Source organism: Gadus morhua, chromosome 21, assembly GCF_902167405.1.
Source record: "Gadus morhua chromosome 21, gadMor3.0, whole genome shotgun sequence".
Lineage (NCBI taxonomy): Eukaryota > Metazoa > Chordata > Actinopteri > Gadiformes > Gadidae > Gadus > Gadus morhua.
The window spans coordinates 4714159-4775521 of NC_044068.1; the positions used below are offsets into that span (position 1 = coordinate 4714159).

The 61363-nt window shown below is 46.0% G+C and overlaps 4 protein-coding genes across 6 annotated transcripts in view; 3 read left to right on the forward strand and 1 right to left on the reverse strand.

Moving 5' to 3' along the window:
- The window catches only part of LOC115534164 (steroid hormone receptor ERR2-like), a 46064-nt gene extending 44212 nt beyond the window's left edge, over positions 1 to 1852 (forward strand). The window contains exon 7 of the mRNA XM_030344907.1: positions 1596 to 1852. Coding sequence (XP_030200767.1) covers positions 1596 to 1840 — 245 coding nt within the window. The 3' untranslated portion in view covers positions 1841 to 1852. The remainder of the gene's footprint in view (positions 1 to 1595) is intronic.
- Positions 1853 to 21015: 19163 nt separating this feature from the next.
- Positions 21016 to 42495, forward strand: ylpm1 (YLP motif containing 1). 3 transcript variants are annotated; one of them, XM_030344894.1, is made up of 22 exons: positions 21016 to 21776; positions 22563 to 22772; positions 23367 to 23555; positions 23852 to 24317; positions 24408 to 25230; positions 25360 to 28113; positions 28473 to 28587; positions 28857 to 29004; positions 29967 to 30056; positions 30194 to 30368; positions 30828 to 31012; positions 32484 to 32647; positions 32747 to 32809; positions 33391 to 33510; positions 33738 to 33914; positions 34121 to 34204; positions 34509 to 34592; positions 34853 to 34927; positions 40065 to 40116; positions 41075 to 41196; positions 41562 to 41748; positions 42198 to 42495. In XM_030344894.1, exons 1-21 carry the CDS (start codon positions 21276 to 21278, stop codon positions 41706 to 41708), a joined length of 6744 nt encoding a protein of 2247 aa, XP_030200754.1. In that variant the 5' UTR covers positions 21016 to 21275; the 3' UTR covers positions 41709 to 41748; positions 42198 to 42495. The 3 variants fall into 3 exon arrangements, with proteins under 3 accessions (XP_030200754.1, XP_030200752.1, XP_030200753.1); XM_030344892.1 differs by having other exon boundaries at positions 23852 to 25230; XM_030344893.1 differs by having other exon boundaries at positions 22569 to 22772; positions 23852 to 25230.
- A 1735-nt stretch (positions 42496 to 44230) lies between these two features.
- LOC115534169 (prospero homeobox protein 2-like) lies at positions 44231 to 50072 on the reverse strand. Its single transcript, XM_030344915.1, has 4 exons — positions 48623 to 50072; positions 48250 to 48351; positions 47528 to 47722; positions 44231 to 44626 (listed from the first exon to the last, which is right to left on the reverse strand). Exons 1-4 carry the CDS (start codon positions 50069 to 50071, stop codon positions 44459 to 44461), a joined length of 1914 nt encoding a protein of 637 aa, XP_030200775.1. The 5' UTR covers position 50072; the 3' UTR covers positions 44231 to 44458.
- An 895-nt stretch (positions 50073 to 50967) lies between these two features.
- LOC115534856 (dihydrolipoyllysine-residue succinyltransferase component of 2-oxoglutarate dehydrogenase complex, mitochondrial-like) lies at positions 50968 to 60362 on the forward strand (the record flags this gene model as incomplete). The annotated part of the gene is given in 16 exon segments (XM_030346136.1): positions 50968 to 51035; positions 52131 to 52167; positions 52630 to 52675; positions 53147 to 53209; positions 53321 to 53395; positions 53710 to 53765; positions 53863 to 53977; positions 54792 to 54881; positions 54884 to 54922; positions 55338 to 55417; positions 55900 to 55997; positions 56742 to 56872; positions 57365 to 57438; positions 57567 to 57650; positions 57926 to 58093; positions 59186 to 60362. Coding segments are annotated over 16 exon segments (1359 nt in total), but the record flags the coding sequence as incomplete, so codon positions are not given.
- Between the last annotated feature and the right edge of the window lie 1001 nt (positions 60363 to 61363).

Genomic DNA, 61363 nt, shown 5'->3' on the forward strand with positions numbered 1-61363 from the left:
AAACGCAATTTACACAGAAGGAGACTGGTAAAAGAGACTTAATCAGTCAGTTAGGAACATAATTAGCCTTGTACTTTCCCTTTTTTCTGCCTCATTTGCCCGTTGCTTCACTACTGTTCACTCCTCTGCTCGACAACTTTTGCCAGGCAAAATTGATTTAAATCAGCCACCAAACTCAAGTTGACGACGTCTTGGTTGAGGGCTTTTTTTGTCGTAAAAGCGCCCTTGTGCGTTTTTCTCTGAGTCGAACGTGTGGTGTTAAAATTGATCACCCGTTTTTTTATCCTTTTCGGATAAACTGTGTGTTTCTGCGATTGCTTTACGTTGAGATGAAACCTTCAGCCGTTACTGTCCATCTGTTTATCGGCAACAAAACCGCCGTCAAAAACAGAAACCAAACTCAACCGAATTGTTGTTTACCTGTCCGGGAGTCGCCATGCTCTCCGTCCTTCAGAGATGGCAAACAGATCCCATTCCCACCTTTTTTGTCCCCTTCTCCCCTCCAAAAACCCGTAGACTTACACATAGAGAGCAGGTTTTTTAATAAGTCTCAACTGGTTTTATTTCAGAGCCTATACATAAGGGGGCCAACTGCTCTTTCTTATGGAAATGAAGGCCAGCTGCCACCGCGCTCAGCCTAACCATACCCTGGTAATGCAGCCATCTGAATTCATTAGCAGGAGGGTTGCGTGGTCGGGGACTCTGAAAGAAATGAATCTTCCCCACAATATATTTATACAGCAGCCCCTCCGCTACGTCTCTCCTCCTCTCTCCCCTCTCCTCCTTCATCTCCCCGGAGACTCGGCCATGCATAGGAATTTATTTAAGGACAGTCATTAACCACTCGCAAGAGTGAGGGGGTAAATAAAACCCTCTCTCCAAAATTGGATGGTGGAGGCTGGGTGGAGGGTTCCGGGTAGTTTGGTATCAGAGGATGGGCGCGATCGGAGGGGAGTCGGTTCGTAGCTACAACATGTGGGTCTGGTGATGTGCTTTGTTAATAAAGGATGGCTGGATGGATGAGGTAGGATGTTTGACAGAAAGGTGCTGGGTTTCGATCGCGAATGTCAGCCGCTTTGCGCGAGATACACCTCGTTCCTCCTGGGAAACACATTGGGTGTGTCTTTAATTCACTGTAAGTTGCTTTTGGACAAAGTGCTATTTGAGTGTCTCTATGCCATGAAATATTAAAAAAGGTGTACTATTCATAATCCTGACATGGGGTACCAATATTATTGGTACTATTTATGATTTACTTTTGGAGTCATGTTTCATTTCTAATCATATTTGACAGATAATGCAATTGTCTGTCTGATTTCGTGATACTTTGTTGACACTAGTCTTCAGTGTGTATAACCTTAGCAATCTCCTGGCAATAAGATGTGACATTTTTCACAATCATTCCAGATAACTTAAAGTCAGTGTGCCTTGAAGTTCTGGTTGGGCGGGGGGGGATCCCTCATGGAGCCCTTCAACAGGCCCCCTCCGTCCTTGCAAAAAGGCCAGGAAGCACATGTTGAAAGGACTCGAATCCCAAACGCCCTCGTTAACCTCTCCCTCCCTTCCTCCCCTCCCTCCCCCCTGCCCCCCTGCAGACTCCATGCACATAGAGGACATCGAGGCGGTGCAGAGGCTGCAGGACTCCCTGCACGAGGCACTGCAGGATTACGAGGGCTCCCAGCACGCCGAGGACCCTCGGCGGGCCGGCAAGCTGCTCATGACCCTGCCCCTGCTGAGGCAGACGGCCTCCAAGGCCGTGCAGCACTTCTACAGCATCAAGATGCAGGGCAAGGTGCCCATGCACAAACTCTTCCTGGAGATGCTGGAGGCCAAGGCCTGACCGGGCGCTCGGTGTGGGGGCGGGGGGGGGGGTGTCGTGGTCGACGCTGACGACCACCACGACCACCATGACGACGACGTGAAGGTGTGCGTGCGTGTGTGTGTGTGTGTGTGTGAGTGTGTGTGTGTGTGGGGGGGGGGAAGAGGGCGCGCATCACCCAGACGTAGGAGGTAAACAAAGGAGGCCCGCTTAAAAAAGAACAAAAATGGTGGTGTGCCAAATGAAAATGAATGGACAAAGGACGAGACTTGGACTACCGTCACTGGTAAACGAACACAGGGAAGGAAGGACACACCACTGGTGGATTTTGGCGGGAATGGTGTATATTGATCCGACTGATTTCGGGTTATACAATAATGTATATAATGACGCCGTGTACAGAAAAATAAGCTATCACGGTCTTGTTATAACCAGAGGCCCAGCGCTCTATATCAGCCAACGCTTCTGTCAACCCTGCATTTCTTAACTGACGTTCACCTCGGTGGGGTTTGGAGGAAGGAACGGTGAATGAAATGTCATCCTGTACTACTGTGTGGCTCCGCAGCCATGTATGTATTTTCCTTTTTTCTTCCACATTTTCTAACCACTTACTCAAAGCAATACGTCCCCACTTGTTCTCCATATAATATGTGTACTGTATACTGTGTGACATTGCACTGGGAGGTGGAGGATTTGTTTGGAAAAGGTTCCACTATTTAACTCAAAAGGAAAAACATGGCCGCCAAAAGTGTGTGAGTGTGTGTGAGTGCGTGTGAGCGTGTGCGTGTGTGCGATTGGCAGAAATCCCGTAACTTATTTAACTTGTACCGGTGTCATCAACTCACCCGTTTTAGAGGACTTGGGAGCTCTTAGTTTGGACGGCGTTGGTCAGTTTGCTGGTGGGTGGCTATTGCTTACTCAGTGTTTAGACTGGGGAAACTGGTCTTTAGTCCTCGGCAATAATGGACATTGTATTAGAAGTTCTGTTTTGGTGTTGTATGTTAGTGATTATCTCTTATGGAAACTAAGATGCAAGACCCCCTCTCCCCAAAAAAAGTCAATAATCCACCAAGCACACACACACACACAAACACACACACATACAACAACACACACACAGATACACACACAAACGCACACACACGCACGCACACACACACACACACAAAACACCATCCTATCTCTCTCTATGTTATAAATGTTTAATAGGTTTAGAGTTTTGTGGTTTGTGTCTGACACATCGAAGCTTTTGTCCAGGTTACTTTGTCTTTTCTTTCCAGTATTATCCTTAGTTTACATATAAACTCTACAGTGTGGACATTTTTAATAATATTAATAATATAAAAGCTATTTTTGCTCTAATACAGAATAAAAATGTCACTTTGCGTGGACGTGGAGTTTTGTCAAGATCTGGAAAGGAAAAACAATCTGGTCGCGTTCTGATGATAAAGACATGGCACTATATTTATTTTTTATTTATTTAAATTATTTATTCTGACCGTATTTCCCAGACTATACCAGGGTAAAAAAATTGCCAAAAAAATGAAAGCTGAAAGCCATTATATGTGTGTTTACCTGCAGTTCTAAAAGGACTGAGGAATGGAATCAGAATCAAGCTTTTTAGTCGGAGCATGAGCCTTCTGTCTCAGGCATCCATGTTGGGAGTCATGGCAACGACGATACAGGGCGTGTCTTCCCCACGAGGGTCAAAGCATGCTTACGACACAAACCCAAGTCATTGATGAAACGTTTTGCCAAGTTTTTTTTTGTTTTTTTGTTTTCCATTTCCTCATGTAACTTTTTTGGGGGGGATTTGAGATTAAACTGTAGTCCGTTTTTTTGTATGATTTTGAAATTTGATTGAATAGAGACTTCGTTTTATTCCATTGTAATTAATGGTGCTAATAATTCAAAGGGCACTTTATGGACTTTTCTGGATTAAACTGGCCAACAGACTCTTCAAACTAGAAATGTTATTCAAGATTTTCAAGTAGAATGTTAGGACTAATCGCTATGCATTTGTAAAACGAAATATACAAATAAAGCAGTCAAATTATTACGATTAAATGAATAATATTATATATTCTCCATAAATTAATCAGCTCGTCACAAAGCGATCGGGAAAATATATATTCTCTCCTTTAAGCACTTTAAATTACTTTTAAAGGCTAAATGATCTCCTTTACATTGCAATGGCTTTTGCAAACATAATAAAATCAATGTAATATCTCTCATTTAGAGATTAAAACCCATCCCTCCCCAAACGCCACCTCCTTTTAATAGACCCCCCCATACGATCAGACCTGAGCTGAACATTGTATTACCATGCATAGATAATTATAATCTACAATTAATATAGTGGAAAAAAACTACAGCTCCCCTGGTGCTCATCTCCGGGGACACACCAAGCCGTCCAGAAGGTGCGGCAGAGTTGAACCAAAGCAGCTTCAGCTTCAGAGTATACAGGGTGTCCTTAAAAGCAGTCAACCTAATTACCCACATTGTATTTTTATTTAAACCTTGCTTGTATCGTATCGACTCCACACACTCCGGTTGGAGGGGAATGCCGGTGAAGGCAAATTAATTTAACGCGGATGGCTGCCCGTTATGTTTTCTTTATGTTCAATCAATATTCGCATTGATTCGATCGTCGAGGCCATCTGCCTCCTTCTTAACTCTATCTCTGTTAAAAACACACTCACCGTGTTGAGGCCTGGCCTATATTCTTCAGGCCATGCCCTGGGTCGTGTAACTGCCACGACTTGGTTCAGTTTTGCAGCCACACACCACGACACCTCAGTCTGCACTCACGATGGAGGGCAAAACGCCTTCCATCCGTTTTTGTTTTTTAAGCTGAGCCGTACGGTCTTGGGGCGTGTCCCGTCACCGTGGTGATATTCAACACGCCCGTACTAGGACTGCACTTCCTGTCCGATCGGTTACACACACTCTGGTTCGCTTTGGTCCCCCCCCCCCCCCCCTCCCGACGTCCCCATCGTGAAGATTAATACAGGGAAAATAAAGGGAAGCCATTAATTTATTTTAAGCGGGCTGAAAACGGTTCTACTACATCCAATTAATTCTAATTGTCTCTGATGCTGAAATTCTCAATAGAAATGGAGCAATTAAAACCCTGCATTGGCTCCACCTTGGGGAAAAGCAGAGACATTTTGGTTCAGTTTCACTGCAGGGTGGGTTTGTTTAAATCCGGGAGAGGGGCGATTTCCACGGGTGTCTGTGACAGTTTCATAACACGATGATCACTCGGCTATGCAAGGCAAATATGGCCACCTCTGTGTTCGTTTTTTCTGTCTGTTTGACTTGTCTTATCGACCTTTAGTTGCACTTTGTCTGTCTGTCTGTCTGTACCATGTGGCCATACACAGCTAACCGCTGCTAATGTGTTGTGTTTGTCTCACGTACCACGTAGCATTTGCTGTCGACGAGTATAATTGTAAATACTGGATTTTTATTTTGCTTTATGTGATTACTTTTCGATTGATTTCATGGGCATTTATTAAGTTTTGACTTGTTTACTTTTGCATTAGCAAAAACTGAAATATAGGACCCCCCCCCCCCCTCCCTTGAACAGCCCTACACCACAACATCTTCTTGATTAAAAAGTAATTGAACGTGTGACTGACTGAGTCAGTTATTTTTTACTTTTTATTGAATGTGGGTTGTCATATTGTTTTGTTTATTTATTTTGTTTATCTGATACATATTTTTGTCTGCTGGAACATATGCTATGTATTATCATCGATTGACGTGATGTACAGGAAACCGTAGAAAAAACTAAAGCAAAAAAATTAAAAGTGGTGTAGAAAGAACCAATACCTCAATTCATATTTTGAAAATTACGCTTGGTCTGAAAGCAGGCTAGGTGGTGGTGCGGGTGGTAAAGAGGGGGGTGGGGTGTTCCCACGGGAACTAGTGGCACAGAAATAAAGTGACATCACTGACTGGGTATTAAAAAAAAAAAAAAAAAAAGGAAGGAAACGAAAGGGAAAAAAAAATGTAGATGAACCTCTCACAATTGGCGGACTCATTCCTCAGAGGGAAGAGCTGCTCATTCGCTGTTCCATTTGTGGACTTATCTCATCTCGCCGGTCTCTCCGAGATGACGAGATTTACATAAAACACGGCGGAGCCACCTCGGCCACTGTGGTCCGCGGTGTATACTGCGGGTGTATACTGCGGGTGTATACTAGGGGTGTATACTGTAGGAGACGCTATAGGATGAGCCGGCTCGCGGTACGGCGAGCCACGCAACGTCTGATTACCCTGGAGAGTTACTCCGCTCAACAGCAATACGTTATCGGATGTGATATATGAATCAAGTTAAAAGCAAGCTTTGTTTCATTTTAATTATGAACTTGCCCCCTTTTGCTCGGCGACCGAACGGGCCTGGGTTACTATGCACACACATTCACTTACAGTCCGACGCGACGAATACGACTAAGTCCTATGTGAATAGGTTGGAACTGAAAGTAAAAGTGGAAGCGAAGCCATGACTGGCTTTCCTTGGACAGTGTCAAGTGGCATCTCCTTGTGTTTTGTTTGTTGTGCTAATATGCCTCTGTACTCGTGTAAATATATGCTTTTTTTCTCTGAGTGAGTCAGATCTAACAGTGAATGTACATTGATAATAAAATCACATGGTTTATGTAATCCTACTGCAATTTATTTGTTTTTTGAGGTGGGGTGAGAGGGGGTATTTCAAGGGTAAAAACAATCTGTTTTATGATTGTATAACCTGAGCTGATGCAACACAATGCAAGATTATTGCTATCGTTGTATTGCTTATAGAGGTCCTTTGATTATTATCTAGTTGGATACTTGGAAATACCACAGTGAACCTCTGATGGCCTCTGGTCTCTGGGTGGGCAGAAGTCCAACACTGGTATGTGTGTGCGTGCATGTGCGTGTGTGTGTGTGTGTGTGTGTGTCTGTGTGTACGCACGTGTGAACCCATGAGGATGCAGAGCAGGGTCCCTAAACATGTATTTGTGCCATCAGTTGTATGTGTGTGTGTGTGTGTGTGTGTGTGTGTGTGTGTGTGTGTGTGTGTGTGTTTGCACATGCATGTGTGCTTGCTTATGTGTGTGTGTTAGAGTACATCCATGCCCACAAGGATTCATGTTGTCTGTGCATGTGTGTTGTGCTTGTGCCAGTACAATGCATGCCTGTTTGTGTGTGTGTGAGTGTGTGTAGGTGTATGTATGAATGTGTGTATGTGTGTGTTTGTGTTTAGGCCTTTGTTTGTGTGTGTGTTTGTGTGTGTATGCATGCGTGTGTGTGTGTGTGTGTGTGTGTGTGTGTGTGTGTATATGTCTCCATGCCTGTGTGTGTGTGTGTGTGTGTGTGTGTGTGTGTGTGTGTGTGTGTGTGTGTGTGTGTGTGTGTGTGTGTGGATGCCTATGTGTGTGTGCATGATGAGCCCATGCCATATCACTGTATACCCCATCCACCGTGTCTGTATCTCCTCCAGCAGCCCAGTGCCTTGGGGGTGTAACGGCATCCCTGTGCACCCCCCTCCACCCACACCCGCCACCCCCCTCCACCCCCCAGGACGTCAGCTGGCGAGCTGTCTGCGCCGCGTCCTGTGTGACCTTGCGTTGGCGGGAGCACAGGTTGAATGCACATCACACACACACACACACACACACACACACACACACACACACACACACACACACACACACACACACACACACACAGAATCACACACTTCCCTCTCCTTTGTGGTGCAATCCTGTGGAAGTCATTTCATTTAGGACGGACTGCCGCTGAACATTGGGGGGATGGTGTGGGTGGGGGAGGGGTGAACGGGGGAGATCGGGGGTCTGTGTTTAATAAGCGTGCCGCCCCCCCCCCCCCCCCCCCCCCCCCCCCCCCCCCTCCCCGCTCCCTCTGTCCCCTCCCCCAAACTAAATCTAGCGCGATGCCCGGTAAAGGAATCTTCTTCAAATTAAATTAAAAAACCTGAAAACAAGACATTCGGCCTTGTTTCTTTGACCAGGCTGGATTCCACGGTTGCTGTTGTTTGTTTGGAAGATATATATATTATATATATATACATATATAAAAAGAGCCACGTTCAAGTTACATTTCGATGTTTGTCCCCGCTTCGGCCTTTTCCCTTGGCAATTTAGTAAATGTAACAAAATCAAGTGTAAAAAAAGTAAAGAAAAAAATATATATTACCAAAATATTCGAATGAATATGGTAAAAAAAATAGGCTGATGGCTCACATGATATTACACTTAATGCCAGAATGCTGAGCAATTCCCTACAAAATAAATAAGGTCAAATCGATGCCAAAGGGCTCTTAAAGCTGCGTTCTCTCCCAACTGGCCTCCGGGGGGCAGGCTTGTGCACTATCAGAAGGTTATCTAACAGCCACGTTAAAGAGTCCACGGAGAATAGGCCGTAAAACGCCCAGCGTCACGCTGTGGTTAGTGGGAGTGGCGCTGGTCTCGGACGATTGTAACTAGGTGAGAGTGCGGGAGATAGGAAGGCATCAATATGCTCCCTGTGTAAATTGAAGAAGGTCATGATTTATTGCTCCTGGCTATAGCGTACATACATGCTGAATCTACTCTTTCCCCCTCCCTGACACGCACACACACACACACACACACACACACACACACACACACACACACACACACACACACACACACACACACACACACACACACACACACACACACACACAGTCCCCTGGCTCAAGGACAGGTAAGGGTGTCTCTCCCCCAACCCCCCCTTGCAGCCCATCACTATCATGAAGTCAGTGGCACTCTATGATGGACAGCCCCGTGGAGGAGCCTGGCAGATTAAAATGAATGGGTGGGGCGCCCTCTATGGGCGGCCAGGAGCACTGCAGTCAGGCTCGTACTAATGTGATAGAGTGGGGGGAATGATGAGGACTCGGGAATGGAAGAATGGAAGGAAATAAGAGAAATAAAGAGATAAAGAAAAACTAAGAATGAGAGAGACTAAGACAGACAGACAGCATTCTCATTTATAGTTACAAAGAGACAACGACGTGCGTTTCTGTGGCCCCTCGCAAATAAATCTCCGTTCTCTTCTCAGCGGACGCATTCAAATCGAATCATCAGCCGTTTCTGCGTTTCCTCCGGGCCCCCTCCTCCGACAGCTGTGCAACAGTTGCTCAGCGCTTCGGCTCTCTGTTATGAAACAAAGCGAAACATCAGCCCGTCTGCTGTAAAGAACGGTGAGGGAGGTGGCGGTCGTGGAGACGAGCCAACCGCCAGGAAACGAGCGAGGATGCCTGTCGTCAGGCGACAGGAGGGCGGACTTAAACGACCACTCCGGAGGAATCAGTACTTCAGCTGTTGATTCACAGGAGGTGGTGAAATGGATTCGAGGGGAGAGAATCGAGGACCTCCTCTAAATTTCTTATTTATTTGTATGATTTATGATGTCTGGGCCGTCTCTGACGTTGTTATTTTGCCTTTTTGAAGAAGCGAGACATGACAAATGGAGCGCTCATTAGCATTTGACCTCCACATTATGCTTTGTTTACCTGCCTCAACTCACCTCTATATCTCCTCTCCGGGAAAATGGGGGCTTATACACACACCCACATACACACACAAATACAAACACACACACAAAAAAACAAGTCTCACACACATGACATACACAAGATATTAACACACACACACACTCACACACACATACCCACACACATATGCACCCACACCCATGCACACACACACACTTACACTTGCAGAAAAACACACACACACACACACACACACACACACACACACACACACACACACACACACACACACACACACACACACACACACACACACACACACACTCACACACACACTCACACTCACACACACACATACATACAGAAGACACACACACACACACACACACACACACACACACACACACACAATCACGCAAACACACACACACACACACACACACACACACACACATACACGACTCTACGAGCATGACACAGTTCTGTTGCCGGGCGGCAAAGCCATCCTATTTGCATTTGGAAATTTCTCAACAACTTGAGCATGCAGGAGGAGCAGGGATGGAGGAGGGTGGGGGGGCGCAGGGTAAGAGGGTGGTGCTGGGGAGCTGGCATGCTCCGCAGGGACCCAGCCACTCCCAGACACTGTCGTCTAGAGCTCCCATGTTCTGACAGCTGCCTTAAATCCCCTTGAGATCGCGCTATGGTGTGTGTGTGTGTGTGTGGGGGGGGGGGGGGGGGGGGGATACGAGTACAAGTTTAGAGTAAAGTTGCACTTAACATATGATGGTTTTATAGTACAAAGTCGTATGCAAGGGGGCGGTGTTGCATTGAAGTTGTGTGTTGTTAAAGTGATTAATTGTCCGTATTCATTGCATCTATTGGGTGGTGCTGGTGTTATGTAACTTGATATTCCGTTGTGGATGTCGCCATTGTCGGGCCTGCGGTCGGTCGGTGTGTGAGGATGTATTGTAAGGATTAAATATAACTTGGGGAAACATGGCCTAGAAAGCCCAGTTAACAAATGTTGTGTGAGGTGTCGACCGAATTTGTGCCTGCCTCCAACTGATTTGTTCTCAGATGTGGGGAGATGAAATATGAATTAAAGCCCGTTTTCGTGATCTCTGAAAGGTAAACGCGGTAGAAAAAAATAGAACAAACTATATTTTGGTAGCATTTTTACTTGATCAATCTCAAAGGGAAATTGTGCAATTTGTAATATCTTTGGTCTCAGAGACCTATCGTGTGGGACTGAATATAGAAGCCAGGGAAAATAACGCTACGTAAACACAAAATAAAACTAAATTTAAATCCTCAAATTTGTAGTCCTTTTTAACTACCGACAGTTAGAAGGCCTGCTCACTATTACCCTCGAGCCTTTAAGAAAAAATGACAAATGTTTAATCAAAACATCGACATTGGAATCAACATTGATACTGCCCGATACAACATAAGAAATATGATCATTGTGGGTTTATGGTAATCGGACTCAATCATTGATTCCGTAATTTATTGGAAACCCCCCACAATATCTCAACTTCTAAATCAAACGTGGGGACGAAACCTACGGTCAAATAGTCCTGACTCCTCTTCCTCTCCACATCCATATCCCTCCGCATAACCCTAATGACCTAGGCCGGGATCAATAGCACAGTTTAAAGCGGATGAACTGTGTAAATAAAGAAGGTAGCTCTTTTTCCGATGAGGCAGCTTCGACCGTTGTGGGTGTCCGAAGCTATCGATGGGATTTGATCACGTCCAACCTGGCTGGAGCTGTCGATAGACGAGATAAAGTGGTGAGCTACTCTTGTTTGAGCATTTGATGTTTGGATACTTTATAGGTGCTTTAGGTATAAGTTAAGAGCTAAGATTTGAGTGTAATTTGTCAGTCATTTTTGATGATTCTGTTCTGGCTGAGAGTAATTTACCATTCATCGAAAATCAGGATGGACACTTTCATGTGTGATGTCACTGTAGCGTAGATTAGAAATGGCTTGTAATGGCTGATCAACATCACACCGGCTGGTAATTAAAGCTGGGGTAGGCAATTTATTTTAGAAGCCTTTTTTTTCAATATTCGTCTAATTTCTATTAACATCCCAATAGCAATCTATAAATCAAATGCTCGAAAAAAAATGAAGTCTGTTGCTATCGCAGGCCGGTAATATGCCTGCCCAATCATATCATTCGGACCGAATGAAATGATTGGATAGCCAACCTGTCTGACTGCCTACAGACACACACTCTGCCCGTGCGCTCATTTTGGGGGAGGGCTTTGGAGGGAGGCCGGCAGGGGGGGTTGGGATGTTTTCAATAGGATACTTTTTAAACCTAGCTTACTCAGGCTGGTTTCTCCAGATTGCCTACCCCAGCTTTAATAGGGACCCTTTACTCTTCCAGAGTTGTGTTGGTCATACTAAAGAATGATTTATTTCTTTTTTAGTGGATAATACACAACATAAGGAACTTAATAAATTATAAAAATCACACATTAAATCGCAATCGCAATATTGATAAAAATAATCGCAATTAGATTATTTCCCCAAATCGTTCAGCCCTAGAGTATACGCATTGCGTCATGTGTATCTGCATCTTTGTGTGTGTGTCTCTGTGTGTGTATGTGCGTGTGCTTTTTTGAACTTTTGCACGTGTGTGTCCGCGGATTGTGATGCTGCATTTTACCGTGTGACAGGTGTTCTGTACCTCCACAATTATTTTTCAATTAGCGCCAGTGAACATCTTTCGCGAACGCCTCTGCCGCTGCCAGTGCCGCTGCCCGATGCTCGCGGAATCCTACAGCTCTCCAGCCTCAGTCCATTAGCAACCGAGAGCCCATAAACCATCTGGCCAAGCTCCTGCTGAACGCGATGGCCCACCCACCACCACCCCCCTACTTAATGGGAGTAAAAAAAGAAAAGCAATTAATGTCACATTAGCACATCGCTAATAAGTCCTGCCCTCCAGTATGGCTACTGCTGGAATAATCAGTTGGTTAGCAAGTGCTAGAATAATCAGTTGGTTGGCGAATTCTACAATAATCAGTTGGTTAGCAAGTGCTAAAATAACTGTTTGTTAGTGGCTCTCAGAATAATCAGTTGGTTAGAAAATACTAGAAGAATCAGATCGTTAGCAAGTTGGGGCCGATATTGAACACTATTTGTGAACTTTAAGGCTACTCTATTCATTGTCACATGGCTCTAACAAACCCAATTTAATTAGTCAACAAAAACATAATTCAACATTTTTGATCAAAATTTAAATTCTTCGTCCTCGAAAGAGCTCAATAAACAGGGCAGACCATTCATATAAAAACCTAGCCGCACAATGATACTGAATGGATTCCAGACATTTCTAGACCAGAAGTAAACTCTTCAATATGTTTGCATTGTTGGTTGTTGATATCCCTAAAAAGATAAAACCACCCAAGCTTTAGGTTGCTACTTATGGCTTTAACGGTCACAAACTAATCGCGACCAGAAATTTTGATACGCACAATAAATGCCATGCATCTCTCTCTCTCCCTTCTCTCTCTCGCTCTGTCCCTCCCCCTTCTCTCTCTCTCTGACCTCCTCCCTCACATGCAGTTCTTCAGTCTTTGAACTGTGATTTAGCCTCTCTACAACAACAGTGGTCTCAAGAGCTGTTGCAGAACAATGCATGCCCTTTCTGCCGTGACTGCCGGCGAAGCTTTAGGATTGTGGCTTAATTGTTGTCTTTCGCGGGGGTTTAATTATACAGCACCAAAGTGCCAATCGTTGTCGGCGCTGCCTAATTCCGCCATGTTCCGCTAATTATATCGTGTTAATTGGGGTTTTTCTATTATGGCGTCACGCTTATTAGCTCAGCGGTGACACCGGCCTTGATAGGGCAGAAGAGGGCGTTGAGGCACTTTTCCCTGATTAAACTTATTATTTTGTCACAAACATTGATTCAGTTACTTGCAGGCGAGATGTTAATAAATGCAAATAACAGAAATGTTCATTCTGCCCTCTGAGTTATGCAGAATATATTCAGTGGGACGGAAAAAAAAAATGTACAGAGAAAAAAAACGAGTTTCTAACGACAGACATTAATACATGATTAAGTGAAAACCGAGTTCTTACTGTAAAACCACTGTTCTACTGCCCTACTTCTCATCGTTTAATACAGAGTCCTCGACTGATGAACTTCCGCCTTCTTAGCACAGAAAACCACCGCCTCTTCTATCCCGACACGCGAGCCACCACACCACACGGTGCAACACAGTGGCACGTTCTCCATCACGGGATTGGTGTCACCGCTGGTGAGCGCCAACACAACTCTGTAGGTTTAATAAGCACAACTGTAGCGACAAAGAAAAGTGGCTCCACAAACCTCCAAAATGTCAGACACTGCAGTATCATCAGTCACTACAAATGGGCTTCTTCCTCTCCTGCCTCTTTACTTTGTCTTTTTTTTAGAGATATGGGGGGGGGGTGGTACTCTTGGGGTCAGCCACATAGCAGTGATGTGGCTGGACTGATATGCAATTATTCAAATCAGCCCTCGGGAAAAAGACACAACGTGAGCTTTTTGTTTCAAATCTCCACGTAACCACGGTGGGCAGCGGCTTGCAGCCCTGCAGCGCTGAAAGCAAGTGATTTCAGTACCTATGTTTGTTTGAACAAGAATCCATCGCAAGCCAATCCCCTTTTTCTGCGATTAAAAATGTATTTATTTCTTCTCACCCCCGTTCAGCCCTCTCTAAATACCTCACAATTAACATGTGAAGGACCTCCAGTTATTATCAAGCCCAAAATAGACTTAAACAGGCTGCATTCCCATCTTCAATACCTCTGGTCCCACACCCAAACATGCCCTCAATTACCCTGTGAGTGCCACATGTGCAACATCATTAATAAGATCCACTAATAATTGTGTTGAGCTCCATTGGCCGTGAGTGAGATTTGACTAATTACTGTAATTGTATTGAAGTGATGCTCATTAAATATGAAAATTGTGTTCTGTGTGAAAGAGGGGCTTTCTCGTGATCCATCTTTTCACAGCCGGCCGGGAAATAAATGAGAGAAGGGTTTTCTCATTGTGCAATTAACTATACGCTACACACGCCGTGCACACAATCGCCTGCCCCCCCCCACCCTCCCATCAGCCCCCCACCCTGCATGGTCTGAGGGATTCCTGCGCAGCTCAGACCGTGGATATTGTGTGAATAGGGGGGTTTGTGAGACGTGGGTCTGTGGTCATTGTGTGTTTGAGAATAATTTACAGATCACTTGTTTTAGTTACTTATAAACAGCTATGGTTCAAACACATACATTTTAGACAATATTGGATGCAGCTATAAATGCAAGGGTGGTTCATAATTGAATTGGACTATTATGTCATTTTGGTATATCCTTTTTTTTAACGGTGTAGTGTGTAAAATGTAGTGGAATATGGTATATTATTGGAAGATCCCATGAAAACAACAATGGTTTTGTTTTTGTTAGCTAACATTGCACCTTTATGTCTACATAGGGAGGGGTCCTCTTCCATGGGGGAATCCATGTTGCACCAGTAGTAGCCCGGAATGGAGAAATTGGGTGTGGGTTGAAATCTGCAACCTCACTGCTAGATGCCACTAAATCCTATACGCTGCGCCTTAATCATGGTTCGTATCAGTCTGAGAGAAAAAACTGCATTTTGTATCCATTTACTCACCAACCACCATCTTGTCAGTGCTGAATTTACTTTAAAACAAACAATGAATTGCTTTATTTTTACTGTTTTCATTATATATATCACACTTAAAAGCACTATTCATATTCCTGCTTATCTCAAACATTCAAAGCCAGTAGGCTTATCGGCAGCTTTTATTTTGTAAAGTAATGTGAACCATTACAATGTGGGGAAGAGCTAGAGCTAATGCTAGCTATCCACATTAATCAAACGGGCCACTTCCATCTATGACACGAAGCATAAACGTCCTTATCGGCCATCCTAATAGTGTGGACGTTCGACAATCAGATCCTCGCTGGCATAGCATACATTTCATCTTTATCACAGCCACCCATCGCTTCTTATGCAGAAGAAATAGTATATTACCAGCGGACATATTTGTGCTTAAAGAAGCCCGAGGCAGTCTATCAGTTTGAGGAATCGTCCACTTTGTTTACCTGTATTTACATATATTTATGTTTTTGTGTCTGAAATACGGACAGACACACATGATAAATGTATTGTCCACCAGAACAGATTCCAAACATGTTTGGTTTCTTTGAACCATTTAACCACGTTCTCATGTTTTGATGCTATATTATATCTGAAATGGTTGCATTAGAAACCCTCTCAAGTGAGTTATTGTAATAATAAACACCCAGTTATTCACTAAACAGCGTTTCAATGCAGTCAGGGCCGCTTCGGACATCAGTGGATTTGAGGCGGCCCGAATAAATCAAAGCACATTGTTTGCATTCGATCAAATCCATTCGAGTACAGCTTGTGAAATCGAAATAGAAGAATATTTCATAAACCTCCCGCATTAAACACTTATACCTCCCTTCTAATTCGGACTCTGCTTTGATTAATTCATTAATATTCCTCTCCCAAGGTCTTTTTATAAACCTCGTCATTAATAAAAGCAGACATTCAATTAGCACACAAATCTTGATTGCCAATTTTGTCATAACCGCCTTCCCTTTCTCTTTTTTCCCTCCCCTTTCTTCCTTTTTTTTACACCATCGTTAGCGCTCCCAAGTCTGCTGTGGTTGGCTGGGAGGAGGAGGAGCGGGAGGAAGAAAAAAATTAACTAATTTCATTAATCTAATTGTCATCGCTTTCAACCATCCTACTAATAAGTACAAATTAATATGATTAATCAATTTGACGACACAAACTCATTCAATTACGATTTTTCAAAGGCAAAGTGGGTGGGGACGGGTGATAGGAGGGGACGGAGGAATGGGTAGGCGGGGGGAGGGAGGGGAGGTGGGGGAGGAGGGGGGAGGGAGGGGTGGTTATGGAACAGCCTGGGTCCTGTGTTGGGAGCAGCCCACCAAATTGACGTGAAGTCAGGTAATTAGTCACTTGGAGCAATAAATAAATGAGAGATAAAACCTAGAGGGCAGAAACCTTATTATAATTGTTAATATTATTCTTTGTTTATTTCTTATTAAAATGAATAATAATATTAAGCCATATATTCCTTTTTTGAAAAATGATTACCGATTATAACTGAATCTATTTGCAGTGACCGTTACCCTTTCCAACCTTTCTATCAAATACTAAATCTAGCTACATGTATATCTTTTTCTACTCCCTCACGATCGAATAGCCACCATGTTCTCTCTGCACACACATGTATTAAGGTATGGATTGGACTTTACTATTTGACCATTGAATATTGAGTGACTTGGCAGGTGCTTTTATCCAAAGAGACGTCCAGCGAATTCCAATACCTCCGGAGCAGGTCGTGGGGCGCCTACAGGCTAGGCTGCTGACACTGGGGATTGAACTCCATGCCTTTCAACTGGGAGTCGACCACACTCTACCTTGTCCTGCAGTAATAAGGATTTCCTTACCCACATTTCAACATTGGGCACTACTAAAGTGAATGCTTTTTTTATATATATGTATGCAGACATATTTCTTCTGAAGACCACAACCATATATATAAATATATATCTATATATTTATATATATGTGTATATAAATATATAAATCATGTTTTATGTGATCTAGATTCAATGCATTGGAGGGGTTTCAGATATTCTGGCTTTGATTCACACACGGTATATTTACTCTGTTGAAAGACGTGCTGATGCAGCAAGAAAACTGTAACGCCCTTTGAGGTATTGTATCTTAACAAGCTGGTATCGGTCTATTTGTACAAATTAGTGGTTGTTGTTGCTGTTGTTAAGAGGGAGAAGGAAGGGTGTGTGTGGGGTTGTGTGTGTGGGCATGCGTCTGTCCGTGTGTGTGTTTGTTTTTGCATGTGTGTGCACACATGCATGTGTATGTTGGTGTGTGTATGTGGTTCCTTGTGTGTGAGTGTGCGTGTGTTCATCCGTGCATGTGTGTGTGTGTGTGTGTGTGTGTGTGTGTGCATGCATCCGTCAGTGCATGTGTGTGTGTTTGCATGTGTGCTTGGCTTGCGTACGTGCGCGCGTGCGTGTGCGTGTGTGCGTGTGCGTGTGCGCGCGCGCGTGTGTGTGTGTGTGTGTGTGACTGTGAGCATACGTGCATTTTTGTGTGTGTACATGCACATCTGTGTGTGTGTCTATGACGTGTGTGTCGGTGGGGGGGGGGGGGGGGGGGGGGGGGGGGCGTTGGATGCAGAACAGTTTCAGTGGCATCCCTCTCTAGTTTGTGAAGTGTGGTGGTGGTGGGGGCGTGGGTTAAAGAGGAGACAATTAGACCAACGGTTCGATTGGCGTGTGGAGGCCCGGGTGCTGACAGTGGAGAGAAGGCTTTCAAATGTCATACCAATTAATCTATGCAGCCATCAAACAATATTCAGGAAACAAAGTCAGGGGGGGCGATCAATCCGCATCACTTTTCCCCTGACCGGGTTATGGGAAAATTGATTTGTCAAACAAAGCATTTTGGACGCGGCGCATGGACTTGTACCGGATCCATTAGTGTCCATTGAACATTTTGTTTAACATAGGATTCTCATCACAGGGAAAGCGCCGTGTCCTCAGTATTGCCGGCCACCACAACTTTCACCGTTCTGGATACCCGCCCCTTTTACTTGTTTAGAAAGCTTTACTGCTGATTTAGCAATCTCTTTTAAACAGACAAAAAAGCCTTTATTTTGCACATCACAATACACCACCTTCTTCCATAGACCCAAATGCATCCCCATGAAATAACGTGCCTTTTAATACAACATATCTCACCCCTTCTTTCCTCATTCCACGCGTTAATTAACCGTACAAAATGCATAAACAGCTAATGACTCCTTCTACTCACAAGTGTGAGGGACGCTGGGCCCCTAAAAGGCTCTGTATCATCGCTATATCCCGCCGGGGGCCCCCACCACGCCTGCTTTGTACAGTACAGTATATGCGTCGGCCCCTAAGCTGTATAAAGCAATCCCCTGCACACTGTATTGTTCTAACACTGAAGTGTATCACATTGTGCCTGGCGTGCTGTTTTAGAGGGGAGAGAGGGGGAGATAGATAGAGGGAGGAGGGAGAGTGAAGGAGAGGGAGAGAGAGAGAACGAGCTCCCTCTGGGGAGATCCCCCCCCCCCAACCCCCTGACAACGTATCTCTCCCTAAAGGCTAGGCATGGGTGACCTTGTCTTATTCAGTGAGGGCGTCTACAGAACAAAAAAGGAGAGCTGGGTCCTGAATGGTCCATTTCCCCTCTTTTAACACCCCTTTAATGTCATCAGTGAAATATGAAGTCATTAGGCGATATTAAAACACTGCTGACAAACTAATTAACGGGAGACATTAAACGCGAAGGGCTTGATTAATCCGCTTTAACGATTCTTTTTAAGTGGTTCTGGTCAAAATTAATACAGATTTACTGGTGATCTTAAGAGAAAGAAAAAAAAGCTGGAACAAATACTCTTGTGTGTACCAAAAAACTCAAGGGCGATCTGCCGTCATTGGCCTTTTTACCTCTTGGGGTGGATTCCTGTTTGAGCCATGCCCTCTGTGCCTCAAGGCCTTCCCAGAGCATGGAAACTGTGTTAGGTCACAACTTGGTACATGTGGTCATCCTTCTTCTGAGAACCTCACTGCTTATTACCTTGGATGGACGATATTGGGTTGTTGAGGGCGTTTGACTCCTAGCCAAAAGGTTCTGGGTTCGATCCCCAGTGTACGCTGTCTACCTGTAGGCCTCCTCAAGCAAAATGTCCTAATGCCGTACATGCTCCTTAATGATATCGTAAAATTTAATTAAATTCATTGTAAATCGCATTAGTTTAAAGTTTCAGGATCTGATTCTGATTAAATCAAGATTAAACATAACATGCAGATGTAACCCAGCTGTATTTTCAGTCAGCTAAAAATACAAAATACTCGGTTCGCTTTTGATAAAAATCCAGAAGCCTTGTATCCACAAGAAGACCGAAAGGAGGGAACTCCACCGAGTTAATGAACATTGGTGAACGAGACGGCCGCTTTTCTTGTTCCTGAGTTGCCTTTCCCAGTGGCTCGTGAGGAGCCGTCCCCATCTTCTGAACGTCCCGAGGATTACAGGCAAAACCATTTCAATCACCACACACATATAGAGCTCTATAATACTGTTTTGCTGGCCAGCACTTTACTTGAATTAACTTTACTTTATTACTTTTTCTTGTTGCTAAAGACAATACAAGGACACTGAGAAAGACCATACGTTGTTGTTGTTGTTGTTGTTGTTGTTGAGACATTTAAGTATTTGGTTTAACATCCTAAAAAAAAGGGAAATATATGTTATTTTTGTATTTTATTTTCATATTCCAATTGAGGGTTAACCAAAACATAATTGCATTTCCATGTGCTAATTATATATTGTGATATGATTTATCCGATTACGATGAAGAAGATGCGTTTCAGTCCAGCAATTGTTGAATAAATCTGGACACTGCTATCACAACCATAGGCGTAGATTACGGGGGGGGGGGGGGGGGGGGGGGGTGCATGTCCCCACCACTATTTAAAATTCGAATTTTGTCCCCACAGGCAATTTCCTTATGATGTTCTAACGAGTGAAGTCTACATTGATCCTTCGCGAGTGTTTACTGGTGGTCAGGATTTGGCAGATGCAATTCTCCTCTGGGCACTTTTTTTTCTTTTTTTTAAATGCAGCATAACATATGCTACCAGCAGCCCTTGCTCGTCTTCAATAGGCTGATGCTCAGTACCTCGTTTCATTTTGTACCCCCTTTACAGTCTGGCATTGTTTGTCTGGTTGCCTTGTTGATGTCAAGATAAGTGTTAAATTGCCAACACTGTTCTTTGTCCTGTGTGTATTAGTATTACATATCCCGAGCCATGGTGTTTCCAACGCCGTTTTGCAAAACAAGCCAAAACACAAACTGTGGTTTTCAACTTTTATTGTTCGAATAGGATTTCCAACACCTGACAATACACTGTAGAGCATATTATTTGTAATGCAGCGTTGAATGGATGAATAGCTTACATAAGGATACCCAGCACTTTTCAAACCACACTCAAGCTTATGGTTATTGTCCAACGCTTCTAAAAACAAACTGACGCTCTTGATCACAACCCAAGTAAATTCTGTTTATTGGTTACACATACATGAGTCTTTATGCCATTAGATTAAATATTGCATGATAGCAGTCTATATAATCGTGACATAATGGCGACATTATTGTTATGATCATTATTATTGGTGTGTTATTACGCTATTATTGTGAAAGACTGATGGATGCCATTCTTGCATGTTGCTTTTGTTTCTTGATAAATGTCTCCATCTAGTGGACTTTCTAAGTAGGCCTATGCTTTGAAGATAATACGTCTGTCATTACAGCAGCAAAAAATATACGAACTAGCCTGTATAAAAATACACTACAATCAAAGATAACACAATTTGGGTGATTTAAATTTCCATATGAGGCCTCTGAAGTATCCGACTTTCATATCGCCTTTTTACCTAGTTGGTCCAGTCACCCCGATGGACGAACCACTTGCGGAAATTATGAAGAATAGTAACCGGATATTACCGACGGACTAGCGTTGTCGCACTTCCGTGCACGCGAAGCTGTTGCATGCCTAGTAGCTAACCATTCAGGCTACAACGGAAATCTCCCAATACACCTAATTTCCCTTTTCCTCCCTCGAAAGTGAAATATTTCTTAACCTATAGCCGTATTTCGATATAGCCTCGCAATGCAAACAAGACCGCATTTTAAAAGATAGATCACGTTTGGCTCGGTGATTCGATCCAAGGACCGGGTCGTATGTGAGCACAAAGGCCCGGCACACCGTCCCGAAGTCAAAAATGTTTCCCTCCTGGGGAAACTATGGGGGCCATCAACCGCAGAACTTCGGCGGGCCTGCGCCCCGAAAGCAGCACCCTGCCGGCCAGGCCGCCCCGGCGGCGGGCTTCGGAGCGGCTCCTGCTGGGGGTTCCGCTCTGTTCTCCAGCCTGCAGGAACAGCATCTCCAGCAAATGCAGCAGCTGCAGATGCTCCACCAGAAGCAGCTAGAGTCGGTGCTGCACCACAACAGCGCGCCGGGGTCGTACGGGGGTGGCGGTGGAGGTGCTGCAGGGTTTTCTGCACCGTCGTGGCAGTCTGAAGCGTCGGGGCATGCGGACAATGTTTTTGATGGTGCCCCGGCGTTTTATAACCAGGACGAGGCCCAGGCTCAGTCCGCAAGAGGGCATGATCAGCCCCGTCCCCCTCTACCGCAGACCGCCGGGGCGAAGCCCAACCCTCCCCCTCCAGAAGCACCGTCTGGCGGGGGTCCACCGAGTAATGACGGTCCTAAATCGAAAGAGGTACACGAGAACATAATTATAGTATGTATATGCCAGCTCAGGATAGATATGCACAAACCTTCTCAGAAAGTATAAATTCTCAATACTTTATTGAAGATGCCTGCGAACATTAATCGTGATTTTGTAGTGGTGCTTTGCCAGCTACAGTAAAAAGCACATTTGATTTGTAGGTAATTGACGCGGAACACGCACTCTCTCAAACTATCTCTCACACACACATTCAAACTAACCTTGGTGGCGAAGACTTTCTGGCCTTTAGGATGAACTTACAATAATCTATCTATGTAGGTGACATTCCATTCTAGGAACTGAAACAACTGGAAAGCTTCATACTGACCTGTATTACAATTGCCAGAAAAGTTGTTGATCATCTTGAAATGGTTTTCTAGACCAAAGACAGTTAGTGATAACAAATACAATATACTGAGCATGTTAAGCAGTTTGCCCTTCATTGCTTCACCTTTATTCTTTACTTGCTATCACACTCCTCAACAAAGCTCTCGGTAAACCACTTTTTATATTCTGGTTACCGTGCGCAGCACGCTGTGTTGTCTGGTTCTTTATAAGCATCAGTTCTGTCAGCCTTCCTTTGAGTGTTGATTTCATCATACACATTACTATGGAGTAATATAGTAAGTTTAGAAAATGCATTTATCAAAAGCTACTCAAACTACATAATTTTGATACATGCGTCATAAACGACAAGGTATGGGCCCAGCTTTTTGTGCTGGCCTGCCAACAGGGAGAGTGACTGGTCTTTTGACATGCTGGGTTGTTTCCCTGCAGGAGCAGCAGCAGTTCTGGTACAAGCAACACCTCCAGAACCTCCAGAAGCTGAAACATGACGGGGCGAGGCAGAACCAGGCGGCGGGCGACGCCCCTTTCTCGTCCCACGGTCACTCGGCTCCGCCCCTCCCTTCAGAACCACCCAAGAGTGCACCGCCCCCGCCTCCACCCAAAGAGGAGCCCCCCCTTCCTCCCCCACCTCCCGAGGATGTAAGCACGTCTTTTTTGTTGTTGTGTTTAAAGGCCCTATCCAGCTGAGGTTGGATACCATGTTCTAAGCGTCATCATACACCCAGATATTGGGGTAGGGCATGCGCTTTCCAGAAATGGAGGTTGTCGCCAATGCTAAGGTAGAGCTTTACTACAGCAGCACTAAGCAACTCCATCAAGCAACATTCAAGTCATTAAAAACTAAACCTAGTTATCATTCACCCTGCTATGGGTTACAGTTGACAATAGAGAAATTGGTTAAGTACTTGTCAGGTTCACGGCAGCGCAGGCATGTGTTATAACAACGTAATACTGCCTTGTATCAGAGGTAAACATATATACAAAATGTATAATTTGGGTCTTGTGTACAGCAAATATGTACACACACACTTGCTTCATTCAAACCCTTCTTTATTGTATTATTATATGTATTTTATATTTTTCCTTTTGAAAATATCAACAGTAACATCGTATCTTTCACCTAAATTTTACAGAAGAGCCTAAATGAGTTATTTCCAGTCACGTCAGTGTGTTGGTGAGTCTTCATCCGTTATTGATTCCTAATCTATATGCTAACATATTGATCTCCGCCAGCCGGACCTTCCCAAGGACCCGGAGGAGGTGGCGCGTCTGCAGCAGCTGCAGGCGGCCGCGGCGCAGTGGCAGCACGTGCAGCAGCAGAGGGCGGGCTTGCAGTACCAGGCGCTCATGCAGCAGCACGAGAAACTGCAGAACATCCTGGAGAAGTACCAGCAGTTCATCCAGCAACCCGCAAATCTACAGGTAGAGGCAATTTTCATCGGAATGTTATTACGTGGGTACTGGGTTAACCTAGCGATTGTTAGTTATTGAAGTGTCAGGGATATATTGTTTCACTTTCTTATGACAAATGTACTAGTTGTAAGTCTCTTTGGATAAAAGCGTCTTCTAAATGTAAATGTCTAAATGTAAATTACGTTCAGTCATGACAATGTTTAAATCAAATGGCAAGGTTCACTGTTCTGCAGACAGTCTCTATTTAAACATCTACTAGTTAAAACGCAACCAATAGCAGTATTTTATGATGTCACTTTCTACAGTCGATGTCCAGTGAGATGCAGCTCAGGCACTACGAATCCCAGCAGCAGCAGTTCACCAAGATGTACCAAGACTGGGAGCACACCTTCCAGCTCTGGCACGACCAGTTCCAGACCTACCCTCACAAAGACCAGCTGAAGGACTACGAGCTCCAGTGGAAACAGTGGCAAGAGCAGATGAACGCCACCAACGCCCACCTGCAGGAGCGCACGGCCACCCTCAAAACTATGGTGCCCTACCCGTCCTCCCAGTACGGCGGTGGCATGGCGGACCAGTACAGTCAGTACCCGGGGAAGGACTTTGCCGGTGGTCCTCAGGGCTCCATGTCCCAGGGCCAGCCGTCACAAGGCTCAGCATCCCAAGGCCAGCTTTCTCAAGGTTCAGCGTCCCAGGGTCAGATGCCCCAAGGCTCCATGCTCCAGGGTCAGATGCCCCAAGGCTCCATGCTCCAGGGTCAGATGCCCCAAGGTTCCATGCTCCAGGGTCAGATGAACCAAGGCTCCATGCTCCAGGGTCAGATAAACCAAGGCTCCATGCTCCAGGGTCAGATGAACCAAGGCTCCATGCTCCAGGGTCAGATGAACCAAGGCTCCATGCTCCAGGGTCAGATGAACCAAGGCTCCATGCTCCAGGGTCAGATGAACCAAGGCTCTATGCTCCAGGGTCAGATGGCCCAAGGCTCCATGCTCAAGGGTCAGATGTCCCAGAGCCCAATGTCCCAGGGTTCGTCGTCCCAGGGGGCAACTTCCCAAGGCTCCATGCTCCAAGGCCAGATGTCCCAAGGCTCCATGCTCCAAGGCCAGATGTCCCAAGGCTCCATGCTCCAGGGACAGATGGCCCAAGGCTCAATGCTCCACGGTCAAATGAACCAAGGATCGATGTTCCAGGACCAGATGTCCCAAGGTTCAAGGGCCCAGGGTCCAATGTCCCAGGGCCATATGAACCAAGGTGCAAGGCCTCAGGGCCAGATGAACCAAGGCTCAAGGCCCCAGGGACAGATGTCCCATGATCAGATGTCCCAAAGCCCAATGTCCCAGGGTCAAATGTCCCAAGGCTCAAGGCCCCAGGGACAGATGTTGCCCCATGGCCAAATGTCCCAGGGCCAGATGTCCCAGAGCCAGATGTCCCAGAGCCCAATGTCTCAGGGCCAAATGCCCCAAGGCTCCATGCTTCAGGGTCAAATGATCCAGGGACAGATGTCCCATGACCAGATGTCCCAGGGCCCGATGTCTCAGGGGCCAAGGGGTCAAGGGCCGAGGGGTCAAGGGCCAAGACCTGGATTCGGACAACCCTCAGAGCCTAATGCTGTCAGAGGCGGTGTTCCTTCCCCTATGGGAGAAAGACAGATGGGTCCCGGACACTACGGCCCAAGAGGACCAAGGTGAGTTTACGATTACTATGACGATGTGATATATTGTAAACATTCTTGTTAATCTTTACGTCATTGTTGCTCTTGTCATAATAATTCCTGGTTGATTCTTTAATTTTTCATGTATTCATTTATCGACAGGCCTGATGGTCCGAGAGGGAACGGCCCCAGGTTCGACCAGTCCCAGCAGCGCTTTGACGGTCCTTCCCGATTTGAACGGCCCCCGTTTGATCAGAACCCGAGAGGCTTCGGGCCACGCTTTGGTGGGCCGCCGCCCCGATTCGACCAGCCCCCGAGACAACCCGGACCCCAGAACCGCTTTGAGCGGCCGCCCGGACCCCCGCCTCACTTTGAGCGCCCCCAGGGACCCCAACAGCGGCCCCCAGCCCCAAACCAGCAGCATCCCTCCGCCCCCCATCAAAGGCCTCCAGCGCCCAATCAACGGCTTCCAGCTCCCAACCAGAGGCTTCCCACACCCAACCAGCGCGCGCCCACCCCCCAACAGCCCCCAGAAAAGGGCCCCAAGCCCAAGACGGAACCCACGAGTACACCGCAGACCAATATCGTCTCCAAGACCCCCGTGAAGCCCGGGCCCATCCCGGCCAACAAAGCAAAGGACTCCTCGCCGAACAAGGGCAAAGGGGAAGACATGGCGGACGACAGCCTGGACGGCACCACCGGCTTCTTCCTGCCGACCGACCCCATCCCGCAGACGACCCAAGGAAAGGAAGACGCTAAAAAACCACCGGGCACTGCTAACGATAAACCCAGTGTTACGGCTCTTCCGCCCCCGGCGTCAAAGAACACCGCTCCGGCACAGGCCAACCTCAAACCGGGCGGCCCGGGGTCAACGAACACCCATGGAGCCCCGAACGCCACCAAGCTCCCCGACGCCAAACCACCGGCCAAACCTCCCGCGCCACCGCAGCCCATCTCCGAACCGCCCAAGCCGCCGCCCGCCATGGCACGGGGGCGGGGCAGAGGCCAGGCTCCGACTCCGCCCCCCCACCCGCGGGGGCGGGGCCGCGGGCTGCCGGCGGGGCGCGGCGGGTTCAACAGCTTCCCGCCGCCGGACCAGATGGACGGCGTGCCGTTCGGCTACGGGGAGCCACAGAGCGAGGAGGCGGTGCCGCAGGAGGAGCAGGGCGACTACTACTGGCAGGACCCCGCCTACGAGGAGCCCCCCGCCGCGGCGGACGAGGTGGAGCCGCCGCTGGAGCAGGAGCTGTGGGTCCCGGAGGAGCACCACTTCTCCCAGGAGGACGACTACTACGGGGAGCCCGGGATGGGAGGGCCCATGATGGGAAGGGGACGGTTCCCCCAGCGGAGGGGAGGGCCCCCTTTACCCAGAGGGGGACCCTACATGGGCAGAGGGGGGCCCCCGATGGGCAGAGGGGGGCCCCCGATGGGGAGAGGGGGGCCTCCCATGGGGCCCTACATGGGAAGAGGCGGGCCGCACATGGGGATGGGCGGGCCGCACATGGGCCGAGGTGGGCCGCCCATGGGGAGAGGGGGACCCCCCATGGGGAGAGGGGGACCTCCCATGGGGAGAGGGGGACCCCCCATGGGCCGAGGAGGTCCGCCGGGGGGGCGAGGCGGACCCCCCATGGGGATGGGCGGGCCGATGGGAAGGGGCGAGCCGATGGAGAGGCACTGGGAAGAGCCCGAGTCGGCCGAGTGGGGGGAAGAGGAGCCTTACTGGGAGGACTGGGGACCTCCCATGAGGGGCATGAGACCCCCGTTCCCTCCCGGGCGGGGACGACCCCCTCGCGGCCATCCCGGCATCATGCACCCCGGCCGGGGGCGCCCCGCGTTCCCCCCGCACGGGCCCATGGACCACGGGCCGCTGGGACCCCCGGCGGACCCCGAGGGCATGGAGCTGGACCCCATGATGGACCCCATGATGGACCCCATGATGGACCCCATGATGGACCCTATGATGGACCCCATGAGGCACCCCATGCACCGGGGAGGCCACGACCCCCGTGGCCGGCCCATGCGCCACGACATGCCGAGGGGCCGCATGCTGCCGCCACTGGAGGCCCGCGAGATGCGGGAGCCGACGGAGGAGGCCCCGCCGTACGACGAGGACATGGAGAAGGACCCCGAGTGGCACCGGCCGCCGCCGCCGCCGCAGCCTGGAGCTCTGGGGCGGGGGCCCCCCCCCGCGCCGCATGAGCTGATGGACCGGGAGCCCGTCCGGGGGGGCCCTGCGATGGGCATGGGTCGGGGGATGCAGCACTCCCCCGGGGGGCCCCCGCACGAGGAGGGCCGGCGGGAGGCCATCGTGGAGGACTACGGCCACGGGGAGGCGCGCTACGGCTGGCGCCCGCCGCCACCACAGCCCCGGGACTACCCGCCCGACGACTACGACCGCGAGCGCCGCTACCACGACCCCGACTGGGAGCGGGAGCGCTCCACGCCGGCCCGGGACTTCTCGCCCCGCCCCGAGCGCTTCAGGGACGGCGGCTGGCCGGACGAGCGCGAGCGGGCGCGGCCGTACCCGTACGACGAGCCGGAGCGGGCGCGGGAACGGGAGCGGGCGAGGGGGGAACTCCGGATACGGGAGTACCGGGACGAGGCGCCGTACCGACGCGAGGAGCCGCCCCACCCCGAGTGGGAGCGGCCGCCTCGCCCGCCCCCCCCTCCGCTGCCGGAGAGAACGTACCCCCCGGAGTACGAGACCCCCAGGCCCCACTACGGAGACCGCCGGGGGGAGCCCGCCGGCGGCATGGACGCCATGGCGGCCCCGCAGCCGGCGACGCCGGGCGGGGGTCACCCGGACGCCCCGTGCGACCCGGCCGCGCAGGGCGGGAGCGCGGCGGGGGTGCTGGCCCTCTCGCAGCGGCAGCACGAGATCATCCTGAAGGCGGCCCAGGAGCTGAAGTTCATCAGGTGGGTGACCCCCCGGGGACCTCCCCCCGGTGTCTCTGGGTTCTTGTTGTGAGATGAGCCCAGCATGGATCAGTCGGTGATGTTCTCACACCTGTTTGCAAGAGTACTGTTACCGCGCTACTGTCGCACTGAATATTGGTCGTGGGTTCTGTAATTTGATGGTTGTATTAAATCTATTTATGTAAAGAAACGAGGTGAATAGGACTTGGAACATTAATTAATAATGTTTGACCTTGTTACATCTGCTATGTTTAGTCAATATGGCAAAATGTTTTTAGTTAGATGCATGGGACAATATGCTTTGGTTAAATGTCATTTTGTTATTTTCTAATGTTTTTATCCTCCGCCTCCTTTGACAGAGAGATGCAGGAAGGGGTGACAGACACCCATCCCGCCGCCACAGACGTCCCTCCTGAACTTCCAGCCGGCCTGCTGGGCTTGGAGATCCCCGCAGAAGTCAGGAACGCTCTCAAGGTCCGACTTAACATTATGATTATTACTATATTATTATGGGAGGCTAAACCTGTGAGCGGTCAATGGGGTCAACACCATCCCGATAGTACGAGAAAGGGTTGGAAGAGAGGGTGTGACATGCCACCATCCACCATCGCGATGGTGGATGGTGGCATGTCACACCCTCTCTTCCAACCCTCTTTCTTACAACAAAAGTACAAAAGTCCCAAATCCCTAATGGCGTTCCTGGTCGGTGTATGTCGTTTGTGAACGTGTATCTCCGTCCACAGGGCATGGTGGCGTCTGCGCAGCCAGCGGCTGGTGAGCCGGGGGCCTGGGACAGCATGGCTCACAGCGCAGGCTACCATCCGCCGCCCCCCCCAGCAGCCCCTGCACCCTCCATGCTCCCCAAGACGGTGGACTACGGACACGGACACGGTAGGGCTACGCCATTGGTCGAGATGTTCACATTAAGGGCATTTAGCAGACGATTTTTAACCAAAGCGACTTGCAGTGGGTACCAGATTTTGGTGGATTGGTTGAGACTTAGAGGTTGTCATGGCATAACTACATTACCATCTGGTAGGGGTGTGAATCTTTGGCTTCAGTCGATTCGATTCGATTAACGATTGAGTAGTTGGCGATTCGATTCAAGGACAAATTTTTTTTTTTGGAACGATTCGATTCTGTAAACCACGATTCGATTCAGTAACTTTGAACCAAAATTCTATATCCGTGAAATAAACATGCAATAATGTGACACCCCTTGTCAATTTTACCATTATTCTTTGCGAAGCCAAAATGCTTCCACACTTTGGATTTCAAGTTTGCTGGTGCATTAACAATCTCGCTGCCGCTCCCTGCCATGTTTGAAATGCACCAGTAGAGGGTGAGGGAGCAAAAAAACTCTTGTGGGACTTCCTTGCAAGCTGACTAGCTGATGACAGAGTTACGGATTACCGAGCTGCACTTCACAAAATAAACGTGTAAACTAAGTCTTAAAACATTAATCATAATCGATTCATACGATTTAAAGTATTTATATCGATTATTGGTGAAGCCAAAGCGATTCATTCTATTTATTTATTTTAGCAGATCGATTTGGTTGAATCGGTAGGACTGACAATCGATTCATCGATGCATCGCATGAATCGTTACACCCCTACCATCTGGTTATGTTATGGAGACGGTTTCATCCAAAGCGACTTACTGAGTTGAGAAAAACTTTGAGTATTTAGTGTTTTTACCTGCCAAATGGTCAAATCTGGCCACCATTGGCAAGTTGATTTTGGACCCTGCATGAGGTACGTCCCATTGAACAGCAGTAATTGATTCGTGGTAACTGGCGGTTGACCCCAACCTGTCCCAATCTACATCTTTATATTCCTTTACCTTCCCAGAACCAGGTACCACGGTGGAGCGGATCTCGTACGGGGAGCGCATCGTGTTGAGGCCGGACCCCCTGCAGACTGACCGGGCGTACGAGAAGGGTGAGTCTCCCGCCAAAGAAAGCTACACAACTTTTTTTAGGGGAATAGGGAAAACATAAAGTTTCCCCTTCCGTTATGTCACTTCATTCCCACGTTCACTGAGGACCCGTTATTCCCATTCTCCCATTTCCCTCCAGAACCTCTGGGACTCAGAGACCCGTACGGCCGGGACCCCTACTACGACCGCCGGCCGGACCCCTACCCCGAACGGCGGGAGTACAGCCGGGAGCGGGAGTCCTACCGGGACAAGCCCCCCCCGGACTACGAGAGGGACCGCTTCGACCGGGAGCGCTACCCCCCGAGAGACGACAGGTACGGTCTTCCGTTCGACGTCAGTCTGTTTTCTGGAGAACTTTCCTGACGTTTAACATGGCTCTCTCTCTGTCTGCTTTCGCCTCAAGCACCCAATCGATGCTGGTTGACGAAAGGTAGTGCATCATGTTGTGTGTCTTACATGTGGTTTGAGTTTAGCCGGCATGTGCGCGTGTAAACGTTTTAGTAATTGAAAGTGAAATACTATACCACCAGGTGTGTGTGATTATCTGTTACAAGCTGTTTTGAAAGTCTGCCTCTTTTGTCATCACAAGTGGGCGTGTCCATCACACATCTAGGTTGACACGCCCACTTGTGATGTCAGAAGAGCAGATTACCAAAACGGCTTGTGACAGCAAATCACACCTTTGTCACCTTTAATAAAAAAGACTGTTTCGTACAAAAAAGAGGAACCTACTAATTTTACTTTTGTCCTCTTTTCTTTCCCTCCTTCTGCAGACCTCCTTTCGGGGCCCACCCCCCCCGGCCGAGCTACCGCGACCGGGAGCCCCGGGAGGACAGCGATGGGCGCGACCGCGAAGACCCCTACGCCCGGCCCAGCTACGACAGACCCCCGTACGAGCGCACGCCGCTGGAGTGCGGCGGGCCACCGGAGCGCTACCCCCACCGGTCCTCGCCGTACGGTACGTCAGTCATCCAGTACGGCGTTGGTGTTGTCTGTTATTCCCCTCCCTCCAGCCTTAGGGATGGAGGGAGGGGACTGTGCTCGCTAGCCAGGGGTTATGGGTTTGAGTCCTGTCTGGGGTGTTATGGAAGGGCCCGAGAGCCATGGTTATGCTAGCGGGGTATTTTTCCAGGCATTTTCCATCTTGGATTAGTGCGGAGTTTTTGTTGGCTGCATTTCTAGGGTTTCGGGAGTAGACTACGCTCGCATCATTTTGTGAATTTGATGGTGTATAAAGGGGCTTCGTATTGTATCTTAAAAAGTCATTGTGTTGTTGTGGCAGCTTTTCATTCATGGCCTGACATTTTTTGACATTTATTCGAATGTCTGTTCCAAAGATTGAGATTCTTTTAGATTAAGCAATCTACGTATATAAGTGTGTATCGGTGCTCTTTAAAATGCCCAAATTTTTAATGCACTTTTCCTATTGAATCATTAGCAGACACATTGTATCAAAAGAAAATAGAAACAAGCAAGTGAATCTTTCGTTTCGGTTGAATGTGGGGATGCACCGATCGTGAAATTCAGGGCCGGTACCAATGTTTAAAATAACAATTTGGCCGATAACCGATACCAATGTTTTTTTTGTTGTTATTTATTCCCCCTTTTGTGCAAGGTAAACAAACCCTAACCCCCCAAGAACGCACGCAGACGTGCACCTCTTATACACGCACACACAATGACACAGGGAGAGGCTTTTATGATTTGTATGAAATCAATGTTTATTTCAACAACTGCGCCATCAACATTCAACATCCAAATTATTTCAATGTGGGCTTAGGCAGATAGGCCTACATGCGCCAAAAAAAGATCGCTAATTATTTTACTGAACACAGCCTGCATGCCGGTAAACTAGACACGTCTTTAGCATATGGAAACTATGGCCAAAGAAATAAATTCACACAGTGTCTTTTTACAATTTATTTGTTTCCAGCATTCGTAGTGTTGATCAGCTGAGAAATAGTCTGCCAAAGACGTTGACGTCGCTTAGCAACCTAGGACGCTTGCGGAGTGATACAACGGGGAAAAAAAAGGCGCCCGTGTGCATGTGTGGTTTGTTTCCCAATAAAAGTGAAAGAAAATGTCGGTCATGTGGGAGTATTTCACTGTCTCGGAGAAAGATCAGCGATATGCAGTTTGTAAGACATGTTCCAGTGACATTTCAAGAGGAGGAAGCATTAAACATGTAAACATCGGCCACTGGCATCGGTGAATGTCATCTTATTTTCCGATGTATCGGAAAATAAGATGACATTCACCGATGGCAGTGGCCGATGTTTACATGTTCAATGCTTCCATCCCTAGTTGAATATCATTCATGTGTCGAGGTTGGGCCCCTTACTCAAGGATGTCCATATGTAGACCAATACTTGGCACGAAGACCCTCGCGGCTCTGTCATGAAACTCTTCCCTTGTTTCCCATCGTCTAGGGGAGAGGAGGGGCTTCCCCGAAGAGCGTGGCCCGGGCCCTGCTTCGTCCCAACCCCCTCCTCCTCAGCCTCAGCCTCCCCCCCCGCGCGCCGAGAAGAAACCAGAGACCAAGAACGTGGACGACCTCCTCAAACCCCCAGGCAGGATGTCCCGCCCAGAGAGGGTACGCAAACCCACCGCCCGGTGCCTCTCAGTCAGCCTAAAACATGGTTCAATTACATAAATGTACTGAATGTTTAAATATGTGTGCATTGTTTTTCAGATTGTCATCATAATGAGAGGGCTTCCCGGAAGCGGTAAAAGTCACGTCGCCAAGCTGATCCGAGTAAGTGGATTTGTGGGGGCATTAGTTTCCCAGATGTTGTTGACATATTGAGGTATATCATATCGTTAGCCTCATTGCCTAGTCCTATTTGGGCCAAATTTTGTTATCTATCCTAACTGTACTCTCGTAACTCTGCTGAATCACTGTGCCTCATTGGCTATATCCTAAGCCAATCAGAATGCTTTATACATTCTAGGGTTGCCGCGGTATACGTTATTACCGGTGTTACCGATGTTGAGGCCAACACCGTTTACTCTGTGTTTTGATCGATAGTTTCAAAGTTAAAACCGTTTATACCGGTGTTTACACGAGCGCATTACTTGGTGTGAAAATGTCCACACCGCGGCAACCCTAATACATTCCATAATCACTATCTGCCGAAGTCATCTATTTGACAGTCATTTTTGACGCTAAATACAAGATGAACCTTCAAATATGACTTAAGCAATTGGCTAACGGTATATAACGGTCTAGCACACGTTAAAGTAGCAGGTTATGATCCACCACCTAACCTTTTACCCTCTGCCCCTGTCTACCTAACTTGGTGTGTCTTTTCTCCCCGTCCTGCTCCTGAACCTCAGGACAAGGAGGTGGAATGTGGGGGCGCTCCACCCAGAGTCCTGGTCCTGGACGACTACTTCATGACGGAGTCGGAGAAGGTGGAGAAGGACCCCGACACGGGAAGGCGGGTGAAGAACAAGGTCCGTTCTGACCAGTCCTGCCCGATTTTTTTTTTTTTGGAAATGTTGTGTATTTTTTTAAGGAGAAATTTCAAAGCTCTCAATTTCAACGTTTCTTTTTGGCGAGAAATGCTGAATAAATGCATCATGTTTTTTTTTTGGTTGTTTTTTCAAACTCAAAAACAATCATTTGAATAATCGTGATTTCAATATTAACCAAGCTAATTGTTCAAAATCGCCCTCCTCAGGTGCTGGAGTACGAGTACGAGCCGGAGATGGAGGACACGTACCGCAGCAGTCTGCTGAAGACCTTTAAGAAGACCCTGGACGATGGCTTCTTCCCCTTCATCATCATGGACACCATCAACGACCGCGTCAAACACTTTGAGCAGTTCTGGAGCGCGGCCAAAACGAAAGGCTTTGAGGTAGGCCAGGCGTTTCCTCTTTTGGGGGTCTGGGATTAATTTCACAACACGCGTGTGTGAGGCAGTCAGTATTCACCTGTTTGGGCAGAATGGCAGAGAATGACAGTTCCCCTGAATCTACGCTGAGATGATGCTCTGTGATCGTGGCGAGATGTTTGTCAAATGTTGTTGTCCCTGTCACCACAATGGCCACGTTCTCTTCTTAGGTCTACGTGGCTGAAATCACGGCCGACAACCAGACCTGTGTGAAGAGGAACGTACACGGTCGCACACTGAAGGACATCGCAAAGGTCTGTCGCACTTCGGCTCATAGCAAAGATTCATATTTGTATTGGTCCATAAGCATACCAATGCATACTTGTTGCTGATAAATGCAGAAAACACGCTGGTCATGGAGGTTGTGTTTGGGTGTGCTTTGTTGGTCCCACATGTTAATCCAATAACCCCAACGACAGTTTAGAGTTAAGACTTTTACTGAACGTTAGCACTTTACATGCCACCGCCATTATTCACACTCAAAGAACAGTTATCAACCTTCCGCACATGCCCAGTAGATGACAATACATTCATGGAGGTCGTGTTTAATTTTCCCAGATGTCGTCCAACTGGGAGCTGTCGCCACGTCACATGGTGCGCCTGGATGTCCGCTCTCTGCTTCAGGACGCTGCTATCGAGGAGGTAACGTCTCGTCCCTGAGCTATTGTATCCCGGCATTCCAGCACTGTACCCTCTTACTGTTCCCCTACCGTTGTATCACGAGAGCCAGTGCTTTTCCATCCTACTGTTCCCCTACCGTTATAAATGAGACCCAGTACTGTTCTCCTACAATTTTAACATGAGACCCAGTGCTGTTCAATCATTAGCTTGTCAAGCCATGGCAAAGTGTACTCCAACATGGATTCGATTACAAATGAACTGAACCCCTTTTGCATCGGCAGGTCGAAATGGAAGACTTCAATCCTGAGGATGAGACCAAGGAGATGAAGAGGGAGGAGGAGGAAGAGGGTGACATGGTAGGACCACGCCAACAATCGCTGTTGTTGCTACATAGTCGGCAGTCTCATTTCTCCACCGATTGATAGTCATATCTATCACGGGAGGTGAACCCTTAGCCTCTTTCATTTGACTCAACAGGTCAAGCCGATTGTATTTGCATAGCCCTTAATCTCAGCCTCAAAGGGCTTCACAGGCACACATTATACAGCCTCTACACTACTGCACTAAATCCATCAAAACGTTACAAATAACTGTTGCCTCGAAAATTAGGGATGTTTTTATGATTATAGCTGAGGCTTAAGATTTTAAAGATTATGTTTCGTCATTCACAAACAAAAAGTTGAGTTTTAGGTAACTTGTATTGATTGAGAAGAAAAATATATTGACCCTTGCAACATTGAAAAAGATAATGTCTATATACTTTGTAGATTGGCTATTCTTCAGCACTAATGTTAGATTTTTGTTTAATTCGTGAATCAATGATTTTCTTTTGGCTCTGGCAAAAACTCAACTGTCAGGTGAAAGCTGAGAACTTTCCTCGCGTGTAGAAAGAACAGAGAAGCCCAACTCTGTAAATCTAAGAAACGCAAATGGCCAGGTTTGACTGACTCAAGCCTCAGCTCTGAAACCCTTGGGTTCTGTGAACCAGGGAACCTGTATCCATGTTTACTGTTGCCATGACGACGTCGATATGTTTTCGCACACTGACCCAAGCCAAACATTAATCATGCATTTCACCCTCAAGTAGCTTTCCACGAAATGCACATTGAACTCTCCATGACGGCAGACAATTTCTAATATGAAAACCTTTCGCCAGTAGAGGTTTTGTGTACAAAATGTGTCATTGAAAGGAACATCATTTAATTTTGATTTGATCAGTTGTTCATGAGGTAAATTCACCACATTACTAACTTGATGTGCACTCTCCTTCTGGTGCCTCTTAATATCCGTCCTCATCTGTGGTTATTATTACTATTCAATGTTAACTAATGTCCACAATGTCTGAGCGCTGACGGTATTTTTCCACCGAGGGTACGGTTGCAAAGCATTACAAATGTACTGCTGGAATCCATTAGTGTGCTGGCACCTGCCTCAATTAAATGCAGCAATTGTATTAATAATCCTTTGTTTTCATACAGTTGGTTTTTACACGTGTGAAAGTAAGCAAACAAAAGTTCTGTCTGCATCCAAACGCATAGGATGCACAAACAATAACAGCACTTACAAAAAGTGGTCGATGGTAGACCACAGGGTAAAGTGGATGAGTGTGGAAAAACCAGAGCAGCCCTAAAGCCTCATAAGATTCATAAGGCTTTTATCCAAAGCGACTAACAACCATTTTTATACACACACCGACTGCGGTGTCAACCATGCAAATCGACAGCCAGCTCGTCAGGAGCAGTTAGGACGAGGTGTCTTGCTCAGGGAAACCTCGACCCCCTCAACTAGGAGCAGCACGGGTTCGAACTAGCAACCTCCCGGTTACAAGTCAACCCGCTCTAGCTTCTGAGCCACTGCTGCTAATTTCTACTTCTTTGTCAAAGAGCTGCCGTAAGTGGGTCGCCACGAAAACGCTTGCATGTGTCGTTCTGCGTGGTGAGCGTCGTCTGGCAATAGAGTACGTAGACGGCGTCGTACTCACGCACGTGCTGGCGAACATTTTTCAACTAGCCTATCGAGAATGAACTGGTACTCGTCGCGGGAAAGATGAAACGGGCCGTCTGGACGCGTAGCTACGTTTTTCGTTACGAGAGAAGGCCCCCTATGGCAGCTTTATGACACAAGATGCATGGACCACCAGCAGTGGGTTTTAGTCTGATTCAACCGATCACAGGACAACATCAATTTATTTTAGTAGGAAGTGACGTAATCGGTAACACCGGTTCCATCTAACACTAATGGTAACACCAAGAGAAATGCAGCGATTATAAGGAGGCTTTCAATCAAACAAGCCGAAAGCAGGACAGCCATGGCACACTATAAAACTATGACAAAGACGTACAGTACGTTTACATGCAGTTTGGTTAAGGCTGAATTAATGGATTTACATGCCGATTACCGTGCTTACATGGCCACCAATTTAATTGCAGTTTTCGTGATCTGCATCTTGGTTCATGTAAAATATTGTGGAAGATCCCCTTTGTGGAATCTTTAAACCCTAAGTCTTTGGTTTATTTAAGGTCTTAATATGACAAAGTAAATAAATGTATCTAGATGTACCAACTGCATTATGATTGGGAATTGATCTAATTGTCAAACTGACCTTCATTGTTTGAAGAGATGAAATACAACGCTGCTCAGGCGGAGCTTCAACATCCAAATACACTCTGGTGTTATACAACAAGTGTTCAAAAAGCCCAACTTTCTCGCAGACATCACAGTCTACCACTGCCCAGAAAGAGCTCCACACAAACCGCGCCGTCAGTGCCCTTTGGTCGTGACGTCAGACCACCTCGGAAAAGGTAGTCTGACGTCACGAAAAGAACTGCGTTCACAGCACAGTGGCAACACAGTGTTTCGGGGAGACTGGCAGACTTCTTTTAGTAACAGTGTTAAAATGGTATCGATTATAATGTTGATGACATATCAGGTTTTGGGTTCACTGGCTCTTTAAATGGCAATAACTTTTCCACTGATGGTCATAAACAAAATTAAGATCAGTTTAATGGTAAATCTGATGCTTAAGTTTCCTTCATGTCATTTGGGACACAATGTGATCCTTCCACCCAAGAAAATTTCTTTCAACTGAAAAATATTGTTTGTTTAACTGAGCGGGAATTCCGGTTCTCCATTTTAAACCCCCTCTCTTGGCATCCCCATCATGGGTCATTGTTGATGGGTTGAATCAAGTCGCAATAATTTAACAAAAAATAAATGTATCTTGGTAGACTGCAAAATTATCTAGTAACAATACTTCTAACAGAAGCCAAAAGTTTTTACTTCCTAAAATTACTTGAATAATATGCAAACAGAATTCTCTGATTATACCATATAATCTAGCAAACAGGATTCAACCGGATTTTCAGAAACATTGGAGAATCCAAGCTGTAATCAACAAGTCTTCGGCAAAATTCAGATTGCCTGTTCGATGGAAAATTCAGAATATTGCAAAAGATTTGTATTTTTTAGTTTGTTGTATGGTAATGCAAGGATTTCCATAATGATGAAAAGCATCATGATACAAAGTTGATTGTCTTGACGTTAATGTGATATTAATTATAGTTAATTACTTATTTATTTGATTCAGTGAAAGATAATGGTAAATATTAAAATTACAACGGTTTTCGAGACTGGTATATTAAAATACAAACTTAATATTTTCATCTTCTGTATATAAATGTAAGTTAATTTCTAATCCAAAACTCTCAAAGAAGAGTTAAGACACATGACTCATTACATTTTAAAACGGAGTCGACATGGGATGTGCTGCTTAGTTTCTTTGGGAGATTTTGATGAGATTTCATCATGGCATTCGAATATAATGAAAAACATATACTTTTGTAGCCTTCATTTGGAGCTATGGATTTATATATTTTGTTCATTATTCAGTACTCATTATTAAATGACTACAAAATGTACCACTGTAATTTTAACACTTAAGTATGCTGTAAAAATTATTCCAACATTTTGATTTTGATGTCAATGGAATTGACAAAATATTTAAAAAAAAAAAAATGTTTTGCTTCTTTCAACTATTATTGAGACTGGGTATTTTTCAAGTTGGGAATGTCTGAGGATGCTGAGCATACACACTATAGTGTGTATGCTCTATAGTTTTTCTATTATCTATAAATAGATATTAGCTTAGATCACCGTGATCTGGCTGGTATGTGTTGTCAGAAACTAAAATGCAAGCTTCAAGACTGAAGCTTACATCAATATACAAATGCTGGAAACTAGACAATTGGGGTCATTCTTGACCTTATATTTTTTGTATGAAATATTTGGTGAAATTGATTGCAGAACCAATTCACACCAGTAAATTACAATTCCTGAAATAAGAGTGGCTACTATAAATATGAACCAATTATTTAGCTAGTGGAAATTCAGAATCGATTGTGAAAAATGTTTGATCTAACAACCATTTAAAAACCTACTCAATCCTAAAATTCTAAAGGTAAGCTTGATAGACAGAATGTCAAAAATAGATAGGCAGAACGGATCAATAATTTTGATTCTATAATCTCCAAAAAATACTGTAACAAAGAAATGGATTCCCATAACGGTGAAAGGTTTTTAAGGAATGTGCACATACCGCCACATAGTTTAAATTACAAACATCATAAATGTTACACATTAGCTGGATTTTATTTTAGAGTTTCTAGTTATTTTGTTCATGACAGAATCCCCATATAGGGTGTTTTCTTAAAGGTACAATATGCACTGTTTATTTTTCTTTTAGATTCCGATGTTATTTTTCCTGCTTTTACTGCTGGGGATTTTGGAGAGTACGCAGTACTGGACGTAGCCTGAAATTGCAAATAATGCATATTGTACCTTTTTTAAGATTCTTCACCTTCAATCCGTTCCAATAAAGCATCAGCTATGTCACATTCACTTTATAATGGGAAAGCTATATTGTGGGATTGTTTGGTTTAAATATGTGCTGGCCAAAATCCCTTACTTCACTATCCTTGTATATATGGCCCCAGAAGTCCTTCATCTCAGAAAGGGCCCCTATTTTACCACCACCAGGGGGGCTGGCTAGTCATGGCAAGCCTTTCGTGACTTATCAATTTATGATCACAAGTGGGCGTGCCCAGCAGGAAGAAGTCCACGGGGGGGGGGGGGGGGGGGGGGGGGGCTGACCAGGGAGTAAATCATTCCATCTGTGGATGGATTGTTTTGGTTGATAGGCTGGCTTGGGGCCAATCTGCTGAAGACCCGGTGGTAAAATAGTGGCCCTTGACCTAAGCAGAAGTCACCGCATCATCCATGTTTGCATGCGACTGTGTTAACATGTCCCCTACAGTGTTAATGTCATTAAATTCCAACATGTCATTGTTGACGTTTTGCTCTTATAACCTCAACCAAAGAATCTTTTGTCTCCTCTTTTCAACCAATCTCTCTCTCTCTGTCTCTACCTTCTCCCCCAATCCCCCTTTCCCCCTGAAGACATTTAACTGCTACAGTGTTTTGTTCTGTATAATCTAGGGTTACATTCCAAAAAGCAAATGGGAGATGGATACGTCTGAGGCAAAACTCGGTGGGTATTTTACTTTTATTGAGTTTAATGAATAACTGATCTGATACGCTGCGAAGAGAATCGGCTCTGGCCTAGGGTTAGGTAGCGGTTGATACCGGTTTCGGTACCACTATGGCACCGGTTCCTTTACGACCGGTAAATACCGGACCGAATTATTTCAGTGCAGGCTGCTGATTTAAATATCCGTCCTTAGGTTCTCTAAAACCAACCCGCCCTTTAACTGTTGGGCAAGAGCCGAACAGAAGCATAGCTTGTCAACATCACTTGATGGACGCTCAGCCAATCAGATAAAAGAGGCGGGTGTAACGTTTTCGTTAACGATAAGTCTGGTTGATTGGTTCTTTTTTAACGTGTACGGTAATATGCAAAAAATACTTATTAATGTAATAAACAAAAAACATAGTTCCTAAAACAACGTTGTATAGTAGACATGTTTATTGATCTGTCAATTTAAAATAAAAAACATAAGTTTGCATTTATTTTGACGTTATTAGTATTGTACTTTGTATTTGAGGTTAAATTATTAAATAGATGTTTAAGGTCGTATATATATATTTATCAATAGTTTGTTCAATTTCCTTGCATTTGTGATTTATGTGTGATCAGTTCAGGTACTGTTAAGGCTCCGGCACCCTTTTAAAAGTAACGTTGTAGCACAACGTTATCGGAAAAACGAAACCCAACCCTACTAGTACCAGACTTTTTCCGGATATGTTAATACATTTTCTAAATCAATCACATTCAAGTGTGACTTTTTTAACCTGTTAACTGAATTTTCCAGCTCTCATTCAACATGAATAGACGCTAGATTTTCCACAATCGACATTCTTGAAATTGCATCGGTAACTCTTTATGCAAACTCTGGCAGGGCAGTTGTAAAAATAATTTAAATTCATGAATTTCTAACCACCGTCCATCCTTTAATTACGTTTGCGGCTTCGTTCTCCCGTCCCCACAGACAAGCTGGACGGCATCGTTTGCGGTGGGAAGAGGAAGCGGGAGGGCGTGGCAGGCATGGAGGACTTCCTTCAGCTGCCCGACGACTACGCCACGCGCATGTCTCAGCCCGGCAAGAAACGGGTAAGTGGACCCACGTCCTCGTCGGCAGCTGATTGGCTGAGCCCACTTAAGAGGATCCACCCAAAAAGTCAGACCTTTGTAGAAATACCAGGTATCCGGGTGTAGTTGCCTTCATCCATACGTCTCACAATGCCATGAAAGTGGGTATTCTCGAGCTGCATGAATCGAACCCTTAAACCCTTGTAGGGTTAATACCATACTCTCCCAGATGACCAGGACTGGAACATATCTAAACATACCATCCACAATAATTGTCATGATGGTTATAAGGGGAATTTGGGTAATTTCAACATTTCATCCCAAAAAATAATCAGAAATATCCATGTTTTTCGCTCGCCCGTGACCCGTCATCGTTCTCTTTTAAGGTTCGGTGGGCGGACCTGGAGGAGCAAAAGGAGGCGGACCGGAAGCGTGCTATTGGCTTCGTGGTGGGTCAGACAGACTGGGAGCGAATCACAGACGAGAGTGGCCAGCTGGCCCAGAGAGCTCTCAACCGCACAAAGTTTTTCTAAGAAGAGAAATCTGTCATTCCTCTTGTCTCTTGGAGAACTGGTACGTACTTTGTCTCCTTGATAATTTCGTGTTCGATAGATAGTTGAGCGGTCAATGGGTATTTTCACAGAGCTTCAAAAGCTGGACTAGAAAGTAAATTGTGCTTTTGAAAAAGTCAAGCTACTACTAGCTTGATTTCATTGTCGCGCTGGAGTCTAGCTCAACTCTTACGGACTTCTTTAGAGAACAGCGATGGATCATAAAGAGGTTTGGATGTTTCAAGACGCCAATACATCTGGAAAGAGACGGGATAATTAGCTAATGTTTTAAAATTGTTCAATCTTGGCTGACAGGTTTTTGGGGTGTCAGAATAAATGTTCCTCTGCTGTGAATCAGATATCGACCCTGGTGTCATAAACATCAGACCTTAGTGTTGACCAACTTGGTAGAGATTACACAGATGTTTCAGTTGATGGCAAATCAATAATGATGTGTTGAATTTGTTACAGATCTCCACTTAGTGAAAGCAAACGACTCGACGGTGGAACAGAACAGAAACAATAGTGTTACTGCTGCTTCTTAGATTAACTTAAATGTGAAATGGTTTTCTTTTTAATTCTAAGTGCGCTTTATATGAATGATACATTTAGATATAACGGTCTCTCTGTGATACTTTATTGTGATATTATTTTTTTTCCAGGCGGGTTTGCGTTGGCTGTTTTATACTCTACGGGCTCTATGTGTCTAGCTGTAGCATTCTTGTTTTATGAGTAATTTACAAAACAATAAAAGTTTTTAAAAAATGAACACCTGTTTCACTTTTGCTTTCATTTTAGCCTTGTTCCCTTAAAGAATGGACATTTTAAGAGGAACTACCAATCATTGAAGCCGACATCTCGAACCAGAAAGTAAATGAAATGGAGGTCCTACCCACTGGAAAGGCTTTGCATCCAGCCCTGTAATAAAGAGTTGGGCATTGCATATTTTTGCTGTGAAGCATCATTTTGAAATGCAGCAAATGGACACTTGAATTATTACCATGGTGAATGAGAATGATGAAGGGCAATAATATCCTTAATGCCTACGACGTGTGCTGTTTAATTCACTTTGACCCTGCCCGTTGTACTGACAAAATGTCATCCACAACATACATCTCTGATGATTGGTATCTCAACACGTTTCATCAGTATTAGTCAATTGTAAGTACTGTACATTGAATGCAATTCTTGATGCAACCATTCAAGTATCTGTTGTTTCAGATCTTTCCCAATTATACGGTTCTCCTGTTAAACTTGTCTTGGACATTTTATAAAACAAATTTGAAAATGTGTTCGAATGATGGGTCTAGATCTGTCATGGTATATTGAACATGGAAACAAATGGCCTTATCCTACTGCATTGAATTGAGCAGAAATCCAAGGGAAGTTACTCTTCTGTCGTAGTCCAGCACACTCTCTAACTCCCTCCCTCCCATCTGGTGAAACATGTACCGGTTGAATTTTCACATCACATGGAAGGCTGGTTTCGTGAATCGATAGGCTTTGTTAGTGTAATGTGTTCTGATGAATTGCAGTACAATCAATGTTGCTGGTTTTAATCTCCCATAGATTAATGCCCATTGAATACTACAATGTAGAATTCATGGATTTTTTTATGAAGGGAAAACTACACATAAGACATGTTGATCGGAGTAAACGTTTAGAGTATTTTGTGAAACTTAACTAAATTAAGTTTCTGGGAACGAGTGAAATACTGAACGTCGTTTTCTAAATATTAGGCCAACTTCCTCACGCAGTACATGATCCATGAATAGGGTTTGAAGACTTATGCTCACAAATGCAGTCCCCAGAACAGTAATCCCTGACCAAAGGGCAAGCATGGAGACCCGTATGAAATGCAAGGCAACGCTGAACAGCGAGAAGAGGTTGTTTTGCACTCTAAATGGTAAGTATTGCAACTAGTCAATTCACAGTTGGTGGTAATATGCTACGGAAATTAAAGCACATCAATGCCACTAAGATGTTAGCGGCATTAATGTTTGACTCCCCAGCTAAAAGGTTCTGTGCTCGATCCCCAATGTCCACAGTCTGCCTGCATGCATCCTTGAGCTAAGATGGCCGACGCGAGCTGCTCCTTAATGCGGGGTCTGAAGTCGGTTTTAAGTCACTTTGGATAAAGTGCCAAATGTCAATGGTAATGGTTAAACAAACACTATGTTTCAATGTCTTAGTGAGAGACAGGAAATGTAGTCTCATAAGGCACTCATCATAAGAACCAGGAATTATTTTGGACCTAATTTTCCAACTTTTTAAAGTCAAGTTAATGTTAATGTTACATGATTGTTTTAACGTGTTTTTGGCGTCCTGTAAACGAAAACTTGTATTCTCTGAATATTAAAACCGTTCCTCTCTTCTGTGGCGTTTGACTCTTCTGTGCATCACCTGAACACCAGTCTTCTCCCTGAAAAGGTGTTCTTCATCTTGTCTTTTGTTTTTGTATTGAGAATTGGAAACACAATAAGGAAACAAATGTTATTGCTTTTTAATTTGGATAATATAGATAAAGTAAATCCTGTATAGTTTGTCCATTATCATGGTTAAATCTGATTGCCTACACACTACAGAGCAATGTAAAGTCTAATCACGTGTTATCTGAAAGAGTCATGTTTAGTGCTCATGAAAGAGAAAAACACAAGAGCCCATGAGTTCAACAGACTCAACAAACAGTCTTGGGCCACAGATGAAGAGCATGGCTTGTGATGTACTGGTTGTTAGTCAGGGTAGTGAGCTTTGAACTCTTCGGGTACATTGCTGTCCAGTTTACAGATGACCTTGTAGATAGGCTTCTTCCACGAGGGATCGCAGTCCTTCCCCAGGGAAACGGCCACGTAGAACTCTCTCAGCGTCATCTCCGCCACCTCAAGAAATCTCTCGGGGACCTGTTCACAGAAACATGGAATGAACACAGATTATATGACTTCATGCACCCGTGAATGAGTGACTTCCCTTCTTAAAGAGTTTGTGTGTGTGTGTGTGTGTGTGTGTGTGTTTTGGATGTGTATTGTAGTATCCATCTTAGGCCTGTATCCATCCCGGTAAGTTGGAGGACAATGATAATGAAGAGCTTAACCGTTTTTTCTTTCAGATCCCTATTGTTTAAACTTGTGGCGTATTGTTGGTTCATCAGATTGTTTGATTCCCAATGGGATCCACACATTCTTCCATGTATTGTTTAATTTTAATGTTGAAATCTAATCTGAGCAGGGTGCTCTGGTGTAAATGGACAGGTAGCTAAAGCTGAACAGTAAGAAAATTACTTGCGACACAGCTGTAGCTTAATAGACTGGGCGGAAACTCGATGGAAAGACCATACTGCCATCTATTTTTATTAATAACCGCGCATAAATTTCACCACTAGAAATAAAATGTATGCACGCCGTCTCCAAAATCATTGGTCTCCCCATCCCAGACCTGTCATTTATCATTGACTTACCTGTGCAACATAACGCTTGTGACACACATGCACGTACACACACCTCTCTCTCATTGGCTGGTGTGTTAATGTGCTGCTGTTGATAGCTTGTATTGTAATTAACGTCCTATGTCCTATGTACGTACACGAGTGGCTATGAATTTCCTCTCAGGAGGATGAGGCAACGGAATCTAATTTAATCCAAATAATTTAATCCAGTGTTAAACTACATGTAGTCAACTCTACAGAGCTTGTGCAACACTAACAAAGAGAACCATCGGCTCTGGTACTAATGTCCAATCTTGTCCAATCCATTCCCTGTCAAACTACATTAGAGCTTCGACTTTATTCTATTATGCACCAGCGGGGCTACTTGATGGCCTGATTATCATGGCTCTAATCACCCTACTCAAAGACATTGCCATGTAATGTCGTGCAGTATTTTACTGTAGTTTTCTGTAAGGAAAGCAAGTGATGACTGCAAGTGAAGGCTCCTCCTACAAGCCCGGCCAAACCCAAAGGTCAACAGGTCACATTTAAATTATTTCTGACAATTAGTTAAATCAAATGCAATGTTATAGTCTGTTTGTGTGTGGGGACTTTGCTGCCCTCTGCGTAAGGAGTACAGATTTGAACACTTTGGTAGACCATGACCAAGAAAAGAAAAACGCCATTGTGTATACAATCTGACTAAGAGCCCTAAATACCCGGGTTCTGTGAATACATCTCAGAGCGACGGAAGCAGTTCAATACAAAACAGACTGACATTTTGGGCTTTCTCAGGCTGGCAAATGTAATGTCCCCTACATGTCCATTGGGGAACTGGCATCTCTTTGAATATTCTCCCTGTCATCGTGTGTGTCTACATAAAGGATGCATTCAATTGGAAGCATTTTGCATAATTCATGAACATGTCCCTCATTGTGAGAGTGCTGTCGACTGGGTGGTTTTTGTAGGTTTCTCAGGAACCCATTGAAACAAAATGTTACTAATCCAGCCGTGAATTTAAGATCATACACTATTCATCACACGTATAAGAGCTTGAATGAAATAAAGTATAAAACTGTTTATTCTATGGATCATCTTGGTTGGCCTGTCTGCAATGTCCTTCATAATTAGCAACAACAAAGAAAAATACATATGGTTCAACTAATATTATCTGTTAAAAGACAACTCTTTTCTTTTAAGGGTTTACTGAAATACCGTTGATCCCAGAAATGAGTCCATTGCACAAAGAACGGATCGATGCGTCGACCATGATGTGAACGTTATTGGGATTTAGAGACTATACAAAAACAAAGCTTATAGAAACTACTGTGGCATTGATCTATGCAAAATAGAAAGCTAGAAGCACATAAACAACACAATGTTCAGGAGTGTATCTCAGGAGGATTTATGCAGGCTCAGCCCCCCCCTACCACCTTCCCCACGTATAAAGAGCAGGGACAATCATCCACGGAGGGAGAGATCAGCTGAGGTAGCACTGGGATGACTAACAGGGTTGGGTTTATCCGCCTTCTAGGCAGGGAATTAAGCTCCCTGGGGAGTAAATAACATTTCAGGAACATTCTTCCGTCAGTGCAGTAAAAAAAATAAGCATTTTAAGGGAGTCTTGTGTAGAAAAATGACAATGATAACCAATCCTCTTTAAAAACTCATTAGCTATTTCAGTTCATATTTATTATGGGCTTGTTGATTTAGAGGCTGATAACCTTGTTTGTTCATCCCAAGCGAGCCCAGCTCTGCTATGGATCCATTCAGAACAGTTCAACAGAGATGAGGGTACACTCACAGCAGGGCTGTCGCTGGTCTTTAAATCAAATCAACCTGTAGGCTATAACCAATTCTGTGTTTTTAATATGAACTAAATTTTGTTAAAAATTAGACCAGGTAAGGTGAGTGGGTCAGGTCATTATAGTAAGACTCGGCATTAACAAATGAATACACTGTACACAAACTAACATGTACAAAACAGCCTAAAAATGACACAATTACATAGAAAAAAAAGTTTTTTTTCTCCACTGAGACTAAATACTTGTTCATATCTCCTATTTTCTGTGTAACAAGTGTGTTCACAAAAAGCCATCTTTCCTCCGGGACCTCACCTTTCTAAACAGTGCTACAATCAAATACAACCAATTGATCATAACCATGCTACACGCGGATTCACTTGGACGAAATAACAAAACTCTTGTTTACAAATGACTTGCCTCGTGTATAAGGGTGTATAGGGCTAGGGAAAAGGACCTTATAAGATACACAAAAGTGACACATTGTCTCATAATTCACCTATGGTTATGATATTGCGACACACCATTGTGATTTTAGTCACACACACACACACACCGTCTCTAGCACTGTGTCTCACCTGGAAATCACTGGCCTTGTTGTAGTGCATGTTGAGGGTCCTGAACAACTCTGATTCTCTGCCCACAGTCAGAGCCCCGGTGTGGGCCACTCCCTCGGCCACGGCCTGCCGCGCCTGCTTCTCCATCTGGATGTAGTAGAACTCCCGGAAGTTGCTGAACCACTTGATGAGCTGGGAGGTGATGCAGCGGGTGAACTGGACCGACCAAGAGAGAGAGTTTGAGTCAGCCACACACAATGGGTAAGGTGAGTGGGTCAGGTTATGGGTAAGAGAGATTATATAATAAGAGAAACTGTAAAATGTGTATTGTCTGCACCACAACCAGATCTAATTATTGTTTATAATATTTTATATATTTATCGTATTGTTCAGTGATTATCGACTTTGTTTTGATTGTGAATGCTAATAAAGTATGTTTTGGATAAATCTGCTGTCTTTCGTGCACAACTTTATCAATGGTTCATTGCTACTATATTGTATTTAGCAATATTTTATTGCCTCCTGAAGAAAACCTTTTTTTGCATCAGACCTATAATGAAAAAGTATATCAAACATACTTACTACATACTAAATCTATGTAATATTGTGGAAAACATTCAGTCATGAGCTTTTGACAAGACCGCAGGCAAAATCTTTAACTTAATAAAAGTTAACGTCCCCTTTTGGACTGGAGTGAAGACTTCATCATGTGACTACACCGGTGGTTCAACATCACGGCTCACCTGCACGTCGTGGAAGAAGGTCTTGAGCACCAGGGAGTTGGGGTAGCGAGTGTAGAAGAACATGAGTTTGGCCTTCTTCAGGTGGCTGGTGGTCAGACCGTCCTGACAGCGTTAAGGAACCACGCTCGCCAGAGAAGAGTCAAACTAGTGTACCAAAGCTCCAATATTTCCAAACACCTCCCTAGCTGTCACACAACAGCAATGCCAAAAAAAATACAGCAATTTATCCTCTCGAAAACGACATCAGTGTATTTATCTAAGAAATGTCAGACATTCATAAAACATATCTTTCACAATCAATAAGTTAAGCCGCCCCGTTGATTCTCGATCAGGTCTTGAACCCGTTCGGGTGAGGCAGCGACTGAAAGGATACATTCAGGGAGAACAGGGTGCTCATCAGCATGCTCTGGGGCCCGTCTGCCCTGGTCTGAACGTCCATGGGGACGCACAGGTCCCCCAGGAACCCGGGGTCCAACGCAAAGTGCCGGGCCCCTCTGACGGAGCGAGAGTTGACCTTGCACCTCACTTTGCTCCCCGGGGCGCCGCCCGTCGCCAGCACCTCCTGCTTCAGTCCTTCGCAGAGGTTCTTGTCTCGCCTGACTGGATCCGCGGCCCCGCCCTTGTTGCCTTCTGAGCCCTGGGGTTCAGAACGATGGCTGGAGGGGAACTCCTGTTCACCGTGGTGCTGGTGGGGGGGTCTGCATATGGCGTAGGGTCTGAGCCGTGGTGCCCTTTGCACGACCAGAGAGAGGGCTTCGGTCTGAACCTCGGGGAGCGTCGAACCGCAGACCGTCTCGCCGTACAGGGACGTCCCGGGTGGCGTGCCCTGACGGGGACGGCTAAGGGGGGACTCGTGAGGAAGGCCGGTCACCGCGCTCCTCTCCATGACGACGACGGCAGGGGCAGCGGCAGGAGGGTGGGGCTCCAGGCGAGGCATGATCTTGAAGATGGAGTCGACGCTCATGCTCACGGCGCGCGACAGCTCGTACTTTAGGATGTCGGCCATCAGCGCGTTCGCCGTGTCCGGCGTCCCTGGCGAGCTGCTCGCGGTTTGAACCCGAACCTTTTTCCTCCCGCACGCTTTTCTGTTCAAAGGGACGTCAAAACCGTCCCCGCAGTGTGGGTCGGTGAAGATGTCGTAGGGGTCTTTGCTTGGTGAGTCACTACCGAAGCTGTGGGTCTCCTCTAACGGGGTCTCCTCCTTCGGCTGGTCAGAGTCCCGTTCCCAGTCCTCCGGGGGTAACCCACCTGATCTCCTGAACTTCAGAAGCGGTTGGCACTTCATGTTCTGGAGTTGGTTCTTTATCGCCGGGTCCTCAGAGCTCCAACACCCTACAACGCTGCTTCGGCCAGCTCTCTGTGCCTGGACGCCGTCTGGGGGCCACTCCCGGGGCCCCTTGTCCCCCTGCCCGTCCTCAGGGGCCCCGTCTGTGTCTGGCTCCAGAAAGGGAGAGAAGGAAGACCCGGCCATGTCTCTGATGATGTTTTCCACCCTGGCTCGCTTGGCATGGCGGGCGGTCCTCAGGGGCCAGTCTTTGGGGCCACACAGGGTCGCCGTGGGAGACAGCAGGGGAGGGGGGGCGGACAGCAGGTGAAGGGGGTCCCGGTTCTGGGGGGCAGGGTCGGCTCCGTCCAGCTCCGCTCTGCTGGAGCCCATTGTGTAGGGAGAACCCAGGGGGCTAGTGAGTTTGTCGTCGTTGTTCAGGAGATCGGCGATGTCAAGGCCGTCTGTGATCGTGCACAGAGCGCACGAGTCGTGCTTTAGAGCCTGGACGTGCTCCGGGCTTCGGCAGTCGAGGAACGTGTTACTAGAGGCGTACATCTTCCTGGTCAAAGGAAACAGTTTGGTTTGGTTTGGTTTGAGTTGGTAAATAGAGGAGTGAAATGGGAGAAACAGAATAGTGTTATCAGTTTTAAAAATATATGTTTTCATTTTGAGTGAGCTACAATGAAAATCTGTTAAATCAAAAATAAGATGGGATTCAATAAAATATAGAAAAGTATATATAGTTGCCTGTATTCTTGTGGGTTAAATAATGATCATTAAAAATTATTTCATCCTAGATGTTTTAAGACTAAGTACTTTCTATTCTGTGAAAATACCCCTTCCAAAACTTCCAAAAGATTAATTTGGTATATCTTGTTTTACATTTCCACAAGACTACTTTAGTTTCCAATAAGCCCACCCATCCCGCCATAAAGATTAATTGTAAATCAACGAATTTTACGAACATTTTACCTGCCTAAAAGTAATGACCTACCTGTTGCATTCTCGGAGCGGTCTCCTCTCGATGTGAATTATCGGCCGGAGGAGAGAGGATGTGGTGAGCATTTCTAATAATGACGTGTAGCGTAACACAGGGGGCGTGGTCACATCTGATCGCCTATCCTGGATACATCCATTTTTAACACAGCCTCCACTTTTAAAGTAAATGAATAATGTGAATTAAATTCGTAACGTGGAATATTTACTGATACACTTGATACCCAGACAATATTTTATGTCATTGTGCACTTTATATTCCAATTTACAGGATGACATTACTCATTCGGTAGCCCGCCCAAACCACACGGGGGTAAATGTCTCCCCCTGGTGGAGGACTGCAGCGGTGCGGAACATCTGTGGTTCTGCAGTAGGTTGCCCTAGGGTTGGGGTAGTGTCAGAAAACTTGGGACTGTGCAGTCGCTGTTCAAACACTAACACCAGAGCTGCTATAACCATGTTATCCCGTTCCCGGTGTGCTTCCCGGACCCTCGGCCGCTCGGTGTGCCAGCTGCTCCGCCAGGTAGGGCACCCATACCACTGTGAACGCCCTTGTCTTGGTGACCTGTGTGGTTCTAGTGAAGTTAGCCGCGGCTACTTTCCTTGATTTAAAGCAAGGCCGACGGGCTCAAAGGGAAGTCTGATACCTATGTGAAGAACTGGTGTTTTATCTTGAAGACCTTGTAACGTGCTTGACTCGTGGTCAGCTACAAAACGCCGTATTCTTTTGAAAAGGGGCATTATTTTCCAAACGGCTACCTGCTAACGAGCGCTAGCATCAGGAAGCGTGTGGTCGGGTCAAACCAGGCGCGGTGTGTGTGTGTCATCAATGACACATGATAAGACCCACTTGAATCGCGTTATAATGTGGTATTATGTAATAGTGTAGGTTATTCTTTCCCCGTATAGTGCCCTTTACACTGAAAGCTGAGCTGACAAACCAGAAATAGCCCAGGTCAAGTGTGTGTTTAGAGCTATGGTCCGGCGCTGTGGCGCAAGTCCAGCTGTCAGTGTCACCGCGAAGCCCCCCACTGCGCATGACTGCGATATGTACAGAATAAATACATTAACCTTGCATCTAGTGTGTGTTTTTCAGCAATGTTTTTCATCTAACTGGTTTAACTGGTTTGCTTTAAACGCACTCGTTGGTCACCACAAAGAATTATCCTTCATCAATTAACTGGTTGTAGTCACTGTGCCTTTGTCAATAGGAAAACAATATTTTGTCAAAATAGTTAGTTTTACTCTACATTTTTTATCATTTGAACTCTTTTTTAATTGAATTGAAAAGACTCCCCAATGGTTTGAATGCCCACTTGAAAATAGGTTATTTTAATTTATAAAAATAATGTACATTTTAATGTACTGTATATGGATATGATTATAATATAAAAGGAAATATAGTGCAGTGATATGGGTCAAACATTCCTGCTCTATTTCCATCCAGCCTACTTGTCTGTCATAAAGAAATCCACCCCAAAACAGATTAATTCACAAAGCTTAAATGAATGGCCTTGAACTGCTTAGGTCATTGAGATTGCTTGAAATGGCCCCATTTAAAAAATAAGCACCTTTTTGGAAATAAATAATGGAGTACGTTTTCTACTTTCTTTCCCAGGGCAATAACAACGTTCTGGTCCGACAGAGTTCATCCGGTGAGTGGCCTTTCAAAGTGCTCTTGAGGGACTTCAGTTAGCGCTGAGCCTCCTCCAATGGGAGTAATTTACCATCCAAGACGTCTCCTTTTGTTCTCCCTCCAAAAACCCAAAGCCCTTACACGGGTCATGAAGAAGGGAAAATGGCCGCCAAGCAGCCACCAAGGTGCCTCCGGGCCCCGGTGTGTTTGTGTGCGTGCGTGCGTGTGTGTGTGTGTGTGTGTGTGTGTGTGTGTGTGTGGGGGGGGGGTTATTGGGTGTGTGTGAGTGTGTTCTTGGCGTGTGTGTTCTTGTGTGTGTTTGTTCTTGTGTGTGTCACGGCCCTCTCAACGACCCTCGCTCCCGTCCTCTCAGGTTATCGGCCGAGCTAATGACGACTTGTTTTCTTTCATCGTTGTTGCATGTGCTTGTGTGTTTCTGTCCGTTGTTCTCCGTCTCATGTCTTCTTCTTCACTCCTCAAGGCCTCTCTGTCTGCAGTCGGAGGGTTTACAGGAATACCCCGTCCTCGTAAGTGCTCTCATGCATTCAAAACACGGCGCTGGGTGCATTGTCCGCCCGCATGCTTGACAGACTGGGCATGATCTCAGACCAGTTATGCAAAGCGCACAGGTTGTTATCGTACGTCATGGTAATTAAAGCAAGAGACGTAGGTTGACGTATTCAGCCTTGTGGGGTTGCCCTGTTTAGGAGAGTACGGGTTTATCTTATGTTGTGTCTTTGTGATTGTGTAGTTCATGAGTTTTTGGCTTTCTTTATGTTTTAGTAGATCATTTATAACACAAGCAAGCCAAAACGCACATGAACCACTATACAATCACATAGACACAACACAAGATATTAAACCTTGGATATCTTATGTTGTGTCTGTGATTGTGTAGTTCATGTGCGTTTGGCTGGCTTATGTTATCGTAGTTATCAACCTTATGTTGTGTCTTTTCATTGTGTATTTCATGTGCGTTTACTTTGTTCACGTTACAGATGTCCGTCTTCGTCAGCCGGTGTCCTTCCACACAAGATACTTCCAGACGTCAGCCAATCACAGTGAGCCCGACCCTCAACCCATCGCTTCCTGTTTCATCCATACAAGATCGTTCTGTTCTGCTCTATATTTTACCACTCTACTACATGATGTTGTTGTTTTATTTCTTTCAGGGGATGAGCTTCTCACCGTGAAGACCCCTGCCTTCGCTGAATCTGTCACAGAAGGGGACGTCAGGTGGGAGAAAGGTTTGGTACATTCATAACTGAACACCAACACATTTCTTCCGCACAATTCAGCATGTGTCTGCAGTGTGTTGAAGAGGCCTTCCCAGCATTTCACACAGTTTAGCTTCTGCACAATTTAGCGAACATGCGCCAAATATCTGCTGGTCAACATTGTAGCTAAATATTGTTCCCCATATATACTGGAAGTCAACTAGGGCTGCTAACAGCTGCTCCTATACCTTAAGTTAACTACTTGGTCAATAATGCAAATGAATGGATAAAAATTATTTGATTTGTTTTTATTATTATACACACACATGAACTGTTTCTTTCAGCCGTCGGCGACACTGTAGCTGAGGATGAGGTGGTGTGTGAAATCGAGACTGACAAGGTATCACTCACCCTAACTTTCATTTAATCGAATTAAAGAAACTTCCATAGAGCGCTAGTCCTCCAATTGTTGTCGTTGTTGTTGTTGTCTCCCCCAGACCTCGGTGCCGGTCCCCTCCCCTGCTGCTGGAGTTCTGGAGGAGCTGCTGGTGGAGGATGGAGGGCGGGTAGAGGGGGGGATGGCTCTCTTCAAAATCCGCAAGGGAGCAGGTGAGCCCCCTTCGTACACCTCCCTGCTGCCCCTTACTCCCCCTTCAACCCTAACCCTAACCCTAACCCTTTATTAACCCAATAAAAATAAATGGGATTACCAAGTAATCTAGGCCTATGTGAACCAATCAGTTGTTCGAGGATAAAAAATAAAATCAGCACCACTTGGCTGTCATTATTGTGCAAAGATTTTTTTATATCAAACTGGAAAAAAAAGATCTTGTAGGCCATCCCTGAAAAACTTGTAAATGCCATCGACTTTCTACAAACCTTACACGAAACAGTTTGTTCTATGTCTGACTGCTTGTACCCGAACCACTTCCATACAACTGAAGTAGCACCCTTTTTATGAATGAGTTCTTCATCTGTGTTCGTGGACATTTTTATGGTAGGGGATCTCCGGGTCGATTGAAACATGGGACGATTGAAACACAGCGATTTCCTCGAAAACCACGGAAGGCTTTCACGTCAAATTTCGTCACTATGTTCAGCACGCAAGACTGACCAACCCCGCGAAATTTCGTGTAATGACGTTCAAATGTCATCCCCCAAACCTGTTTTCGAGAAAAAAAATAAAACAAAAATAAAAACACAATATTTCGGTTCAGCCATTTCACAAACCGTAGCAAAGTAAAAATGCAAATGAATCGTTTAAACCTAAAAAAAATCGCCCAGCCCTAGGTCAGATGTAGGAGACATCCTTTAAATCCTTTCTCTCTTCCACAGTTTTAAAGTCGGGCTTCTCGTCTGCTCACGTCTCAGCGTGTCAATAACAACGTGTCCCTCACCTCCCCCACCCTTGGTGTTTTCCCCAGGTGAGCAGCCAAAGCAGCCCCTGCAGCAGCAGTGGAGCAGGCTGCACCACCACCACCACCACCTGCAGCCCCCACCCCCACCGCCATGCCCCCGTCCCCCCAGTGCCAACTACGCCCGTCCGAGCCACACCCGGTGAGTGCCTTCGCTTGGTGTCATACCGTCTGGGGGGGGGGGGGGGGGATCGTGACCGGATGGACACGAAGAGAGAGGAGTAGGCTATGTGCTCTAGAGAGAGAGAGGAATGAAACTTGTTCTAGAGAGATGCATGATGGGTTCTGGAGAGATAAGTATGATGTGTGTTCTGGAGTGATTGTCGTATAAACCCGTCTGTTCATTTAGGGTGTAAACGTATGTGAGGATTCAGAGGAACGCTAGGAACACGTTTATGTGAAAGGATTCACGGGTATTGGATCTGATACACCCCGACTGAACAGACAGAAGATTGTCTGTTAGGAAGAGGCTTTAGGGAATGCTGCGGGCGGTAGACCAACCAGACGTCTCATTCAGAAGGATCTTTTCTTTTCTTTTTCCAATCTTCCGGTTGCAGTCTCAGCCGTTAAGCCATCAGCTGCTGCAGCCGCTGCCCAGGCAGACATCCCAGCGCCAGGGTCCAGGACGGAGAGCAGGGTAAACCAGGGGACCTGTCATCACTACTAGGGGGAGGGTCCACCACGGGATGCCTACCTCCTCATTGGCCTCTCACGTGTCCTTTCGTTGTCACTCACATTGCTACTACTCCTATTGTGTTCATTTAAATGTTTTCCTGTGTTTGTGTTTCTGTTATTTTTTTAATCTTGTTTTAAAGGGGTGATATCAATCCACCAGGTGGTATTAGAAGCCGCTTGACAACAAAGGAAAAGGCCGATTTTTAAATGGCTTGTAATGGCTAATCACACTCACACCCGGTGGCATAGTATCACCCCTTTCATATTTTGTTCTTTTATTTCTACTACTGTCCTGTACTTTGTGCGGGAGACAGCCTGAGGTCCCCCCATGGGGGGAGGAACAAAGCAGCATCTATTCTCCGGGGGTCTCCACACTGCTGTTGAGGGTTCCGCTGAGGTGTAACCGTCCCCTAAGGTCCCTCCTCTGTCTTCATCTGTCCCCAGGTGAAGATGAACCGAATGAGGCTGAGGATCGCCCAGAGGCTGAAGGAGGCCCAGAACACATGCGCCATGCTGACCACCTTCAACGAGGTGGACATGAGGTGGGCCCCTAGGCCGGGACTCTAGACACTTTAATGTGTTGGGCGTACTACTTTATTTGTCAGTAGGGCACTGAAATTAATTTTGCGTCCCCGGGAAGGCCTAGGATATTGTTCTAGGACCTCAACTGTCTCCAACGGTTTATGCATTTACATTTCTACCTCTGTATCGTGGGTATAGTCGTATATGTATTTCATATTTCTATATTATGTATTTTTCTTTGCTTATGTCTTTGTTTTCCAAACAATAACTGCAGTGTGGCGTCAAGTCAAGTCAACTTTTATTATATAGAAAATTTCATACAAAAGGCAGACTCAATGGGGTTCACAGAAAAAAAATACACAATAAATCCGACAATACAGTAAAATAAAACTAGATTTCAAAGAATGCAAAACTTCAGAATCCATTATAGTTTACTAGAAAGCAAAGGTGAACATAAACGTTTTTTAACCTTGTGTAACCAATTATGTGTAACCGTCACACAAACCAGGCATTTTAAAATAATAATAATTCTATAACATTTATAAAGTTAGAAAGAACAACAATAATAAAAACAAGACAAATGTTACATTAACGGGATGAAGTGTGTGACAACAATTTGACGGAGTAAGGAAGTTTAAAAAGATGTGTTTTGAGATGGGACTTCAAAGTCGAAAGATTCCTGAAGATTTTCCAATCGGAACGACATGGGCTGCTCATGCTAACAACGAGCTAACCGATACTACCCTCTGTTCGGCGGCGCTCAGCAACATCACGGAGATGCGGGCGTTCCACAAGGACGCCTTCCTGAAGAAGCACAACATCAAGCTGGGCTTCATGTCCGCCTTCGTCAAGGCCTCGGCCTACGCTCTGGCTGACCAGCCCTCCGTCAACGCAGGTGAGTCTGAGACGGCCCTGCGCAGAGCCTCTTCAACTGTGTCCCAAAACGGGCCTCTCAACCGGCTCATTAGCAGGAGACTAAGCAAATAATTATTGGTGTGGCGGCAATACGTACAAAGTAATTGCAAAGACGTGAATAGTTGAAAACATTTCCAATGGCTCAAACAGCGTGGCGCTAACAAAGCATTTCACGAGAATTCTACTCGGGCAAACTCATACATGTGTTGGTTGAAGTTTAAATATTTAAACTTGGGCACGACTTTCGCCTGATGCTGTATCATTGAGAAATGTGTGTAGGATACTAGGTTTGCTTTTGGTTTGAACGCACGTTAAACACCTTCAGAGCAACAAAAAGTTATGACTTCAATCTGTTCCCCTTCGGATCCCCCTCTCCTGGAACGATTCCTAACGTATCCCAGTTCCCCTAATCGTCTCTACTGCCCTCTCGCTCTTTAACCGTCTCTGATGTCTTCTCCTGCCCCCTCCCCAGTCATCGACGAAGCCACCAAGGAGATCGTTTACAGGGACTACGTAGACATCAGCGTAGCTGTGTCCACGCCCAAGGTAAGACCCCCCTCTGGGTGGTCTACAGATCTCACCCCCTCTAATGCACCTGGTACTGTGTTTCCATGAGTGCAGAACGTGTCAGTGTTTTGTGCGAGAAGCTCTCATGGTTCCCTCGCTCTGTCCAGGGACTCGTGGTGCCAGTGATCCGCAACGTGGAGACCATGAACTTTGCTGACATCGAGAAAACCATTAATGCCCTGGGAGAAAAGGTGAAAACACACAAAATATTTTCATATTTGACATGTTATTACACTTTTTTACTGAAATCATACTTGTTTCAAAAATGATGTTGATTGTGTGCAGTGCAGTGCTACAATTGGCTCGCCTCTGACCACTTGCATGGCTTTTTGTGTATAAATAATAAAATGAATCGTCAGTTAATTCATAGTCCCCTCAAACCACATAAAAAAGCTTAAACAAAGCCTCTCTTTTTAAATCTTCATATATATGTTGATTAAAATTCTTTCCCCCCCCCCCCCCCCAGGCGCGCAGTAACCAGCTGGCCGTGGAGGACATGGACGGGGGCACCTTCACCATCAGCAACGGGGGCGTGTTCGGCTCCATGTTCGGGACGCCCATCATCAACCCCCCGCAGTCGGCCATCCTGGGCATGCACGGCATCTTCCAGCGGCCCGTCGCCATCAACGGAAAGGCAAGTCCGCGGCCACGTGGATCTGGTCTAGGGGTTAGGGTACCTCTGGTCTAGGGGTTAGGGTACCTCTGGTCTAGGGGTTAGGGTGCCTCTGGTCTAGGGGTTAGGGTGCCTCTGGTCTAGGGGTTAGGGTGCCTCTGGTCTAGGGGTTAGGGTGCCTCTGGTCTAGGGGTTAGGGTACCTCTGGTCTAGGGGTTAGGGTACCTCTGGTCTAGGGGTTAGGGTGCCTCTGGTCTAGGGGTTAGGGTACCTCTGGTCTAGGGTTAGGGTACCTCTGGTCTAGGGGTTAGGGTACCTCTGGTCTAGGGGTTAGGGTACCTCTGGTCTAGGGGTTAGGGTACCTCTGGTCTAGGGGTTAGGGTACCTCTGGTCTAGGGGTTAGGGTGCCTCTGGTCTAGGGGTTAGGGTACCTCTGGTCTAGGGGTTAGGGTGCCTCTGTTCTAGGGGTTAGGGTGCCTCTGATCTAGGGGTTAGGGTACCTCTGGTCTAGGGGTTAGGGTGCCTCTGGTCTAGGGGTTAAGGTGCCTCTGGTCTAGGGGTTAGGGTAGCTGTATTATTGCTTTAAAAAGTTCATCTCAGCTGTTGTTTTTAATGCTCCATTGTCTCTAGAGTGTGCGGTGTTGGCTATGCTACAAATAAAGCTGAACAAACTATTTATTAATTTCTCTTGAAAGGGAAAGCACAATGCTTGTTTTCTTTGGTCGAGGGAGTCTATCAAAGTGCAAGTCTTTTCTATAATCTCTTATAAAGTATCTGGTTAATTTGGTATACCTGTAGCTGGATCCCAGCTGATTCAAGTAGCATTAAGGGGCCCCTATTCTACCACCAGGTGTGAGCGCCATTAGCCATTAAAGGCCGTTACAGAATCGGCCTATCGCTCTGCCTTTAGTGACATCACGAGTGGGCATGTCCACCTAGTTGTACGCTGGATACACCTGGTGGTAAAACAGAGGCCCCTTTAAAAGTTGAACATTTTCTGCGATTGGCGCTCAACCTGTTCTACAAATTCCATCTCAGAAATACAGTGTAAACACAAGTGATCCATCGATGCCACGTCACCCGGTTAACCAGACGCTGTGTTTGGGGTCGCAGGTTGAGATCCGCCCCATGATGTACGTGGCGCTGACCTACGACCACCGGCTGGTGGACGGGCGTGAGGCCGTCACCTTCCTGCGCAAGATCAAGGCCGTGGTGGAGGACCCGAGAGTCGTTCTGCTGGACATGTGATCTCTCTCTCCCTCAAGCCACTCTGCAGGGCTCTCTCTCTCTCTCTCTCTCTCTCTCTCTCTCTCTCTCTGCAGGGCTCTCTCTCTCACCACTCTCTCTTTCAATACTCACTCGCCCGATATGAACATCGACCCTCCAAAGAAATCGCACATCTCCGAAGGCCGACATTTCCGTACGCACAGTCCACGTTGACGAGGTTGATCGTGGAAGAGATGGAAGACGCTGCCAAAACCGACGCATCGTTCTGCTTAGAGGGGCCCTCCTCTGAACGATTTGTAAACTTCTGTTTATACATTATAGGAGTCATACTAGTTTTCTTAAAGATGGTGATATATATAAATAGTTGTTATTTTGCTGCCGGTGCTCACTTATAACGCACATTATATCGACGTTAAATACTACGCACACTTTTTATGTAATGGCCGACCGTTCCGCTCAGGTCTTTACCTGGATGTTCTTCCTCTGTATGATGAGGAGGAAGTGTTGTTACAGCCATGGTTTGCTTGTCTCCATGGGTCTGTGTACGTTCGCGTTGTGGCCACCTCTTCAGTTTTTGTCGGAGCAGCTCATTGGGGAAATAAGGACAACATCGTTGGTGGCCCTTAGACTCCATACCTTTTCTTTAGAACCTGGCAACGCACATCCCAGTTATTACAGACCCATACTAGCTTTAGAGAGACCGCTTTTAAATGGATTATAGTTATCAGTATTTAGCGTTCTGTTTTTGTTTGGCGACAAACCAAGTTAAATGAGATGTCCAAGATCGAAAGAGTACAAGCAAACGGTAGAAAGACCTCCGATTCATCAGCAGAGAACCTGCAGTGTCCAGCGACCACAGAGTGCAGTCTTTACCATGAGCTGTGTTTTGTGTTTCAAGATCGATTCAAAGACGCACAATTTCTCAACGTGTTTTTGTTGTTCACTCTCAATGCCTGGGAATCAGGGCTTCCTTGTTCTCTGCGAACTCAATTGCTTGTGTCTATTTAAAAAAAAGCCCCATTTTAAACCACATTAAACATCCCTACGGTTTACGTAAAAACACTGATGTGAAGAGTTTTCCTTTTTTTCCCGGGGAGCCTGTCTGAAACGCTGTCCTGAGGCGAATCACGCATGACACCTGTACACCCTATCCGCATGTGCATGTATCGCCTGTTCGCTGGGGTACATTGATCCAACCCAACACAGCATCTATTACGCGCATCACACCCCTCTTTTAAAAAGCACGGAAAAACACCCAACCCCAATAAACATTGAACGCACCAAGATCAAAACCAGCGAAAATTCTCTGGTTAATATTCACCGGGAACATTTTATCGTGTGCCAAGATCTTTCCCGTATCGCCCTCACGACGGCACTCGTGGTTGAAACCCGTGCCAAAGATTGATCTTCAAAGCCCATGATTCGAGCCTTGCTCCGGGGCTCTCGAAGCACTGACAATGAGGTGATGGTTGCTGACGGGAGTCTTGAGGGTTGCTTAGCCCTTCCTCTGGCCCCTCCAGGCACACTGGACTGGAGTGGCTGCAGCTGCCGCCCCAATGTTTCTGTTTACTTTAATAATCGCGAGCCAACAATGGTCCCCCCCGCAATGTAAGTCTTTGTTTCTCTGCCAGCACCCTACACAAATGTCTAAACAACGGCGAGGAGGTGGCGGAGAAAAATAAATAAATACAGGGTTGATTACGCATGCATAAAAATAAATAAAAAAAAGGGCCCGTATGTTTTATTAGCATGAGAATACTGCAGCTTCTAATGGGCTTGAATACGGCGCACAATGATGGCGGCCGTTCTTTTAATTAAATTATTTACCTTCATTACCTCTCAAGATTCCATTAGCCTTTTGGAGACGGTGCTAATTGGCACTTTGCTGTCGCTGGGTGCATCGATATCTAAGGGCCTTGTTTGTGAGCAGGTTTTTGTTTGAGTTGGGAAAATGTAGCCAAATTTGCGAATGATCAATTGGGGGGGGACGGGGGACTGCTCAATAAGATGCGGGGGTCCAAGTCTTTGTGTCCATTCACATGAAAGATGGCCATTAAAAACTGG

Excerpts from the sequence above, each read along its gene's own strand:
- LOC115534169 (XM_030344915.1), bottom strand. The coding sequence starts at position 50,071 with ATGTACGCCTCTAGTAACACGTTCCTCGACTGCCGAAGCCCGGAGCAC. Across the intron at positions 47,723-48,249 it reads CCTTCTTCCACGACGTGCAG|TTCACCCGCTGCATCACCTC; the intron begins GTGAGCCGTGAT and ends TGGTCGGTCCAG. Across the intron at positions 44,627-47,527 it reads ACAAGGCCAGTGATTTCCAG|GTCCCCGAGAGATTTCTTGA; the intron begins GTGAGACACAGT and ends TTCTGTGAACAG.
- ylpm1 (XM_030344892.1), top strand. The coding sequence starts at position 21,276 with ATGTTTCCCTCCTGGGGAAACTATGGGGGCCATCAACCGCAGAACTTC. Across the intron at positions 32,810-33,390 it reads ACGTCGCCAAGCTGATCCGA|GACAAGGAGGTGGAATGTGG; the intron begins GTAAGTGGATTT and ends CCTGAACCTCAG. Across the intron at positions 34,205-34,508 it reads CACTGAAGGACATCGCAAAG|ATGTCGTCCAACTGGGAGCT; the intron begins GTCTGTCGCACT and ends TAATTTTCCCAG.